The sequence below is a fragment of the Sturnus vulgaris genome, chromosome 2, assembly GCF_052056855.1.
Source record: "Sturnus vulgaris isolate bStuVul1 chromosome 2, bStuVul1.hap1, whole genome shotgun sequence".
Classification (NCBI taxonomy): domain Eukaryota; kingdom Metazoa; phylum Chordata; class Aves; order Passeriformes; family Sturnidae; genus Sturnus; species Sturnus vulgaris.
The window spans coordinates 71978817-72050905 of NC_142244.1; the positions used below are offsets into that span (position 1 = coordinate 71978817).

Sequence of the window (72089 nt, forward strand, 5' to 3'; positions counted from 1 at the left end):
CTAAATATAAAACTCTCTTTCCACACACAACTGTATTATCTCTACTGGACCTTCTCCTGCCTCTACTGACTCCTTTCCCAAGGGCTATGGAATATTTTCCAATTTTCTTATTAAATACACTTTGGTTCTCACCTATTGTCCTTTCTTTCCTTAAAAGACATGAATTACATGAGTTCAAAAGTGAAGGTTACACCTTAATAAATGCTTACTCAATTGTATTCCAACATTTGCAGTCTCAAATTCCATTTGGCAGCCCTTAACTAGTTGGAGTTTCTAGGACAGTGTATGGCAGAGCTGAGACACAACACTTAAAAAGCCATGGAGATCAGATGACAACTTCCTGAGCTGTGACATGCAACACTTCAGAAAAAGTTTACTTTGGAGATAATTGTTGCTAACGATACAGAAGATGTTAAACTGATTACGTGAATGGTCCAATTTCCTTGTCCCGTGAAGTCTGGAAATACAATTAAGAGTTTTGGTAACTGAAACACACTGCAATACTCAGTACAAACTTTCTTAAACTCAAGATGACCTTTATTAATAACTGTTCCTTTTAGGACAGAATAATTAAACATTCATTATATATAATAATGAAAAAGGAGAAAATCGTGTTAGGAAAATAATATGAATCCATTTCTAACCTATATTTCTCTGGCAACTTTGTTTCCTAACTGCTGGGGCTTTTGATGTGCAACAGAGTTGTACAAGAAACAAAACAAATGCAACAGAGTAGGCCTGAACTTTCCAAACATGTTTTTCTTTTCATTTGGATAGCTTTAGTAACTGCTGCATTAGCCAGGTATGGGCTGCTAGCAAGGTGCGAGGCACACAAAGTCTCACGGTTCCACCTCCTCCTCCCTTATAATTCTGCCTATCTTCACTCCCACCCCCATCTAGATACATAACTCCAATAATGGAGCTGGCTCTCCACTTCTCTGCCCTCCCACGCACACCTACTGGCACTTCACCGCACTCCCGCAAGTCCTCGCCCAGCTCACCAGGGATGGCTGCCTGCACAAAAACACTCACCCTGCTGCTCAGCTCAGCAGGCAGCTACGGAAAGGTGATGACCTGAGCTGCAGGATAAAGTTCTGCCTGCCGGCCATTACTGATAGCGAGAAGCCACTTTTATGAGAGCATTTGCCTTGCAGATCAGCTACAGAGCAGCACACGCGAGCACTCCTCTCCACGGCAGCCAAGAGACGCATCTACGGCTATCCGAAGTTGTTGCGTGCCACAGCTACACATCTGGCAGTTCGGGAACCTAGAAATGAGTCAGCCTCATCCCATACACCTTTATGGGTGTATGGGCGTTTTTAACTGGTTTTACTCCAGGAGGTCATAAACATCTGAACACTTAGTTTTAGGAGGAAGAGAGAAGAGGAAAATCACATCTCCTTGCCACAGAATGGTGCTCTGCCTTCACAGGAACAGCAGGCAAACGGGCTCAGGATTCTTAATCGCTGTAGGTAGAAGCCTATTCAAAATCGCTCTCCGCGTCCCCGAGATGTCTTCTGTGCTATATTGTACTTCTCGCCCCATGGTGATTAATAAATATCTTGGCAAGGCCTGAGCTTGGGACGTAACAGCCCGCAAGAGCGGGGAAAGACGAAGCAGACCCGCTCCCGGCAGCCCCGGTAGAGCCGCGCCGAGCAGCGCAGCGCTGAGCACGGCCGGGGCAGCGGGCGGGGGCGGAGGCGCTCACGCCCAGCCCCGGGCAGAGGCGTGCGGCTCCGGCGGGGCGGGGCGGGGCCTGGGCCGGGCTCCGCCGCCGCGGGGGCGGGCGAGGGGCGGCCGCAGCGGGGTAGGGCCGGGCGGCGGCGGCGGCGGCGCCGGGCGAACGGGCGGGGGAAGGAAGGAAGGAAGGGAGGGAGGAAGAAAGAAAGAAAGAAAGAAAGAAAGAAGGGAAGGACAGACCAAGCGACGCGGCGCCAGGTCGGAGGAGCTACGGCCGCGCCCGTGCGTGTCGGCGGGCGGCCAGGATGGATCACCACCAGCCCGTCAGCCGCTACCAAGTGGTGAGTGCGGCGTCCCCGGCGAGGCCCCGCTCGCCTCCTCCCCCCCTCGGGCCGGCGCAGCGGGGCACGGTGCGACCGGGGCGCCCTTCCCCCGCCGCCGCCGCCTCTCCGCTCCTACGCGCGGGGGTCTGGCAGGAGCCGGGATCGGGACCGGGGCCAAGCGTGGCCCGTCCCACGGAGGGGCTCTGACAGCCGGGCCTTGCTCGGGCGGCAGGGGCTGTCCCGCCGGCTGCCCCGGCTTTGGAAGGGGCGGCTGCCCGGCCTGCTCGGGAAGCCGGCTTTGCCCGCCTCCGTCTCCCCTCCGGCGGCGGCAGGTCCCGGCCCGGGCTCGGCGGGTTTTCCCGAGCGCCTCCCCCTGCCGAGAGCGGGTGGCGGCTCCCGGGGGAGCGCGGCCCAGGAGGAGAGCGGGGCGCGCCGGGGCGGAGCGGCCGTGCGGGAAGGGGCAGCGGTCCTTGTCCCTGCTAAGTACGGGCCGCGGAGCGAACCTCTGGAACCTTGTGATTTCTAAAAGCCCATAGCTGTCTGGCGCAGGGATAGAGTGCAAGGCCTGTGTGAAGATCAGAGGGAGGGAGGGAAGTGTGAAATGCAGGAAGGAGACTGACCTTCAGTGTGTGTGTGGGTCTGTGTGTATGCACATGCTCGAGCACACTCTTCTCAAGACCGATCTGCAGCTTTGTGGGTCACTGAGACCAATTTTTCTTTCGTTCCCGAACTTAACCACAAAAGTAATCATTTAGAATACAAAGATTTTCATCCTGCCCGAATTGATTGTCCTGTTTGTTTCTCGCAGTCATTTATTTAATGTCAGTTACATAAATCTTTCAGTCATTAGCTTAAGGTCAATTATACTCAAAAAATATAAGCTTTTTTGATTCTTGAGTGCAAAAATTACTTAGGTGCAGTCAGTCTCCTCAAAAGCTAAAATTTTATCGTCAAGTTCCTCGTACTTTATAGCTTTGCTATGAATGTAAAGATAAGGAAGTCTGAAATCTTTGTTACTCTCTGTGATTCGAATTTCTACTGCAATCTTCTAGCTAAATCCTGAATTATTTATCTTAGTGTGTGTTTTCCAGCTTGAGCAGTGAAAAGAACGTCCGCAGAAATAATCACACTTACATCTCTGCATGTGTAAATGCTGGCATTTATATTCCGACTGTTCCTAGGTTATGATTAAAGAAAAAATAATAGGAAGTGCTTTTATTATATTTGGAATACTTATTTTTGATGGTCTTATAGCATTGTAAATTTCTGTATGCTTTTGGGCCCTTAGATAAAGGGGTTGTCCTAGAGGTGATGAACACACCACGCACCCTGTGACGTATGCCTTTAGGATGGTAGTTGGTCACCAACTGCTTTATGGGTCAGTGCTTTCTAGCACACTTCTTTTCTTCCACCATGCTTCCATAACTTGAAATCAGTAGGAGTCCTAAAGTCATTCCTTCTTCTCTGCAACAGAGAAGGAAAATGCTGGCTGAGCATTTTCCTGAGAGCCTACAAACACTATCTTCCTCAAGGCCTGAGGTAACCTGGGCATATTTTAAAAGATGTTATTAGAGGTCAGATAGGTAGAAGGGAATCTTTAATTTAGTTACTCAAAGGAGGAAAAAAAAAAAGAGCACATGAAGAAAGAATTTGTCTCTAATATTTTTATCTTATGCTTGTTAGGAACTTCTAGTGATGGTGGTGATGCCCAGCTTTGGGTAAACACTCTTTGGTGTGGCCTTCCAAAAGGGCTTATCTTTATGTTTGACTGCATGAGTTGGCCTCCTCAGTTTGCTGTGTATATTAAATTATGTAGTCATTTCTTATAAATCAGTCTGCTGTACTCCAGACTTTAAAATACAGCCTTACTGATTACTGTCCCAGAGGGAGGAGTATATTGTTTTAGTTTCTTTGTTATATCTGACTGCTGAAGATTGAGATTTTTGTCATGTTGTTTACTTACTGTTTTGGGTCAGAGAAAGGAAGAACAAGGCAATTGCAGATATACTTAATTAGCAGCTGATTATTCAAGCATGTGATCTTAAGTGTTGTGATGTATTTGCTTACATAATGGCTATGATAGGTCCTGAGCAATAGATCATTGCCGATTTTATGGTTGTGTCCTAGTTTTTAAAGACAAAATGTAGGGAAAAAAAAAGATGACTTAATATGGCTAATATCACATTTTATGAGTGTTTTATGAATTTAATTTTGTGAAATCTGGCCAGTTCTGCTGTGTTTGCTGTATTTTTTTGTCTTGTTTTTCTTGTTTCTTTCTCCCATGATTAATAATAAATACGTTTTGGCTCTGCTTGTACCTATTCTGCCTTTACTTCTGTCTGGTCTGTTTGACTCTATTCAGGGCAAGTTTTCTCCTAAATAGAAAGATTTCTAGATGTATATTATTATCAAAAGAATTACTGATTTGTGTTTTTGTTCCTGGCAGCAGCACTTCAGTTAAGTTGAAGGAGTTATCTTTCTCTTTTTATTTGTGGTTTCTTTAAGTAAGTTAAACTAAAAGGCTTTGGATTGGCAGGCAATTTAGTTTTGAGTTTTAGTACAAAAAGCTAGTTCTATGACGTTTTATGAAACAGAAAATGTCTCATCATAAAGCTAACCCTCAGCTTTTCCTATTTTTTATGTCTGTTGAAAATAGCTCTAAAGCTTCATTCCGTATCTTGTTCTTCTTTGTATGTCTGCCTTTTATTTACAGAGCAGTTTAAAAGTGTTCAAACAGTACCAGCTGTTAAAAGCTGGTACTTGGAATTGCAGCAAAGTAAGTGTTGTGAGCAAAGAGCAGGCAGTACGTCAGCATTACGTAACTATCTGCCGTGGGCATGTGTGATTTGTATTGCTTTCTGGCCCCTGTTTTGTCTCTCTTCGTAGGGCAAAAAGACAAATAATTGATGGGTAAGAATTTGTCATGCTTCCCTGCAGGAGTATGACATTAGATGTAAATTAGCCAACCTTTGTTGTCTTGCTTTACTTCCTTTTTTCTTTTCCTTAGTCACTTGAATGACTGCATTCCTGTTGGTAAATGTGTCTTAAATTTTACAGATGACATTCCTTGCAGGTATAAGTCAGTTCAGCTGTATTGTTTACTTATTGTTGTATTTTTTCTATTTCTTCCCTTGTTCCGCTCTTTGTTGGGTAAGGTATCAAGTTTAGGAAAATTACAATAAAATTCTTCAGTAATCATTCTCCTGATTTGTTTTTACCTTCTAGTTCTTTGTCATCTGACTTTAATAGCATTACTACCTTATCTGAAATGTCTGCTCCTAGTCCAGCCTGTTTGCAGAAAAAGTGATTGGAATGATGCTTTATGAATCTGTACTGAAACAAAGACGAGGAAATGCAGCTGTTTTCTGCAGCAAATAAAACTGAGAGAGCAGCTAAGCATTAAAGCTCGAGATTGCCTTTTTTACTTAGAAATGTGGCTTTCCAGATAACTGAGTCATGAGGGAAGACTTCACATGCATGTGAGTGATTTAGGCGCATAAATTGTATTGAAGGCTGCAGGACTTACAAGCTGTACTGCTCATCAATTATAATAACCAGTCTTTCTTGATTAAAGTTTTGGGTAACCAGTTTGGGGTCAGGTAGTCTTGAGTCTTTGACTTAGGGCTTGGTCAGAGCTAAATAGGTAAATGGTAAAATGGGAAGGTAACAAACCGAATTGGGTGGAGCCAAAGGCAGCTCTCCACAGGGATGTCAATTCAGCTGTTACTGAGCTTGCCATGCCACTGTAGCACTTGGTTTTGGTGGGGTTTGTAAGTGATGATTGAGGCAAGACTCTGATGGCAGCCTGCTCTTGTACAGCACTATACAGAGATGAAGAAATTGTGGCTTTTAAAAGGGTTGTTAGTCTTTTATAAGTTGTGTGTGCTTATAGAAATGGGGCTAAGAGATGAAAATTTGTTCTGTTATCATTATAGCAAAATGCAAACTCAGATAAGGCTTTTCTGTATCTATTACCTCCATTGTCATTGACTCTTTACTCTCCCAATGTTACTTGGTTAAAAATCTTGATCAAAGTCAAGTTGTCTTTGTAACTCTAATGGAAGTCAACCTGCACAGGAAATGTGAACAAAGAAAAAATTTCTTCATTCTTTCTTTTCCAGGGATTGAGCCTAATAGCGATTGGCAAATAAACTCCCAAATGTAGGTAATTCTATGGCTTTGGTGTAGGACCACTAGCTTCTATCTATATATCTACTGGATTTGCTACAGTATTTAATGTCTTAGGAAAACTTTTATGTAATTGGTGTTACTGAACAGCCCCAGGTAGCTTAGGGAAATCCTGTTGTTTTCCACAGATACAGGGTGATGTCATAACTGGATGATAAAATTCTACATCTGGAGGACTAAGTTTATAATATTGAAAAGTACTGAGGAAAGATGCATTAACCTGATAAGTGTTAGAGTTGTTGGCTTGTGACAGTTGCACAGATATTTTTAGTGATGGGACTCTCAATCATAAGACAATACCATTTTTCATTGCACTGACTTTTTGCACATGAAACACCTAGTTTAGACTTTTAATGGCTTAGAAAACCAAATGAGGATCCCCTGAAATGAGATAAATGATGCCTTGAGACAATGATCTGTCCTTGCCTCTTAGTTGTTTTTTGGACTGTAATATTAGCTATTTAAAATTTTAAATTTCTTTTTGTAGCACTTCTGCTGTTTAATAGAGAAATTTTTAACAGGTTTTCTTTCTTGGAGGAATAGCTTTAATATTTTGGTAAACATTTTTTTGCTATTTTTTAATGATGAATTCTACTACAAACAAAAATATATAACTGTTGAGACCTTTGCAGATACAGTAGGGATGCATTTAATACTTAAAGGACTACATTTTTACTTTTTTTTCACTTTTTAGCTAAATTTCTAAGCACTTTCTCATTTTATATGAACAGGGAAATAAATCTCTCTGTATGTTACTCCTAAGTAAAGGCACTCAAGTGCTAGACAGGTACAATATTTTGTATAAATTTAAAGCAGGGTTGTTTAACTGTGTATTGCCATTACTATCTGATTTTTGAATCTCTTGGAGGGCCACAGACATAACACCCTGCTCTGCAGCTGATTCATAAGAGGAAACCCTGGCTTACTGGTGCCTCAGGAATATCAGTGGTTACAGTAACTTTCTGGGTTTTCAAGTGGGCGGTTTCCTTTCTTTTTCGGAGTGGACACAGAATGACCTAAGCGATTTTGCACACAAATCGACTGTTTCATAAGTTTTACCACATTGAGCAAAAATAAAAAACTAAAACCAGCAAAATGTACTTGAGTTACTCCACTCAGGTTTTTCACCAAAGGTTTTGGTAGGCCAGAATCTAAGTTTGGATCTGTGCAAAGGTAGTACAGGAGGAGAGGTTGTGAACAGGACTGGTTTTTCTAGTGGCAGTGAGATCTTGGTGTGGCTGAGCCTATCTTGTGAAACTGGGGGATTTTTATGTTCTTGAAAGACGCATGAAGCCCAAAGAAAGATGTACCGGATCTGTGCAGTGACATGAAGTCACATAATGTAAAAAGGCAGCTTCAGACTGTGGCGTGCTTGTCACATCTAGTAAGTCTTCTAATCCTATTAGGAAAGTTCAGTAACATGAATGAAATTGCTTCAAATAGGAGAGTTCTGAGCAGGAGTCAGCTGTATTGTGGCCAAACTAGATATTCTTTCCATGGTACTTTAAAAAGGAGAAACTGTAAGCCTTCTCTCAGCTTGTTTGTATCTGAAAGATGTGTAAGGACCACATCAGGATAATCTCAGAAATCAAGCACCACATTAGTACAAATGTTAGTAATAGTCTTCTAGATGGGAAAAATGAGTTACTTTTGACAAGTGCCTAATTACTGGCATATTTTGAAACTCTCTTCCCTGTGACAGTGTTGACAAAATAAGGAAGATGTGGCAACTAGTAATGTCGTCACACCAAAGTGTGAGACTTCAGTGTTCAATTTACATTCATAGATTTCAGTATTTTCTAAAATTAAAAAAAAAAAAAATTCTTGCACTCAAATCTCCATCTAGATTTCTAGCTGTTTTGAAAAGGGGAATGAAAATATATCAGTACTCTCAAATCAAGGAGGCCATTTTCAAATCAAGAAGAAAAGCAATCCTAAGAGATTGAGTAAAAAAATAATAAAAAAAAAAAAACTGGCACTTTGTTAAGTTAGAGAGGCACTGCCAACTTTTCCTACTGAAACTGAACTACTGCAGAGCCATGACTGTGGGTTTCAGCTGCCTCAGGCTTAGGTCTCCCACTTCCTGGGCAAGTACTGTCACAAGTAGCTGATTTTAGTAAGTGGGGCACCCCCTTCACCAGCTGTGTTTTTTAATGAGAATGACTAACTTTTTCTGGTTTGTACTTAAGTGTTGTCAGGCACAGCCTGCACTCAGAGCATGTCTGATTTGCAGTGAAAGTGAAAAATATATTTCCATTTTAACGTATAACTGTTTATTCCATTTAAGTATTGTTTCCATTATCATAGGCTAAGATTAGCCTAAAACTGAGATAGTCTTACTCCTCAACCACTCCATGCCAAAACATTAGATGCTGAGTCATGACCCCCAACCTCATCTATGGTTGTGCCTCCAGCTGTGTTTGAAATGCTAAGAAAAATTACAAAAAAGTCCTCTGAACTTTGAGTGGTGTAGACAGAATAATATCTTCAATAAGCTGTATATTGCTTTATTTTTCTTTATAAACCTATCTTTCCTTTTCTTTAGCTACTAGGTGCTTGGCAGAGATTTGTCAGTTTCTTACTTGTAAAATGTAGATTTCCTGTAAAAAATGAAGAAAAAGTTGGGTCTCCTCACTCTTGCAGGGTAGCTTAACATATTCACAAACATGGTTTGTCCATTTTAGTTTTGAACAATATTTTACCTGTTGAAAGTAATCCTATAAATGTTCACTGATTGCTCTTGTAGGGGAGGTCAGAATCATGTCCTTGGTAAAGATGTATATATTGCCTGAGCTATTGAAAATGCTTTTGCTTTTCCCTGATTAATCTGGAAAGGTTATTGAAAAGAGGATACTTACAGTAGCAGTTGTTTCCTTCCTGCAGGAAAGTAGTTTAGTTCTTTTAAAGTGGTGCAAGCTTGTGGTTAAACATTGTTTTGGTAATGGTTAGTGTAATTAACACTTGTCATCTTTGAGGAATAAGTGATGCCTTTGGTAAAACATGAAACAATTGAGATAGAGGTCTTGGGAGATGCTGAGGCCAATTGCCCATTTTGATCATAGTACTTAGGAATCAATTGTTCATATCTTGAAATTTAACAGAAACAGTCCTTAAGGTATTTTTCAAGGAATGTACTGAAGCATTAAGGCTCTTAATTTGATCTCCAGAGTTGTGGTCATAAAATTGACTTGCATCAAATACATGGAATAAATGGTTAGGAAAAAGACTTGCACAAGCTGTCTGCTCTTTAAAATCTGTTCCAAAGTCTAGCATGAGTGCATAATTCAAATAAAGGAGTTGGCCACTAAAGCCCTACAGTGCTGGGCTGCAGCTGATGTTGAGTGGTGTGGCTTATGCTTCTTTGTTGTGTGCCTCAATATCTACTTTTTTCCTCCTGTGAATACTTTCTATGATTTAGTGACAGCACTAATTTGGTTATGTTCTGTCTTCCAAAGAGGTGAACTTCCTGGACTGCTGCTTTTTTGTTTTGTTTAGCTGCCTTATAATCAACCAACCTGCTGGCAAGTGCCTGCTTTCAAGTGTAAGCATCATCTCGCTGGCAATTGAGAGGTCCTGAGAATTGTCCTTTGTGCCACATATTTTGTAGGATTGCTTTAAAATGCTCGGCACTCTTTAACAGTAGCATTGAAAAAATTCCCAACTACCTATTGAGACCTAAACATGCCTTTTTTTAAAGGAAGGACCTTGAATGTTTGTAAGTGTTGTGTGAGTTGCAAATCAAAATGAAAATCTTTTCAATCTTGCAATTCACAATAAACTCAACTACTCCATTTCCAGTTACTAAGAAAATGGGTTATACTGAAAAAGTCAAGCATGACTGACCCACTAATAAGAATAGAATTTGTTCTTATTGACTAATAGTGTCCTCTGATTTATATTTTATTTAATGATTTCATTTTGGGCTACTGAGTGATATCGTTGAGTAGTACTGTTCTGCTGGGAGGGCTTTATTTAAGCACACATGCCATAAAATTCCTGGGTTGTCAATAAACTTGAGACTTTTAAAAGTTTTTTTATAGTTTTTCTGAAGAATTTTCAATGACACACACACAATACAGGAGACACAAACTTGAGTCTTTTTTTCCTACTTCTTTCAAATCAGGGGCTTGAGGTTAAACTGTATGCTACTTCTGCAGTTCAGCTTCCATAATATATTCTAAGGAAGAAACTCTTCTTCATCCTTCATCTTTGTTATTCCCTTGTAAAATAAATTTATCATTTTAATGTCCTACTACATTATCTTTAAGAAGATTTTGTGCTTGAGTTTTCCCATTGTACTTTAGCTGAAATATGTATAACATTTAGAGTAATACTCAGCTTTTTCAACCAACATTGAATTTTGCAGCCCAAATGAATGTAGGTTAACATGGAAACTGGAACTAATTATTGAATATTGAGTTTGCTCTTGATGGCATATCCTGATTTTACAGGCTTTCCTGTTCCCTCTACTTTTGCAGTGTGCATGTTATGTGTGTTCTGTGTGACTTAAGAGTGTCCAGGATCTACTTTCTGTACTGATTCAATAAAGCTGATTCTGAGTAAAGACATGACGTGTGACTGGTGACTTGCTGACGCTGTTGGTTGGTGGTGGCTGCCAACAAAACCTGATGCAACATTGTCCATCATTAAGGAATATCGTGAGAATGAACAGGAAGTATGAATGCACAGGACCTGCCCATGTGTTGGGTCCACAGTTTTGGTTGCTCACAAGGAGAGCTACAGCAAGGAAGGGGAAGCGGACTTCCTAAAAGTGGTCTGAAATAGGTGGTGTGAGTTGGAAGTGACGAACACTTACAGAGAGAGTGGGTAAAGCAGTCAGGAAGCTGTTATTCACCAAATTGTGCAATATTGAAACTGTAGAGTGCTCACTGAGGTTTGATTTAGAAAAGAAAACACACAAGGAGAAGCAAACATAGGCAGTTCCTCAGTACACAAGATTATGCAGGCAGATTATATCACCAGATTGACGAAAACAAACTCACATACATCAAATCTGAAACAGATGCTAGTGGAACAGGCAGAGATGTGCACTCTAACAGCTGTAATGGAACTTCCATGCATTATTGGGGAGTCTGAGGAAAATGGATGTCAAAGAAGTGATTAAGACTCTTGTGCTGATGATTGTGTTGGAGGCGGAACATGCCCTTGGATTGACTTCTGGTCTTGGTAACATGCTTCTGTTTTGTTACTGAGTTTCTTCTATCTAGAAAGTATTCAAGGAGGAAAACCTCATTTTATACTTTGTTTATAGAATTTAAACCAATTCCTCAAGCTGCTCTCAAGTTACTATTTGACAAACAGAAGGTTACATGATAGGTGATAATGTTTTTAGTAACTTCTACATTCTGGAGTAGATCAGAGTTGCAATACCTCGCTGTGTACAAAGCTTTAGAGTAAGCTTTTAACAATGTTTTTTTCCTAGAATTTTTTTATATTCTTGTGAAAATTTGAAAGTATTGGTCCCAGCCATTGTTGTTATCAGTGTTTAGAGACGTCCATCCTTTTTTGTTGGCAAATTTCTCTATTAATTCCTATAACTATGCAATAGGAAGAACCCTAGGAAACAGTGCCCAATTTATAATTTTACAATAAATGAAGCATGTACTTGTTTGGATCATAATTTCAGTATTCAAAATTATCGTGGCATAATTCTTTCGTAGACAAGAAACCCTCAAGAAGAGGGGAAGAGAAATGGATACACCTTGAGGAATAAGACCATACTTCTAGTGTCGTTAGTCTCAGAAGATTTACTTTTCCAGAAGAGTTCACACATTCACACCAGATAGGTTCTCATATTCACTAATACCTCTACTTTTACTGTTAATGGGAGGAATTGGAAGGAATACATCTCAATAGAAGACGTAGGGAATGAATGCAGATGTGTATGTTGTGCTGCTAAATGTGTATTTACTTGGTTAAATCTGAATTATAATCCGTGTAAAATGAAAGAACATGTAAAATGTTCTATGTGAGGTGGTTGTTAGGATGGATAGACACATCTATATAGATCTAGCTACGCACACATTATAATGTTTTTATTCTCTTTTCCTTCATGAAGTCCTGATCAGCATTGTTTTTCTTGGTTTGTGGTTCTTTAAAATCAGATTGATAAGATTCTTTTAAAAACATTGAAAAATTCAATAGCCTAAAGATCCCTAGTTAAAAGACAGCTAAGATAATTTAAGTATGACTTAAGTGCATTTGAAACACTTTCACTTGCTACAGATTATTTTTGCACAAGGAAATTCACTGTGGTAGAAAAGCCATTCTTTTGGCAACTTATTTTTCAAAAACATTCAGTATAAATCTCTGGATTTTTTTCAGTTGAAGTTTGCTTCCAGAGGTTCTGGGTTTCCATGGTATCTAATCCCTGTTTAACAGACACACTTGGTATTTCCACACAGCTGTGGAATGGCAGCAATGGACTTCTGTTCAGCTTTCCTGTTTCTAGTGCAGATTTTACACCTTTGACCTTCTGACACATTAAGCATTGTTGAAAACTTTCTGCAGAGATGCCTCGTGAAAAAAGAAAGAAAACAACAAACCAACCCACTTCGTTATCATGAAGGGATATTGCTAGATCTGGGTGTTGGATAGTTGATGCTTGCCAAGTGATGGGATGGTGAGGAAAAGAAAATGATCTGCATCTGTTCTATGCAGTCAGGAATTCTAATCAGATTTGATCTCTTAGTTTTGAATACATAAAACCAAAAAATAGCTGAAAATGTCTATACTTCTGCATTTTACTGGAGTGCCTTATAAGCTTAATTGCTTTGTAGTTCAGTGTTTATTAGTCTGAAGGTTCACCAGTCTTTAGAGGATGGTATTTCTCTGGAGTGCTGTGGGCAGGAGTATATTATAGCAGAGCATGCATGCATTTGGTGGAGAACTGGAAATAGTTGCCTTTCTGCTAGCTGGTCTGCACTGGTTCATGGGAGATTGGTGTTAAAACACACATTTGAAGAAAAAGGCATGTTGTAAACTACCTTATTTGTGGAGGATATAAAACTAATACTGAGGAGAAAGCTAATAAATTAAAATACTGTATAGTTTGGCATATTTTCTCAAGAATCCTTGCATTTTAGAAAATTGTGAAATATTTCTTTCAAAAACCTGTTGTAGATGTGGGGTTTTTTTCCAAATAAACAAGAAAATGAAAATATTTATTTTGCAGAAAGATTTATTTAGCTCTTCTGCTCTTAAAATTATTCTCTAAGTGTAATTACAGATCATTGGTTTTAGTTTTGATTTTTCAGTGGCTGCTAGTGACCTAAATCAGAGCTGATTGATCTTAGCACTTGCCTTCGGGAAGTTTGCCGATGACACCAAGCTGTGTGGTGTGGTTGACATGCTGGAGGATAGGGATGCCACCTAGAAGGACCTTGACAGTCTTGAGAGGTGGGTGAGTGCAAACATCGTGAATTTCAACAGGAGCCACTGTATAAGGTCCTGTGCCTGGGCTGGGGCAATCCCGAACACAAACACAGGCTGGGATGAACAGATGGAGATCAGCCCTGTGAGAAGGGCTTGGGGATGCTGGTGGATGAGAGGCTGGACATGACCCAGCCATGGGCACTCCCAGCCCAGAAACCAAACGTGTCCTGGGCTGCATCCAAAGCAGCGTGGGCAGCAGGGCAGGGAGGGGATTCTGCCCCTCTGCTCTGTCTGTGAGACCCCACCTGCAGGGCTGCATCAGCTCTGGGGTCCCAGCACAGGAAGGACATGGACCTGCGGGAGTGAGTCCAGGGGAGTGGCATCAGCATGATCAAAGGGATAGAGCACCTCTTCTATGAGAAAAGGTTGAGAGAATTGGGATTGTTCAGCCTGGAGAAAGCTCCATGGAGCCCTTATGACAGCCTTGCAGTGCCTAAAGGGGGCCTAAAAGAATGCTGGAGAGGGTCTTCTCACAAGGACATGCAGTGACAGGACAAGGGAGAATGGCTTAAATCTGGAGGAGGGTAGGTGTGTATTAGATATAGGAAGAAATTGTTTCCTGTGAAGAGTGTGAGGCACTGGAACATGTGCAGAGAAGCTCTGAGGATCCCGTCTGAGGAAGTGTTCACAGCCAGGCTGGAGGGGGCTTTGAGCAACCTGGTCTAGTGGAAGGTGTCCTTGTCCATGGTAGGGAGATTGCAACACTGTTAAGCTCCCTTCCTACACAGACCATTCTGTGATTCTATTCATGGAGATTATGGTTTAATGATATAGGTTTTATGTGGTTTTTCTAAAAATAAAAAAAATAACTGATAGTATGAGCTGTTGATACTATTAGGTGGCATTCAGAAAAAAGAATAATGAAGTGTTTTTCTTATAGGTTCAGAATAACATTTTATTTCAAGATCTTTTTTCTTTGCCTTGAAAATCCTATGATTAAGATTTTGCTATTTACAGATAAATAAATCTTATTTTTAGACTAGTAAAGCTGAAAAGTGCAGTGTGTGGTTACAAAACAAGCAGTGATTTGCAGCCTTTATTTATTGAAGTGATTTTTATGTAGCAAGAGATCTCTGCTTTCATGCTTCATTTGTGGAGAGCAGTCTATTGCAGACTTACAAATCATTACCAGTAGACAACTGTCAAAGGACTTTTTCAGCAAATGAACGCATCAGGTGATACACAGATGTGAAAAGCTTTCTGTTAGTTTTTTGAAGGGGAGAGCTTTTTTTTTTTAACCCACTGTTTGTTTCACCTCTCATATTTACAATGTTATGATATCTGTGGAATAAATACATGGGTACCAGTATAGAAGATGTCATGACTCTAGTGCAGAAATGTCAGAGTTCTTTTTGTGCACTGCACTGGCAATCTTGAGTCTCTCATGCCTTTCCCTCCCATGCTAGAAGCTGCAATAAAAGGATATTTTTGGTTGACCTTCTATCATAAGCTGAATAATCGATAATAGAAGACCAAAGTAACTACTGCCAAGTGAAAAAGATAAATCTCAGGTGCCAAGAATGTTGCTTTTTGTGAAAGAAGTGTATCAATGGACTGTTATGCATACAGAGGTTGAACTTTCATGATCTGCTCAGTTGTCCCCACAGTTTTACTTGAAGCAAAGTATTAGGTCCAACATCATGGAATTTCTGTGTATCATATTAGTTTTGATACAGTTTGGAAGAAACCATAAACTCATCAGTGTAAGGTCAAAGAGTCAAAGCTTCTTCAAAAATGTAGTTTCATTGGAAAGGTAGAAAGAAGGGCATGTTAAAAATGCTTTTTAATTTATGATTGCTAATGAGAATTTTGTGTAGCTCTGTGGTGCCCCAGACAGAACCATCACTGCTAATATTTACCTAAAAGTCACATTTTGACAAGATGAACTGGTAATAAAGGCATTAAAAGAAACAGCAAAAGAAAGTTTGCTAATTGTTTGGGATTTTCTTTTTTTTAAACTTGTATGGCAGTATCCGCTGCATAATTTTTGCTACACTAAAGAAACTATGTAAGCAGCGTGAAAAAGAAAAAGTTTATAAAAAAAAATTTTAAAATGTGCAATATGCTGTTGAAGTTAATTGTGTTGCAATACTTTTATAATATATTGGTTTCCTTAAATCATATTTTATGAAAGGGGTAAAGAGCAGCTTTTGAAATGTAAAACCGGGTAACAGAAATTGAGTGGTTTTTGTACACTATGACTAGAATTAGCATGTGCTACTTCAATGCACTTTATCAAAAAGCATCGTTCTAATCTTATGTATTTTTGGTACAGGTGATAACAGACATCTTGTTATATCCTTTTCCCCAGATTTTATTTTTTTTTTTAATGGCATAGTTGAATAACTTGCTTATATTGCCACTCTTGTACAATCAGTTCATCAGAAATGAAACCAACTCCATTTAGCCAGAAAAGCGAACATCACTAGGTCACATAAAGTTACTATCTGCAGATAGATAAAAAGTGTTAAGTAGAGAATGGGATCTTTCACTTTTAGTTTTTATTTTGATAAGCCTAAACATTTAAAATATCTTTATCCATCCCCTCAGTAAAAGCTTCTGTTCTAAGCACTTTCTTGTGGATCATATTTCTTTATAAGCTGTCAACTGATTTCAGATATTGCATCTGATTACTTTGGAAACAATTATACAGAATAACAGACTTAAGGAAATCAATTGTGGAAGGAATAATTGTGTATATTGTATAAGAATAATTTATTTTAAAAATAAATTATTAATGTAGAAGTGGAAAATAAATGTTGTATAAAATAGTTATCTTTTGGTGCTGAGAGGTCTGGCATTGATTTTAACTTCTGAAATGAAATAGTGAATCACTGTTTTGTACCTCTTTTCTGGGAAGGAAACTGAAGACAGTGTAGGGTAAAAATCATATGAAGGAAACTATTGTGTTGTCTTGTGCTGGTCACCGCTACCATGAGACTGAGTCATTGTTGGCAGAACGTCCATTGCTCCTCAATTGATCTTTGAATTTTACCTGTCCTGTCATAGATACTTTTTGAGAATATGAGCCTGTAATGCACTGTAGTTTGAGGGCTGCAAAAGCAGGGATTGAAATACTGGCATGAACAGTTTAAGAGTAATGTGTCTAATAGCAAAGTACTCACTTTTTCTTTTTATAGTGTATTTCCATGTAGTCAGGCAAATTCCCCAAATACCGACTAAAACACAAAGAAAAAAATTTCAGTGTCACCCACTTTTAAAATGTGAGGGAGAGAATAGGGGAAGGTACTAATTTACAGTTGTCTGTGTTGTAATAGGTCTTGGTAATTGTTTTGACCATAATCTTGACAAAAGCAGCTATATTGCCTACTATCAAATAATGGTTCATTGGGGGCTTGGGAGGGGCTGAGATGATGAACTGTGATTACTCCTTAGTCCTTTAATTAAACAGTAGGTGAAACATTCTTACTATTGGAAAAAGAAAATCTTGGATACTATTTATATAATTTCAAAGCTAAATGCTGCTTCAGGTGACATTTAGGTACATAGCATAAGTAATACCTTGAAACAGACACTTTCTGTTCCTTTCTGGATGTTTTTAGCTTGGTTTCTATGGCAATGAAGCCTATGAAGATTGTCAGGCCTCTTCTTCTCCTGTCTCTAAAAATAAGTTCTAAATTTACCGCCAGTAGGAGCCAAAATTAAATGTGAAGGGGAGGCTCAAAGGTAGTGAGATTCCTACTGGTTTTAAGCAAGCTGGTGACTCCAGAGAGGAGAGTCAGTGCTCTGTGTAGACAAGGCAGAGTTGCTACAAGACAAAATGATATAACCACTGCTGTATACCCTGCTGATGTAGGCAAAAGTTCCACTTTACTGGGGCAAGTTCTACTGCAGTTAGGGTGGGTTTTGTTTTGTGTTGGGTTTTTTTGGGTTTTTTTAACCCAGCAAAGTAGTCCTTCAAAAGGAGCTGAAGTTTCTGCCTTGATGAGAGGGTAGGATACAGGAAACTGGAACAAGAGCTAACAAAAGCTAGTTTGTGTTCATGGAACAACTTGTGTTTATTATCCTAGCTTTAAACATTCAAGCTACTTAATCCAATTATTTGGGGTTGTTGGTTTTTGGCTTTTTTTTTTTTTTTAATAAAAGGGATGAAGATTTTTCCTCAAGTTGCTGCATTAGGATAACCTTGGTACTTTTTAGAATTTCTGAGAGGCATCTGTAATAGAAGAGAGGATAAATAGAGAGACTTGGTTCCTAAACATAAGTCTTACAAAATAAAGGCACTTTGGCACTAAAGGGCATAAAGGGTCTCTATAGTAAGTAACTCTTAGGCTGGAATTTTTCCATTTCCTAATTGCAATTGCTATAATCATTGAATGACTCATTAGTTTTGTCTTTGAAGGCAAGAAGTCTCATGTACATATTCTTGTCTGATCTTCATGCTAACTTCATCTACTAAATTACTCCCCTGTTGGTATATTACAGATAATTTGGAGTAAAACAGCTTTCAAAAAGGCATGCAGAAGATTTCAAGTTATATTTCTGGGGAGTGACAAAGTTTTTTGTTTTGTTTTTTTTAGGAGTGATATGCTCTTTGACCAATGACATACTTGTGGATCTCAATATCTTCAGAATAGTGACAGCATTTACTGTGGTGTGGTAGGGAAAAAAGTTGCAGTGATTGAAGAGGAGGAGGGCAGGCAAGGAAGAATGGAAGTAGCAGAGATCCATTTAAGTTTGCTTTACTTCTTCCTCTGCCCAAAGACCAGCTTATTTTGGTGGGGTAGTCAGAACTACACACACATCCCAAATGAGGGTGAATGTACCAGCCACTAGTGTAAGAACTATGCCAGCAGTGTTTTGTTCTTTATACCTTAGTTAATCAAATTCGTTTTATTTAAGAATGGGCTTATTTTGGCTCTATCCATTGCAATACTAGATTCTTCTTGTGAATTTTTGTACTTAATTTAAAACCATAAGGCTTGTAGCTCTCAGCTTGCTTTTCTGATCTGATCGACCTTTTTAGAGTTGAGTGGTTTGTATTCTCACTTCCTTTCTGTATCTCAGAATATATTAGGTTATTTTGAAGTACTTTTGTTTTCTTTGGATTTAACTACTTGAAATGGCTAAAAATATTTCTTGTATTACTGCTACTTCTGGATCGCTGATTAGGCATTAAATTACCGGGTTGCTCAGGACCCAGAAACCCTCAAAAACACCTATCATTTCTATTGAAGGTGACCTCTGAGCTTTAGGAAACATTCTTTCCCCCTTATCTTTAGTAATGTGAAGGGGACTGAGCACTGAAACAGATTTTCTGCTTAGCCCATGTAGTCCCTCTCCTTGAAGGTATTCAAAAGGTGTCTGGATGTGGTCTCATGCATCTAGCTGTTAGTGCCTCTTGTTGAGCGGAGAGGTTGAATTAGATGGGCTCAGAGGTCCCTTTCAACCTTAACCATTCTGTGAACTTTGATATTATCTGCGTATTAAAACAATTTAAGTGTGACTGTTAGACTGCTTAATAAGAAATTTAATGCCTTCTTCTCAGAGGGCACTTTTTCCAGTAGTCTGTTTGTACTTTGCCTAATGGGAAATAATTGTAGTTATATACTTAATATTTGTTACTGAAATTATATTTTGCTGTAGAGTATTTATAAAAAGTACCGATTTGAGGTTATAGAATTCCTCTTTTAGATATGTTTATTTAATCTTATTTTTTTTGGTCTGGGTTTTACATGTGCTGCTTCAGTTGTTGCCTTCTAGGCACCTTATCTTGTAGTTCACACTACTGGGAACCAGCACTTTTTAAATTCTAGTAGTCTTTCTTTTTAAAAGCTTGATACAGTCTAAGAACTATCAAGTTAGCTAAAATAATAAAAAATGTCTTCTCTAAGAAAAGATATGAACTGATGGATCTCAATTCCATAGTTTTAATCAATATTCTTCCTTATACAATTCTTATTTCTGTATATGCTTTACTGTACCTGTCTTTCTAAAACTGTCTTAATCAAGAAAAAAAAAAAAAAACAAAACAGCAACTTTGAAGTTTTGTAGAGACTGGATTGTTTCCAGAGTGTAAAGAAAAGCAGAATATTTTGAGAAGTCGTAGAATTTGCATGGAGAAGCTCTTTGACAAGATGAAAGAGAATGAAAGTCCCAGTTACAGAAGTAGAAATATGTCTTAATTATTTTTCTTCTAGATAAATACAATAAACGATAGTATTTCTCACCTGATGAGCTTTAAAATAGGTTGATACGTTTTATGACTGTACATAAGAAGAAAAATATAATGGTATTAAAATATTCACATAGTAGTATTTTGCCATATAGTAAACACGGAAAACTCCAGATTTTTAAGACTCCCTGAAAATCCCTGAGAAGAAAACCATTCCTGGGGAAAAAAAGGCAAGGCAGTTAAGATAATCTTTAGGTGATTGCTTAAGAGAATTTAGCTGGAGTACTTGAAGTGGTCACATGCTGTTTTGTAAATAATTTGTTTTGTTGATGATTCTAATCTTGTATTCCTTTGAACATGTCTCTGCAAGTGTTAGGTTGTCATGGGAAGTATTCCTTGAATGTCTCTGAAATGTGTATGTTTTTCTCCTAAGCTTCACAATGAGGATGACCCCCCCGAGTCTGCAGCGGCTGAGCAGCCTTCGACGTCTGCAGAGACTCCGCAGCCTCCGCAGACAGCAGCCTTACCTGAGGCTGATACTTCCCCTCCTCCTTACTGTAGCATAGCTGTGGAAGCAGCTGCAACCTCAGGTATTTTTCTCAAATAGCAGCTTGTCAGGGATGAGCCTGTATGAATCAGCCCTTGGTTCAAAGTGGTCTGATGCTGCCATGTATTTTTTTTTCCATGCACACAATTGCAGTAAAAAGCTGTCCTTTGATGTGCAGCCCTTGGATTTGTTCAGAAGAAGCACACTTGTAGATGACGCTGCTTGTTCCAAATTGCTAGACTAAATGGATGTTCATTAATTAGTTAAATAGGTTTTATTTAAGTCTGCTTATAGTTCATTTCCACATTTCATCTACATTTTTGAGTAGTGCTCCATTATTAGACCTCATTAGCAATTTTCATTGCCTGCTTATAAAAAACTCTTCAGGCTTCTTTAGTGTGTTACATAATTTGGTGAAAATATTGCTTTAATTTTGCTTTAAAGGCTCTTGATAAAACTTCTCATGAAGAATGAGTAATGGGTCTCTTTACCCATTTATTCACTGCTCCCTTTCTTAGAAGGTTGTGACTTGGGGATATGGGAGACTTAACAGCAGGCACCATTGAAGTTCCTGTTTAAGTAAAGTTACATGGATTTGTGCCTCCCATGTGCCAAATAAATATTTTAGGAGTAACTGCCAACCTAATTTTTTTAATGTTTGTTAAAAGAACAGTTTCCTGTCCCTGTTCTTTGAGACTGTGTTTGCAAGTATAATACATAGCTGTGTGGAATTATCCCTATATATAACATCCTTGTGTTGGTGTGCTGACAAATCTGTTTGCCATGTGACCTGTGCTGACAAAACCTTTACCACGTAAACAGCCTTTTAATGAGCTACTGCTGGCTGTAGGAGGAAGTTCAAGGCATATTTTAAGTACTTTTAATTAATATGGTTAATAATTCTATTCTATATGGCAATGTCTTACTGTTACAACACAGAAGAATGAAATCTGTGGTCTATTTTGATGGAAGAAACAATTTTTTAAAAAATGTGTTGAAATTGAAATCTTGAAAAAACTGATTTTCAGAGAGCAACTGGAGTTGGCAACAAGGCCAAACTGATAAGAATACAGCATGGCTGTTACAGGACTGAAGTAACAGATTATACTGATATTTATAACCTTTTTTTTGCTAAATATCTTTTGTATGATTGGATAAAAAGCATTTGGTTGGAATACCTGGGGATATAACTAACCAAATATGACTTTTTTTCTTCATAAATTTGTTGACTCCTTGCCACCATGCTAAGGTTTCTGCCTTGGGTAGCAGCATCAAGCTGTTAAAAGTTTTTCTTTTAAAAATATTTATAAGAACTTAAAAATGCAAATATCCTCAGTTTCAGCCCCTGTGAAAAAATAGATTTTAAAGGTAAATAATTGTGTGCATGTGAAAGTTAATATTTCTGACATCTTTCTGGTTTAAAAATTAATAACATCTTTATTTTGAACAGACACACACAATGAGTTTTATCCTGTACCACCTCCATACAGTGTAGCTACCTCTCTTCCTACGTATGATGAAGCAGAGAAGGCCAAAGCTGCAGCCATGGCAGCTGCTGCAGCTGAAGTTGCCCAGCGAGTAAGTGATACACTTCTGCTGTATTTCAGTTTTGTGAAATGTGTTAGGCTAATTATTTATAACAATTGAGCCCATATTATGACCCACTACTATAATAAGGGTGGGTTGATGATTTAAATATTTTGGAGTTTATGTTTATATAGATAATGTAAGTTAGTTGTAAGTACTGTAGAAAGTACATCATATTCAGTCTTTTAAAAGCCAAAATTTGCACTGTTTTATCCAGTATTTTGTCAACTTTTAAGTAGGTATCTCCCTACTAATGTTACTTTGTAGAGTTATCATTAATGTGTACTGGTTTGGATGTAAAACCAAAAGAATTACTGAAGACCTTTAGAGAGGAAGGGAGAATTTCAATAGTCTGGAAGGGTCATGACCCCAAATCGTGTAGATGGTTTTAAAAGGAAAGGTTCCTGTTGTTTGATCTATGGAAACTTAAATACTGAAGTTCAAAGAAATGTTCCAAGTACTTGAAAAAGCCACTACATGAGTTGTGGTAAACAATTCACAGGCATATATTCAGTGTTTCTAGTTTTGTAAGTATTAACCTTATGAAGAATACAGTCTTCAGAATAGAAGATTGGTATCTGCAGTTAGTGGTAAATGTTAGTTTTGTAAGCAAGTTTCTTCTTTTCTCTGAAGTTTTGGAATGTGGGAATTTTGCTGCTTGGTAGTATTGACCATAATATACTATACCAAACAAAGGCTTCTGGTCCTTTCACTAAAAATCTCCTTGAGATCAAATGTGGTTACACTTGATATACATTTAAAATCTTACTGGCTGCAATGTGCTTGTGACTAGGAAAAGCCTTTACTCACCCAGCAGGAGGCAGGTCCTTCCTTGACTGCTGCACAGTGCTTGCAGTGCACAGCACTCGCTTTAAGGGATGCACAGCTCATGTTAAAGTGAGTTTGTGTAACATCACCAGTGACTGTGCCACACAAATCTGACTGAATTTGGTAGGAAACCACGGAGATTTGACTTAGTAAATTTTAGCAGTGAGAGGATGATCTCCATTGTCACATTTTGTCTGCTCTAAGAGGAGCATGGATTCTTTGTAGTCTGTCCTTACTGCTTGTCATTAATAAAACTTTTTCTGAAATACTGGTCTGAATGAAACCCTTATTATGAAATTACAAATTTGGAGTATTAACGACCCCCTTATAGAGTACTTGTGACACTGCAGACAGGATGTGCAGCTCACACAAGATTCTTGTTCTTACATCTAGAACCCTATGAAGCACAAATTTTGACATACAGAGAACTACCAGTAGTGGTAGTTCTTGAGAACTCAGCCTGAGGTTCAGCCAATTTCCAGAATAAAGCTAAGCGAAACAAACAAGCAGAACGCCAAAACAGAACAAGTATTCTTTGTCTTGTTGTTTTAAACTTTTATTTACTCTTTCTTACAAGTTTGGTCACTGTGACAGAAATGTCTTTTGCCCTTCCTCAAACAGCCTGCCTGGTTTTGGTCAAACCACAAGTTTTTGAAAAATGTTTCCTCAGTTGATACATACAGCTTCAAATTTTGTAAATGCATGGAGATGGTCTTGCATAAAAAAGTTTAGGCTGCTCATAGCTCTGAAGGGGATGGGACTTCAGATGTGCTGTTCCAGAGAGCATTCTCTAATACTCTATATGAGAGTAGAATTACAGATCTAAAAGTAGATGGATCTTATGGCTGTTCTTGACTGCTTTTGGTGAAAACATTGGACCTGAGAAATAGCAATTTCGGTGTGCCCTGAAACAGTTTTATTATTCTTAGCCTTCAGCTAGAAGGGAAGGGGAAAGCCACTAGACTGAGCTCTCTTCAGTGGTGGGTGAAGGGAAGAAGGACAATGGCTGAGCCTCTGAACCTTACATGTTGTGAGAAGTCTGATTTTAATTGAGCAGGGAGGTAACTGTCTCTAGCAGGGATCAGAGAGGATGGGTCTAAGCCAAAATAAGAAAAGGCAAGGATGAATGGAGGGCAATGGTATGGACAGAGTAAAAGTCTTAAATGAGAAACAGAAGGGAAAAGGATTAACTGAGATTGGTGGAGAAAGGAACCCAAGTGGGGACAAAATGTAGTCCTGGGAAAGGAACTGCAGCTGGTATGTGAGAAAAGAGGGAATAGGAAGCTGGAGGTAAGAGGCAAGAGAGTTGGATACAGTAATGAAGTGAGAAATAAACTTTTTCACAGCCTGGTTTACTAGAGCATACAGGAGAGCTTGAAATTCAAGAACTATGTGCTGATGCCATAAGAATTTCACTTACAAAAATCAGTAAGAACACACTATCATTCCCCCAAAGCAGAGATTGACTAAAAGATTCTACACTTGTGGCAGTGCTAAGTCAGTATCAGAAGTGTATCTGAAAGTCACATTCTTGCTGACTGCTGAAGTGCTCAAGTTTGATGGTAATTCTGTTGTTTGCTTCTGGTGTTTTTTTGGTTTTTTTTTTAAGCAAAAGTGTGCACGCACACAAGCTGTATTAGAGAAACAGCATTAAGGTTGCCAAGCTGGGATGTGGGGAAAAAGTAAGAAATGCTGAGGCTGAGTTTCAGTTTTGTAGGTGATAGTAAAATTATGTCCCAGTGCAGTTTTAATTACTGCTGTTTTAATTGTCTTACCATGTGATGCTGCCACAAAATCCTTACCTTATTTAATACCTCTGGATTTGCACTGAGATAGACTAAGACTGTGTAATAAGACTGTCTTAATGTGGCAGATGGTTGGAATAAGAAAGAAGGCTCTTGTTACAGTCTGAGTGGTGGTTTGCCATTTGTAGGGGAAGGTTTTACCTCTGAATAGCCATGGAAGAACAGATAAGTAACTTAATTATGTAACAATAGTGCAAAGTTCAATTGTTTTTTCACTTTCACAAGTGACAGCTGCAGACATTATCTGACCTGAGTGTTACACACTTTGCAAAACGTAGACAAATTATACAACATGTAGATTTTTTTCAGTTTTTATTTTCAGCCTTATGAAATTAGTGCTCTTACAAATGTGAATTCTGCTGTGTTCTTAGCTTCTGGTTTCTTCCTTGCAAACAAGGATATATTGCCTCTTTACAGCAATAATCTGAACACTTAGAAAAAGTTAAATGTCCTTATGCTACCTTGAGCGATGTGTGAAGCTGATCATTTTCATGGTGTACTCCAAAGTGTGCAGCAAAGGTTCAAATCTACTCATCAAGCAAAAGAGAGGAAAATGACATGTAAGGGCAGCACACTTATTATACAGCTTTCATATTTTTCCCCCCAAATCTTGTAGGCCACTTCAAAAGATCCTTAATGTGATCATATTAAATACTTCATCACAGGCGCTGTGTTAACAGATAATATGAACAATCTAAACTTAACATTTACTGAAACTTTCAATAATTTTATAATTCTTTGGGTAGCTTGTCTTTGAGGAATAGATTGTGTATAAACATGTATTCCTTTCAAATGCTCCCAGATGTCTCATTTTATCAAAGACATTGTACTAGTCCTGTGTTATCAGTAGTGGTAGCATTAGTTATCCTGGCTTTTTCTTTTCAAATTCAAGGTCAGTTTTGAAAGGGCAATTTAAATGGACAAAAATACTGCTTTAATGACTTTGTTTGTATGTTGCAATGAATGGCTTTTACTTAATGCTTTTCAGTTGCATTTGTCTTATGTTTTTCTGTTTTTACATGCTTAGCACGCCCAGTTTAGGGAATCTAGGAGTCTGTTTGATGAAATATTCCTCAGTCGTCCAGAGGTATGGTATAGTTCTCTCTAGTTTAGACTTTGCTATGAATTTTCCTGCTGGCAAACAAATGCTTCTGGGGTTAATTGTGCCTTTTCTCCCCCACAATTAATTTCTCCCTATTGGTTTGTATGCTGAAGGTATAATTTATGGGGTTTATTAAGTAATTTGACCCTTTCTTCAGTTTTTCTCTGTAAACACTGCATTGGGAAGAGTTATATCAGTTTAGTGGTTCTTTACTTGAATAAGGTGATTGTCTCCCTATATTCCATGCTAGATTTCAGTTTGAAAAAAAGCTAAAAAACATTGAGGAGAAAAAACAGTCCTCCTCTTGCAGAATACTACAGCGAGCACTGTAGTTTATGGAGACTTAATAGATTAAACTTTAATAGATGCTGTGTACCATTTGATGTTCTTTTGTTTAGAGAAATTACTCTGTGTGACATGCCATTTATGTTGATAATATAATTTGCTGTTCAGATGTTTCTCTGGTCATAGGAGCAGTTAGTTTTCTGTTCCTACAGATGTCAGCTTATTTAGAAAGCAAGAAATGCTGTCCATCTTCCTTAACTTGGCTAAATTTGTCAAAAATCAATGACATATTGAAATAACTTTACATATCTTCTATATTTGCATGTGTTGTTTTACATTCTTCTCATTAAAAAGAAAAATATAAATAAAATATATACCTCATTGATAAAAATGTCGCTATCTAACAGAAGTATTTTCTGAAAATATGTTTAACTCTTAGCATCAGCGTAGAGGACAGTTGTTCTTCATAACCCATTTTTATTCCTCACTGCATGGTGGCAAACAATTATATTTTGAAGAAAGACTAGGGCAATTGACACCAACCAGATCAAATGAGAGCACTGAATGACAGGCAGTATTAGTGGGACTTGAGCAGTGTACAATTAGTGTTTTCTCTCTACAGGACTGCTCATAAAACCTCATAATCCTAAGTGATGTAGATATAGGCTAATTTAATTTCTTAGTATTCTAAGTATTTAGTTTCTTAGACACTCATAATTTTTGGATGCTGGTTTTTGGAGGCACTAAAGAGAACTCAGTTTCATCTTTCTTTTTGACATGGAATGTGATAAATTAATACTTGTTCACATATAATAGAACAGTGCTTCTTGTAAATATCTGCTCTCATGTTCCTGAGCTGTATTTATTGACCCGTGTTTCTCGCATGTGTAAGCCTCAGAGAAGGCTCTGCTAAATTTGTTACTCATTGACCAAAATTTTCTTTTTTATGAAGCAGCTTTTACATGGAGCAAAATTCACTAATTGTTTTGGAAATGCCAGTATGAAGTACAGTAGTTAGCAGACAATTCTTTACAAGTCCAAAATTATGATGTATGGGTTTTGTAGACCTTGTGAAATTAAAATTTTAAATACTTTTTTTTGTCCTGACTTAAAAAAGGAAGTTTTATGGCATGCATTTCGGAGATAAACACATACAAATGCAGCTCTTTTTTTAACGCCTTTTCAGCCCTTCCTTCCCTCCTATTCCCTTCCTTTCCATCAGTCTTGTGGCTGCAGCAAAATTGAGTTTAACAAGCTAATGCTTTCTTAGTCACTTAAGATGACCATTTAGGAACACCTGAAATGATGTGGAGTTGAATTATAGCCCCTAAGGATTGTTGTTTAACTGGATTTTTGTGCCTCCATTAGAATTGTCTGTGTGAATAGCAGTGTTTTTTAAGTAAGTTATCTGATACAATGTCTTGGTTAATTAATCTGAAATACAGAGCACAGCTGGAATTTCACAGCTGTTTTACGAAGGGTGAAGGTGACTGCTCTGAGTTTGTACAGCAGTTGTTCGAGCATGTTTTTAACCTAATTGCCATACGATGGTAAATTATTTTGCTCTGTTGACAAAGGGGGACATGTGACAGAGCTTTAGATCACTGTGCTCGTTTAATGCCCTTTTAGTCATAAAAATTATTTCTGTAATAAGTGCTTGTGGGTGAAACAGCCAAGTAAATGTCACTTGTTTTCTCTTGATTTAATTTGTTTTTATAGGTAATTTCTTATGTCAGTTCCAATACATTATGGTAGTAGGAGGAAAAATTACAATAAGGATGTTATTTGTACTTCTGTTTAGACCATCTTATTGCTGCTACTGACAGCATTATTTAACGTGTGTCATTCTGCATTGTTTTGATGTTACTCATTCAAGTATAAAAATGGTGTTTAATTGGTTTTCATTTTCATCAGGCTCTTTAGGAAGTGCTGTTACTGTGAAAACTTTTGTATTTCCCAGTCTCCAGCTGGAGCAATGTTTCACCTGTGCATAGAGCTGCATATAGAATATCTGCCAAATTCTGTTGAAAATCGAATGCTGAGAAACAAAGCAACTCTCACTTTCAGTATTTTAAAGTCCAGTATTTTGACTCAATAGAAGAAATCTTTGGATCGTTTTAACTGACGTCTCTGTTTGCTTTTGTTTGACTTCAAGTGCTGTGCTTTTTGAGTTTAGAAGCCTTTTAGATACTTTTAATGTGCTCGCGCCCTCTAGTGACCCTGGAGGTGTTCTTTGCCTTGCTTATGTTTGGCTGTGGGTTATAAAATTGGTTAGTGCAGTGCTGTTGCATCAGCACTTGATTTTAAGATACTAACTTTATTCTATAACTTTTTTTATCAAGGAAATTATTAGAAGACCTTTCCAGCAGGAAAAATATAGCACATACTGTGTGATGACTTTTCAAAAAAATTTAATAGTTTGGCTACATATCAAGTTAGTAAAAAAAAAAAAAAGTTGGTTTTGATTGTCAAAGTACTAATCTGAAATAATTCTAGTTTCATTTAAGATGAATAAGATAGTATGTACATTTCTTCTACAGCAACTTTTGCAGAAAACTTGGGCTCTGTCAATATAAGCAACGAATAAAACTTGTTTTATAGTTAAAAATTATTTAAAAAAAAAATCCTTTATGTGGACATGTTACAGAAATGTCAATTTTCTTCTAGCTTTAGAAACATGATTAATACTTTATCCTATAGATAGTTATTCTAAACTTTTCACTAAATTATCACTAACCTGTAAATCCAGGAAGAAGAGTATCCACCACGGGATGATTTCAGTGATGCAGATCAGCTTAGAGTGGGCAATGATGGCATCTTCATGTTGGCATTTTTCAGTAAGTTATCTTGCATCCCAGACCTACTGAGGTATATCTTAATTGTATCTTTTTCCTATGGCATATAAAAGAGAGCTGTGATAAATTGCATTAATGTACTGTAATGAACAGATTTTTCTGCCTGTGCACAAATTATAAACACTTCCTGTTCCAGATACAGCAAATGTTGCCTTTTTTTTGGTGGTATCTGTCACCAAGGTAATGGGACAAAGCAAAATCATAGTGAATGCTTGAAAGTCTAGAACTGGAAATTCTATCATCTTCTAGCTAGACCTAAGGATCAGATCACAGGAATCTGGCGATTGATTTTTGACTAGAAAAAATTTGCGAGAGAAGATGTGCTGAATAAAAGTTGCTGATGTTAGTGTAGTGAATTAAACAGCTGTGGGTTGATTTTTGGTACAAATCCCACCATACTCCTTTTCAGGTTGAACTAACCACTGTTATATAAAAATGCATTGTCTTCAGGTAACCTCTGATTTCAACCAGCTCTCCTGAAGCTCTTTGTCATGTACTGTGTTCATACTATGCATGCCTTGTAACTTGTGTACTGCATTAAGCAAAATCAGATTTAGCAATTAGAAACTGTTTCTACAAGGACTTTGTGTTAATTTTACCAATTACTTATTTCTCTCTAATTTCTGAGGATTTTTTTCTTTTCTGAAATAAATGTGTTTAGCAACACATGGATGGAAGTTTGGTGTTGGGGATAGATCTGTTCTGCTGAGAATTCATCAGGATTAAAGCTGATTGATTGTCCACTGAAGTCTCCATCGTGTCTTTCAACCTAGGTTTTGTAGTAATTCTTTCTTCTGTAATGTTTTTTCAATCTCTTTAACTTTGCAGATGCAGGTTGCAATGCTTTCAAAGAAGATTTTTTTTCATGTTGATGTATGATGTGGTGTGTGCGTCTTGGGACAAACATATATGTGTCTGCCTCACAAAGCAAATCTATCCACACATTTATGGAGTAGCAAAGTGAATTTTGTAGTCTCACCTCTTTCTGTAGTTGGAGCACAGAGAGAGTATATTCTTGGGGGCAAAAGGAGGTGTGACTCTTTCTTTTTTGCTTTATTTTCCTCTCCTTTTTCTATGTTCTATAATTTTTTGTATTCAACCTATTTAGATCCTTTATTGTGTGAACTTGTTCTTCCTTTTAAATGCTGGTTCAGGCCTTCATTAGCACTGCACTTGGAGGCCAAGGAGATTGTTGAGTTTAATATGTGTTAAGTCCTTTAAGTCGCAGATGTCCAAAATTGCATTCCCAGAACCTTGTGTCCACCTTCAAGAGTGCAAGTATGTACTTGCATAAACTGGCAACCTTCTCTGCAAATAGGTATTTAGCTGCATCTGACTGCACAGCCAGTGCTCTTACACATTGGACAAAAATACTTTGTAGATCATAATTTTTCATGATTGTTTCATGTTTGGTCTTTGCTTATCTATGAAGGAAATGTGTAAAATGAGTGCTTACATATTGTAAGGTATTTAAGTGTGTGTTTAATTAGAATGTATCGATTATTATGGATACTGGTTACATAGGGAAATTGACAAACTTTATTTGCTGTTTGTGCTCATAGTATGAGGAGTTCACAAAAACACAGTTATATATAGTAATATACCTTTACTTTTTAGTAGTATTTCTACCAGGAAATTGGCTAATTAAATGAAAAATGATCATAACATAAGGAAGGTATATATTTTATATATGGGTCATGTATTCACATTTGTCCTACAAGGAGATAAAAATCTCCAGCAAGTTGATGTATGTAGATTTAGGAGAGTAGCAATTAAAATGAAATTTTTAGTAAGGCTTTCTTTGGTTTTGTTTTTTTTTTTTTTTTTTTTTCCCCCAGAGTGGGATATCTTTAAATGCTGCAAGTAGAGGTGGCAGATCACAGAAAGCCTCAAATAAATTCCCTCACATAGTTAAAATGTAAGAGAACTCTATCAGTAACTGTCCTCTAGTGAAATGAGAGTGAACAAATGACTAGTCTCAGATGTGTTCTCCCACCTCCTCCCTGACTGTCAAGTACAGCATTGGAAGATCTTGGGGATGAAAGTGGAGGCAGATTTGTTTTAAGTATAACAGTAAGTTAGCATTCTTTAATTTCATTTTATTCAAGTGAAGTGTAGCAAAATAAACTTTTTACTGAGCTTACCTGCATATTGCAATCACTTAGTGATATGTAGCCACCACCTAGTGGTAGCTGTCCATGTTGCATAAAATTGCTATCTCGAGGCCATCTAGTGGCCAGATCTGTTTTTTGTGGAATTTTGGTTCTTTTAGGAGCCTGGTGCATTCCAGTTTACAAACCTGTTTCCCATCTAAGCTATAAAGTGTTACTCTGTTTAGCAGAACTAAACAGAATAAGACAATGCACACTAAAGAAGTGAAGTCCTTTCCATGAAGAGGTGGATTTTTTTGCTTGGTCTAGAAACTTGGTGAAAGACTTTGGAAAACAGCCCATTTTATTTCTAATATATGATAAAATCATGTTTAAGGAAATAGGTGTTGCCCTTAGTCTATGATTATGTTGGTGAGCTAAGAATCTGCTCTTTAATGTTCAGGACTGGTGTTGGTCAGCTTCTTATTTTGAGGGAAATGAATACATGTGTGAATATATTCATTTTGCCATGAAGGCAAAATGGAAAAAAAATTGCTATCAGACCACTTCATGTGTTTTTTTATATTTTGTATTTTAAGTCAACTGTGCCTTATACAGCATGACTTATTCAGCAGAAATTTTCTAGAATGCCAGAGGAACTTAGTAGGTGAGTTTCTCAGTATTTTTTTGTATGCACAACAAAAGGGAGGGATTTCTGAGCTGTATATTTCCATTTTGAAAAAGGTGTAATTGTGATGGAGCAAGTAACTGTCATGAACAAAGGGTTTGATTTTCATGCTTAATCTCCCTGTAGTGGAAGTCTTCTGAATTATGTCTGATAAACTCATACTGATACATTATCTGAAGGAGGTACTTTTGGACATTATTAAAAGGCTTATATGGTTTTCCTTTATATTTAAGGAATGCTTTAGAACCAACCATTTTTCCTGTGGGCCCCAAGAGGAGTTGTGGAGCTTATCTGAATTCTTTGAAACCATGGAAGGGAGTTTTGGGTTGTCCCTACAACACAGGAAAAATGAATTCACAGATAGGTTAATAAGGAGATAAAAATGGAGAAAAGTGTTCAGTAGTACAACCAGAGCTTAAATTCTCATATAGAAATCTGACCTTTTTGAACATCTAGGCTATTTAAGCACTGTAGAGAACTCACAGCAATACAATTTTGTTTTACAGGGAAATGTAAATGTACATGGTGTCCTAGACAGTATATTGGAACAGAAAATAACCGTACCAAAGTTTTGTAAAATAATATTCATACAGTTTTCAAAACTGTTAAGTGTCTCAAACAGTCAAACTCCACACAGGCTGTGATACCTACTTTGGGGGTTTCAAGGGGCCCCTAGTTGGGAGGCACAAGGTCAGGGTGAGCACAGTCTCCTTGTATATGCTTCCTGAGGAGTGGTAAGCATGGTTGAATTTCCCATGGGAGGCTTCCTCTGTGTAACTTTAGGAAACCTCACTTCTGTGTGTCTAAATCACAAATGTTATGCAGGTTTCCCTTAGTCATGCAAGAGAAACTGAGGGGAAGTTACTTCATTAAAATTTTAAATGTTGGGAGATAGGGGAACTGTTTTGAGTTCTTATTTCTCTCTGATTATTAGGGGAGGCTGACTGACCTTCGTACACAATCACCTAACTTCTTTCATACCCTAGAAACAATTTGAATTACATAGTTTTTTTGTATGCATTAGATATAATACAAAACAATTGGAATGAGGAAGCTTCTAGTTGTGTAGTGAGAAAAACATAGCAGCAAGAATAATGAAGTAGGAATAAATTGCTGAAGAATGTTTCTGAACTTTAATCACTAAGAAAAAAAATTATTTGTTTTCTGTGGAAGCTTACAGCCAGCACTTCTAGTGATCATCATCAGTCTGTAAATGAACCCTCAGGATGGAGCAAACATATATATCCCAGTTAAAGAATGGAACAAATTGTATGCAGGAGTGGGAAGAACAATTCCTACTGGTACGAAGACCTGGAGAGGATTATTTATTATTGCAGTATGCTTAGTAAGTCTTGGCCAGGTATAAAGCATTAAGCTCTTTGGTGTTTGCTGTATGTTAAAATAGTAAGTAAATGAACAAACAAGTTGTGGAATAAAGGCTATAACTGAGTATAAGTTGCTTTTTGTATATGTAGTTGCCATTATAATCTTTTTACAGGCTTGAGCCATGGCTAAAACTTGAGGCATTAGGCTTCCAATCAGTTTTACTGGCTTCTTTTCATGATACTTATAAACTTAAAACAAGTGATTAATATGTAGTTGTGGAAAACTAAGTAAAAAAAAAAATCAGCAGGTGAAGTGCTGGAGCAGCTGGGGAAAAATCAAAATGTAATGTGCTTGCCATTATTGTTTCATCTGATGTATTTCAATATGTACAACTCAAAAGTCTTGTATTTTGGCTAGGATTATTTTACTGAAAACTTTAAGGAGAAAGACAGCATAAATGTAGGGACTGCTTTGGATCACTCACACTCTTTATTAAAAACGACCTTTAGTCCAACCCTTCTCCTCCCAAAAGCCAATTTCTTATGTGTTTCATTGTGAATTTTGTTGTCATGAGGAGATAATGCTAATGTTCATATTCTTCTTATGTGAATTACATTTATATAGACATTATTCTCTTCTTGTCATCACCTCAGGAATAATAAAATTCAAAAACCATACTTTTATTGGTCCCACTTCACTGAATGGTGCTAGAGTATTAAAAGTAGATACTGAAATCATGATTCCAATGCAGTCAGCATGAGTTTCATTTAAATGTCATCAATTTATTAACGGAAAGTTGACAGTAATTGAAAGTTGGGCTCAAGTAGGCATGTAATCACTTCAGGGATAGAAACAATTATTGTTGCACAGTGGTTTGATTTGCAGTGGAGATCTACAGAATGCACTCAGAACTTGGCTGCATGAAGAAGATGGGCAAGTAGAAGTTAAGAATTGTCTTTTAGTTAGAATTATGATGTGGTTGTAGCAGATTTTTCACCTTCAGTTTTAGGAATGGCTTTCCTTATGAAAGCATTTTATTAGTGTCATGACAGGTACATTGTCTGTGCAGGAATGTCATGGAAGCTGATGTGGTATGAAGGATGAAGTCATCTCTTGAACAGCTGAGCAGTGTCATTTACAATTCACAACGTGAGTGGATGCAGAAAAATAGTGAAGGATAGCATTTGTTACAACAAGGAACTTGTTGTACAACTTATTTGTTGCTAGTAGAGAAGGAAGTTGGTAATTCTAGAGAAATTAGTACATAATTCCTTTTACTGGTCAGTCACCTCACTGGTCTATTTTCTCCCTCTTGTTGGGGGAGCTTGTGCTGTGGCTTCTCTATTGCAACATAGGCATGAAAATTATAAACAACTTTCATTTCAATAAGTTGAGGCGGGAATTATACAGAAATAAACTGCAGTAACTCTTACCAGATGCAGTGTAAGCTGTGAAGCTCAGAGCTTGCATGGCTGACAGAAGATACACATGGATGCACATGATGTAAAAAGATATACAGATAGACAAATGAGGCTGACCTTGATGTAGAGAAAAAAACAATCGGCAGGAATTGTAGTCTGCTCAGAAGCTGGAGATGCATTTCTGAAAGCAAATATTGTATTTTGTAACCAGAATGATACAAGGAGAATGATTTTCAAAGTAGTCGTAGGGCATGGCATGTAAGAGAGAAGTAATGGGCAAGATGGAAAACACGTAGACATTATTGTTGCCCTTAAGTTTGTTAAAATGATACAACACCAAGGCAGTGTTGGAAGAATCTCCCTAGAACGTTGCCTGAGTTTTAGAGAGGTGGAAGTAATGTGTTCCTTGTGCTGCTGAAGACACAGATTTTTTTATTAGGTCCTTCCTGTACAAGTTTTCTAGCAAATGGTTACAGATGAAAACTTAAATAATGAGATTTTTCTTCTGTATGTACTTCAGTTTTATTGGAATGCATGAACTTGCATAGTTTACAACTCTTAGGAGGTTTATGTCTATTTTGTTTGCATTAGCTGCTACTATCTGTAATTTGATGGAACAGCAGAACGATTAGAGAAAAAAAACCCCTTACTGTGAGCAAGACTGGAACATGCTGATGCCTTACTTTCAAGAGCTGGGCAAATACCTTGATGTTAAATATCCATCAAATACTTATGCGGTGACAGTGGATTCTATTTTGAATATTCTTTTAGTTCAAGTTGAAAGTAGACTACAATTGTCAGTGCTCCTCTTTTAATTATAAAAACTAATTTTTTTCCCCTCCTGTATTTGGGAAATCTCTAATTTTTATAATGCATTTACAAATGATTTGAGGTAATTAAAAAAATATTTATTAAAATTGTACATATTCTGAGAATTCCTCTAGTCCTCATAAACCATTAGAAACTTGTGAATTCTGTGACCTTTTTAAGATACCTGTCTTTAGGTATACCTAACCATGATCAAAGTCACTCTTTGTAGTTTGAGTAGTGGGGAGAAAGAGCAATGAGCTCTTACACTGAGACAGGATCAGAGAATGCATTGTATAAGGAGCTTTTGAAATCGATTACTGTTAAAAGATGGTGGGTTTGGAGAGCTTGCTTAAAATAGGGAAATCAAAACAGTTTATCTATGTTCTCTCAAATGTGAATGTGTCTTGGAAAGATAGGTGAATGTTAGGGTCACAGTGTTGTTCTGTGGGGTTTGTTTTTTAGCGGGGGTTAGATTAGTTTTGTTTGTTTCTTCTGCATATGGCAGTTTGGATCAGCATCTGTTCAAAGTTGTGGGGTTTTTTTTTGATTTTGTTTTTTGGGGTCCTTTTAGATTAGTAATTTGTATAGAAGTAAGAATTCTTGTTGCCACCATCTGGTACCCATGTCTCTGACCTATGCAAGATGTTTTCTCACTTATACTAAAGGACTGTTTTGATGTGAAGCCTTCCAAAACTTCTCTTGGAACTTCAGTTTCTTTAAAGTTCATTAAATCCTACTGCAGTCTTATGGATTAATTTTTCATTTATGAACATATCATTGCATCTTCATGTGGATTATTGGAAGAGTTGTAAGAAGGTTTTAAAATATAAAAATAGTTGGTTTTTATAGATAGTACTTCAAAATGCTTTAATGAAAGAAAACTATTAAGCATTTTTCTGTTCCTAGTTGTGCATTCAAACTTTAACTGAAGAGACAGACTTTTTTTCCTCTTGTGATTTAATGTCTGAGTTTTATGTACCTAAGTTTGGGATTGGAAACATTAAGGATTTGTGGACAGGGATTTTGTTCCTCTCTGCCCTTCTTCCATTTCTCTTTCCCTCTTCTGTGGTTCTTGTGTTTACTGTGGAGTTCCCTAATGTTTCCAATTTTGCACTGTCATGTCCTCTCCAGAATTCCTAAGTTGCCTTCTTCTACCAGTTCCTCCAGCTCTTCTGTTTTGTGGTTTACTTTTTGGATGCCCTCACAGATTCCCAAGCTGGGCCATTCACCTAATTGTGATTTCTCACATTCTGATGTAATGCATGCAACCTGAAGTTAATGCAGATGATGATGCTGATGGCCAAGTACATATGCAGATATGAAACTTTAAGTTGTTGAACTGAGGGTTGTGTAAAAGTGTTAATTGAAGCAATAGTGGTAGTATGCTCAATGTTCTTTTTGTTCATTGATTTTTTAACTTCTGTGAAAAGCTTCCAAGGCTTCTTAAGTCTTATGAATATAGATCTAAAAGAGAACCATGAAACATCAGCATCTCAACTTACCTTCATTTCTACACTAAGTTTTCAGAGCAAGAGCAGATACTTTTATTGTTAGATCTAAAATGGATAAAGCTGAATATGCAGCCTTGATACATGCATGTATGTGTGCATGTAACTATTTTTTTGGTTATAAAAGTGTAGCAAGGGTTTTTCTTCTTTTGTTTAATCCAAATCTTATATGTTATAGTCCTTTTTGTGAATTTACTTTTCATGTCCAGTATAATCTGATTAGGTGTCTATTGCAGTGTAATACTTTCTTTTATGTTGGCATTTTCTCTTGTGTAAATTAGTAGGTTCCAGCCTGTTTACCATTTGCTTTGTCATTAAGTGACTATACCATGGGGAATGTCTGGGTTCAAAGTCAATCTCTGAAAGCCTGAATTACCGGAAGGGAATTAACTGACTGTGTAAGCATGTACTTAGTTTAAAAGTGAAATTACTGTTAAGTCTGTTTGCTTAGCTATACAGATTAACAGAAGCTACTGTTTCTTTTATTTTATAGTGGCGTTTATTTTCAACTGGATTGGATTTTGTTTATCCTTCTGTATAACAAATACTATAGCTGGAAGGTATGGTGCAATCTGTGGATTTGGTCTCTCCCTGATCAAATGGATTCTCATTGTACGGGTATGTTTCCTGATTCACACTGTACAGTCTCTGTAGAACAAACCCATAATAATTTATTCAAAGATATAATAAGGGAATTGAAAACCAGTGTTTTTTCTTTTTTTTACCTGACATAACATTTGATGTTCACATTTTCACTAAAATAAATGCCGAATGACTTCTTCCTTGCACAAGTATTAAAAACGCTGCAGAAGAAGTGGAGCAAGTACCTAAAATATCACTGGTGTTATAGTGTCCTGTATAAAAGATGTCTTGGCCTGTTGGGAAGGGAATATAAGAATGCACTTCCTCCCTGTACTTAATTATTTTATTCCTTGCAAGATACATATGGGATCAAGTCCAGCTTAATTATAAAGTTAGTCACATTTTTACAATCTTAAATGCTTGATTTTTGATGTTTTCACTGCAAAACTAAATACTTTTCCAAAAGGCATATTAACCCAATGCAAGTTACTTAGCTAAGTAAGTGGATGCTAGATGAAATGTAATGCTGCTTTCTGAACTTGAATTCTGCTTATCTGTGAGATACAACGTTTAAAATCCTATCCCTTTTAATGAAGAAAAATATCTTGATAACTTAGATATATTTCATGTTTTGCCATCAATGACCTTTTAATTTTTTTTTTCCCCATGTGAGTGTTAGTAACTTAATTTAGTCTTAGCACAATAGTAAAAAAACTGTAGAAAAATTGCATGGTGCTTCCTGGACATGTACTGCATCCTTCTTAGAGCTTTATTTCTTTTTTTTTTTTTTTTTTTTTTAATTTCTTTTTTTGCTCATTCAGAGCAGGGGAATGCTACTGGACCAGATGTGATTCTGGTATATTTGTTGGAATTCAGGGGCTGAGATGGAATTTATCTTAATGGAGAAAGAAGACGTAAATTTTTCAACTGTGTATTCATTTGGGATACTTTCAGCTTCCCTTAAGGCATACTAAACAGGGGACAGAACTTGTTCATTATGTCAATTTTATTTTTCCTCTCTGCTGAAAAATGTGCTCAAAACAAATATAAAAATTAATATATGCTAAACTTCCTTGTAGGATTACTGTGTTCTAGATTAAAATTAAATTATTGTATGTAATCCATTACTAATTCAAAAATATTAGAGCTGGCCAATTCCAAGACCTCAGGGTTGGGTTTTTTTTGTAATGAAGATCATCATGTTCCTCTGCTGTCTCCCTTCCTAGAGACAAGAGCAGAAAGCTCGTGAGGTGTGTGCTGACAGTCATTTTAATGGTGACACATAAGCAGGCTTGTGTGCACCAAATTGTTGTGTTCCTTTCTTTCAAGATCTTCCAAAGGCTTGTGCCACCATTTCTCACTCAGGGTCAGTTTTGTACTACCTTAGTGTCTAAACAGCCTGAATTCACATATAGTTGATGTGTATCAGCTTTTACTGGGGAGAAGGAAGAGCAGAGGCAAGAAAAGCACAATTTTCCTATAGGGGAAACCCAGCCATGGCTGATTCTGCCCAAGGAAAGTAGGAGGAGAGTAATGCACATGGCCAAGTATTTGATTGTTGGTTTTAATAAATCTTCTTTCCAATCAAATTAAATTGTAACTATTGGAAAAGTCTATTGATATGTTTGTGTGTGTGTATATATAGATGTATATTTATATGCGCACACATTTAATGGTTAGAGAATTGAAAATACTGACTAGCAAGTATAATGGGATCAACGTCAATGTGTTGTCAAAATCCTAGTAACTGAGTATTTACATAGGGATAATGTAAATACCAACTCTTTAGTTCAACTTAGCAATTCTGTTTCTTGCTATTTTTTTCTTTGATTTATGATAGAAATGAATAGAATATATAAGATTAAACCCTCAAAGAATTCACATGATCTGGCTTTATTCTGGAGAAAACATATGGATTAATTGAAGAAAAAATCCAACTTTATCTAGAGTTTTTTAAATGTTTTAGATTTTCATCTGCTTGCATATGTGGCCCAGTATCTTTTGTTTGGTTGTTTTCGTTTTGTTGGGTTTTTTGGTTTTGTGGGTTCTTTTGTTTGCTCAGGGCTTTTTGTTTCCCCCCCTATTACTTCTTGGTTGATACACTGAAATGTCCTAGAAAAGGCAAATGGGAAGCATAAGCACAAAAGTCAGGATGCAGTAAATGTAATGAATGATAGCAGAGTAGAAGTGCATGGAAAACGTGCAGGGCTGCTAAGTAGGTTATTTTACTCCTTCTGGCAACTCTTCACTCATCTCCCCATTTCTACTTTTTGTGTGGGTTTTGGAGGCATTTGATTAGCCTTTTTATCAGTGAAGCATGAAGTCTGGAGTCTGGTAAAGGCACAGATACCTGTCTCCAGTACGATCACACCCTGCCCTCCAGCTGCCTCCCACTTCACAGGGAGGACAAAACTGTCTGCCATGGTCACTCGCAGGAACAGTTGAAATGGCACTTCAAGGTTCATTTAGTTGCGTTCAGCTCACTGCTGGGAACTGAATGCTGGTTTGAAAATGAAAAGACTTTAATGAGTTGGGGGTCTTTATGGGGCTGGTATTCGTGGCAGCGATTAACAGTAGGGGGTATACAGAAGGTCAAAAGCTCTTCTTTTGTGGGGTCAGCAGAACATCCCTGTCTGATAAGATTAAACTAATGTGGCTTTTCGTGTTAATATCTAAAGCAGCAGGCTGCTGTAATGTGTTTGGGATGGCAGGCACAGGGGGGAAAAGGGAAAATCGAGAAGTGATGATTCATTATAATAAAAAACATCACGTTACTGGCAAGTAATAAAAGGGTGTTTTTCATATATATATGTATTTTCTTTTAAATGGGTACATACGTATTTTTTTGAGATTTTTAATTACTTTGCTGCAAACCAACTGACAACAGAAGTGTTTTATTTGTGTATTAAACTGCAGTACATATGCTAGTTTTGCATTTTAGTAGGATTAATTACTTTTATTTATTTCTCTATTTACATAGTGCATTAAATATATCTTAGTCATCTATCTTACTGCTGCTAAGCCTCATGTATGAATTTCAGTTTTCAGATTATTTTACTGGATATTTCAATGGACAGTACTGGCTTTGGTGGATATTTCTTGTACTTGGTAAGTGGCAGCTGAATTAATTTCTGTTTTGATGTGGAAGTACTCAAAGATGAATCATGTAATTGTAAATAAGAGTTTGTAGCATGTTTAGCTATGTGCTTTTCCTTAGCTGCTGATAGTTTTGTGTGTTTTTATTTCCATATTAGTATTAATATAGTATTAATGAGGTTATTGGTTACCATAGTGGTGTTATTGTGTGAACTGTGGACTATTCAAATACCCTTCAGCTCAAAAAATTTTGTTCTGCATAAGGGATTATGAGAGAGTTGTAACTTGCACTTTTTAAGCTGCTTCTACTGATCTAGGGGTGCAGAACTGTGTAATAAAACTTTGGCTTTTGTGCTAAGTAGTATTTACATGTGTAAACCTATATGTCAAGTATTAAATTTTAAGAAATGTGACTGTACCCAGGAAGGTGGAGTTTGCTGTCTTGTGCACAGGTCACAAAATGTCCTTTTTGAGTCCTTTGAAATGCAAACTGCATCAGCAGTTGCTCAGTAGGATGAGAGAATGGCTTCATGCTTGCTGATCACAGTGGTCCCATGATGTCAGCTTTCTCTTAAGAGCTCTGCCTTCCCATGTTTAAAGTTTTATGCACATAAAATTCTGCTCTTCTGTTTGTTTTTAATTGAAGGTATACCAAACCCCAACCACTGTAACTTTTCTCCGGCTGTGAATTTTGTAATTTGAATATGGACTCTGTAATGATTTTCTTTTACAGAAGTGAATGCTGCTATGCATTTTAATTTCTGTTTCCAGCTCTGGAAGCATGGTAAACTGTTGCTGGTTCAGTAGGTGGCACTCTTCCCTTTGAGTCAATTGATTCACGTGCCTAACAGCAAGTGTTAGAATGAAGTGTTGAGTAAGTTAAGAAAAAACACCAACTCTGAGATCTTCACAGTTTGTGACTCGGTATTTACCTTGCAAGTAATACCATAAGACTTAAACAACATTTCTTAACAATTTCTCCATCTGCCTTTTAGTAGTATTCAAGGGCATTCATCAGATTTTCTATGCCCACCTTGCTCTGCTAATGTGCACTTGGTTGCTTGAAATACATAAAAACTGCAAATGTTTAACACATCACAGCATTGGTCCCTTGATGTTTTTTGTATTGTTTGAGGTTATTGTATTCAAGTGGGTGAAATGACTCTTTGCAGACACAAACAGACATTGAAGTGAAAAGACTCTTTGCCAGCACAGACATTTCCAGATAAATCTTTAATTAAAACCAAGCCCTGTGGTGCCTGAGATTGAGATTTGACACCTTTTTTCACTAGGATGAAAATAGTGTTCTTCCCCTAGCACTCCCCTTGCCCCTGCTTTTTCTATGGAAAAAGCTGTAATTTTCTTTTTTACTAGTCTTTTGCACATATTCAGGAAATAGCTCACTTTAATTTGGGAAAGCCTTATTTTTTGTCTGAAGTATTTGAAGATTTTTTTTTATTTTTTTCTTTAAATCATGAAATTTATAATATGCCTTGGAATAAAAAACACTCTGAGGCATACAGTGTGCATCCAGCAGTCAGCATTCCCTTGTCTTATGTATGTTTTGCACGAGATATGCCAACAATATTTTTAAACTGATAAAGTGGCTATATGGTTATTGCTAGAGCACCATAGAAGGATTCTACCTGAAGTAGCTGCTTAGCAGGACACAGAGGAGTATTATCATGTCATGGGAACACTGCCAACCAGATTTGTGTTTTGTTGTTTTGGATAACCTTTTGTTAGAGCACACAAAGTAGTATGTCCAGCATCTCTCCAGAAGTGAATGAGTTGGAGTCTTTCTTATGCATAGCCCTTTGACATCCTTCAGCCCACCTACTGCCATCTCTTCTCTTCTGGTGTTCACTGATCTGTTTCTGCTCGCTTTCTTCCTTTCAACATCTGGAAAAATCTGCTTATGCGTCAGGGAAAAGCAAAGTGGTCTACTTCCAAGGAGCTGTGATGTACAGTGAAAAAATTGGAGAGAATTATAAATTTTAAATTTAAATGTTAGCCAATGTTTCTTGTTGAGGAACACAATGGAAAGTGGGATGTTTTTCTTTCTTCCCTTAACAGAGAAATGTTAAATATGGGTTGAGCTTGGACTGGTTTTCCAACGTGTATAATGCAGAAAATATGCTATCAAGCACCTAAAGAGCTGCCTGCCCTCATTTTGCTGTTTTCACTTCTTTTTAGTTGAAAGGGGGGAACTATGTCTGGTAACCTTTGGGTAGCAGGTTTTGTAGTAGACTTGTGGTCAAGATCTTACTGCTTTCTTCTCTGTGGAGAATTTGCTTTAATCACAGAAATGTCTGGCATAGGTGAAGTTTCACTGGTTAGGAGAGTGTTCTCTGTTGTCATTTTTTCTTTGCTTGTACGCATGTTCTAATGAAGCTTTGGTTTAGAAAAGCAAAAGGAAAGTTAAAAAAATCACAAACAAAAATAATTTAGAGAAGAAATGATCATTGGAAAAAATCAGGGGCTCATCCAGGACAGCAGCAAGAAAAAGTGCATCGTGTAGGAAAGAAAATAATTAAATCCTTTGCTGAACTTGTAAAACCTCAATTTGAGCCTTTGGAGTTCTAATGCACATGTGTATATTCACATGAGCATATATCTTCAAAGTGCAAATGTAACTTCTCTGTGACTATTGTGTGCATCTTTTTCCTCTTAGCTGAAATATTCTTTCAAATGCAGTAAAATGTAGATAATTTAAAAGATTTTGAAATTTGGAGTTGGCAAAAACTGTAATATTAACATATGTTGAGTAATTTTCTTTGGCAATTGTTCTTCCTCCTCTTGGACTGGTGTTTTTTTATAGATGGCTAAATCCCAAGTCATTATCTACTATAATTCATTACTGGCTTCTTGCTAGAGCAATCCTTACTTTGTCTTTTTCCTCTTTTGATTTGCAGTACATTTATTGTGCATATTGCTAAAGGTACATTTTGTAAACCTGGTACTCTTCTAACACAATAGTAATTTATTTTGAGAATTCTACTTGAATTTGCAAATGAGATTCTTTTACTTTTCAGGATTTTTTTCTTTGTAAGTATTTTCATGCAGTCTTTTTAGCAGATGACACTTGGACTTAAAATCACTAAAATTTGTGAAAAACCTTTCATAAAATTGAATCCTTGTATCACAAGATGAAAGCTAACTCACTTGTTGAATTTGTGAATGATAAATAAAGACTTCAATTTACTTTGTAGGCTAGAGTTTAAAAATTATGTTACTAAGAATAATGTGGAATAGTGTGTATTTATGTAATATACTTAATTTTATGCATTTTCTGCACTTTCAGGACTCCTTCTGTTCTTTCGAGGCTTTGTTAATTATCTTAAAGTCAGAAATATGTCTGAAAGCATGGCAGCTGCTCACAGAACAAGATTTTTTTTCTTGTACTGAAGGTAAGCCATTTTTAGTAAGGAGGTTATCTACCCAGGAAAGTGGAGAAGAAAGAAATATTAAAAATAAATAATCAGACTTCTTTCACGAAGTAGAAGTTGCATGGGTTTTGAACATCTGCGATGAATATTGTATATGTATTCTTCATGGGCTTGGAGATGTGTGAAATCTCTTACTTGAAAACAAATATTGCATCCTCATTGCCTCCAGTCTTCCCTGGAACTAATGTTCAGCAACAGAAATTAGGAGGAAGATGTTGTTTTACCTAAGAAACAGTATCTGCTGCTGTCAGGATACCGTCCTTTGTGCTGGAAAACTGGCTTTAGCAGTCAACCTGTTGTCAGCAAGTTAGGAAGCTCTAATCTGCCTGCATATTAAATCTGATTGACATGGCTCTGAACATGCAAACAATAGTTGAGTATTGTCTCTCTTTACATGACTGGATTAAGACAGTCATGTACAAGTATGATTATTGTGTATGCAACAATGTGCTTTATGTATCCTTCAGGTAGCTGACTAATCATTCTGGCACATATCCACCCTTTTTTTTAAAAAATACTATTTATCCGTTAAGTGGATTTATTGGAGTTCTCTATGTAACTTAAACCAGGGGTCTTTATTTGCATTCAACTGTTTTTTATTTAAATTGCATGACAAGATAAATTTAAGCTTAGAAATAAGTACTGCAGCATTTTCATTGCTCTGCACTTCACTAAAAATGCTTAAAAACTGTATTCTGACATACATGAGAAGCTATGATTGCTGTAAAAAAATGAAGTCTTTAATAAATTTTCTCCAGGATTGATCACAGAATCAATTTTAATTAACTTGCAACACATTTTTGAAGCCTGAAAACAGAGACAGTATTTGACTGGAAAAAAACCCTGTTTCTTTTTATAAGAGACAGTGATGAACATTTAAAAACAGCTAATGATGAATGTGTGCTATATAATATACACTTGATGATGAAAAAATCTGTTAACTGTGACGTATTATTTCTTTTAAATGTGCTTTTTCTTTTCCAAATTATGCAGTAAGTTAATTTATTGAGGTGTATATTGCCTTTAAGCAGCCAATCTAAATTGGCAACTACATGGCAGCATTGCCTTTTTGCAATAGTTAGATATGGTTTCTTTTCTTAGTGTTGTAGTAGCCTCTTCAGAATACTGAGCTTTGTAGATGTGACTGAAAATATCTGTTAGCTTTCAGTACGGTCAAGTTTAAAAATACTGTTTTAAAACCAGTTGTTAGGACTAAATGGTATTTGAGAACTGTAGTTTGAAGAGAGTAGTGAAAGTGTAGGATAATGCAGTCTGGGATTCCGTGCTCTTCTGCAGTTAAAATTCTGTGTTAGGACAAAATACTCTTTAACCCAGGACTTACTGGACTTAGTGAGCTGTCCTATCAGAGTTCAATGGCTTGGAAATTTTTCTTTACCTGTAAGCTCCACTGAGATGTGCGAGTTGTGGGCTCATATGGTCTGTGGGGTGTTTAGATGAACACATAAATATTATGTTTTTGAAGCATCTTAAGTACTGAAACAAGAAATTCAAATTAATTGCCATTGCATTTAAATGTCCTTATTCTTGCATAGACAAGTAAGTTTCTCTAAAGTGACTTCTCTGCACTGATTATTAATTTTAATAAATAACAAACAATACCCCTACAGTTAGAAAATATTGTCAGGTGTTCTTTTGAAATCATAACAAAATAACAGTAAATTTTTGTGTTTTCTCCCATTCTGACACGGGGGGTGGGGCGGCTGCTGTTTTGCTTGCAGTTCAGGTTTGCTGGTCACTTAGCAACGCTGCTTCTGGTAAGTCATGGCGATGAACTGAAGTACAACTTCTTCTTTATCTCCAGACTGCATCGAACAGACATTCCTTTCCTATGCTGGTGTGAAACTTCCAGATGATCTGTAACCCTCCAAGTTAATAAAATAGAAGACTACTAAAACCAGAAGACAAATAATTGAAAATATGGCTTCAAAAATGAATGACAGGATGGTTTATGATCAAGTACCAATTCTGGTCATTCTAGTAAATATTTATAATTGCTGCCTTTTGTTTTAGCACATTTGTATATGTGCTTGTTAAAAAGATAGTATTGAAATAAGAACAAACTATCTGTAAGTATAGATTAGGTACAGTCAGACTCAGTTAATCTGTTCTTGTTGTATCTGAAAGATTTGAGTGGTAACTTGTTTCACAGCTTGTATGTACCACAGACTTGGTGATCTGAACTTCTGAGTACAATGAAATGCATTAAATGATTCAGATTAACCAGTTCAGACAGATTTTTTTATATAATTTAGATTCATCTAATGATTGTATAGAACATTTTTAAGTTTACTAAACCCCTAAGTTCCTTGTCACAAACTTATATTTGCCAATATTTTATTGAATTCAAGCCAATATACTGGTTTGTGCTAAAACTGATACACTTTGAGTCCCCTGTAAATAACTCTGCCTAAATGACTGTTTTAATTGCTTCTTAGGAAATATGTCAAAATATATTTTGTAACAGCATATTCTCTAAATTTTGTTTAATCTTAGAGCTATATACATATTTTTTGTTAATTGGCTATTAAAGGTTTAGTTAATAGTAGCTGTAATTTTGGAGGTTTGCATTTTTGAGGTCACTATAAATACAACATCCACATTGAGTGCTTCTCAAAAATCATACAACTACTTTATGATGCTTGTTTAGAATAAATACATTGCCATTTCATAAGAACGAACTAGTTTAAATGCAAGGTAATTTGGGAAGTAATCTATGAAGGAAAAAAGAAATTTAAAGCTCTGAAAGTAGAAAATGTGTTTTACCTCTCCCTTTATTCATTTAAGGTATACCATTACGTTCTTATAAATATCATCTCTTTAAGGGGTACTGTCTACAGTTCATGCACGTGTAGTTTCTTTTAAAGTTTGTGAAATTTATGCTTCTTCTCTAAGTAGGAGGAGACATCTCTCAGTCCTTTGTACAACTGGAATCTCAGTTGCAAAAATACATTGGCTGTTGGTTGCACCTTTGAGGAAAAAAATACAAATAGTTTCCTCCATTTTTCATTTTAATTAGAATTCTGCTTTTTTATTACTAACATTTAAACCAGTGAGGTTTATGTTGTGTTAAGCTAGTGCTGTATTGAGTTTTGTATCTATAATGAATGTTTAAAATATACATATGTAAACATTTTCATTTTCCTAATCTTTCAGAGATATCTGATAGTAACTAAAATTTTAGGGGCACCTCTACTTCTCAGCTTTTTATGGAAAGAAGAAAGTTAAGTATTATGTTCAATATCCTATTGGGATTTCCTTCTAAACTTCTATTTGTTTCTGTGTTCTTTTGCATTCATTGTCCAGATGAAAAAGAAGCGAATAATAAAGCATTGCTTTGTTTTGCTAATTAAGACTTAATGCTTTTTGGTTTTTTTTTTTTGTACTTCATGTTGAAAAATGTATGCTGCAGTATTTGTGTTAACATGGAATTACAGACATATTACTTGGCAAAATAGGTACTAACCAATCCTCCCTGCTTTTTCATCTCCTGTTTTATAGCAACAAACAAACGTCAATTAGCACTATTTTTCAACTATATTAGTTTTCCCATATTAAGTAGCAACTTCTGGTAGAATTACTCCTGTTTGGTCCATGCATTTTATAGGAAACTTCATACATGTACTTGGTGTGCTATCTTGGAAAAATTCTCATTTGGTCAGAAAGAATATGCAGGGTTAAAATGTACACATTATCTAATTCTCTATAGTTGATGCATCAGTTTGGAAGCCTGAAATCTCATCAGCAGGAGGAAGGGAACTAGGACAGTATTTTCAAAGACTCTGCAATCTATTCCAGATGTGTCAAATGCTGCATGTTTTCCTTGCTATTTCCTGTGAGCTTGGTTTGGAGCAGCTGGCTCTGTGGCTTAGAGACACCTGGCCAGCTTTGCTTTGTGTCCTGGGGGTGTCGGAGGAGAAGCTCCAGTATCGCAGTGAAGTTGACTGCAAACATGTTTTGTATGAATGCAAATAAGGCTTTGAAACTTGGGACTAAAACAACTGAAGAGGGGAGGTGAGGAGAGAAAAATCCTGCTTTATTTGAGCAGATGGCATTGACATTTTTCTAGTTTTGTCATCTACTGCTATTGATGTAGACACCACAGGAAGACTGACATCCTGAATGTGATTCAGGTAGCCTCTGGGACTCTATTAACACATTTCAGAAATTATCTGTCGCTTGTGCTTTCAGTCCCCTTACAGGGCTGAGGTTGTCTCCAAGCTTCTGCTTTGCTGTCTCACCTAAGGTATTGACACAGTCCTCATCCTGCAACACCTTTTAACCTGATTTCAACACCCTGCTCTTTTTATATCTGCTTCCCTCCCTTTGAATGATGACAACAGGTGAGGAAAAGTGGCTTTGTGTGTTATCATAACATCAGAAAGCTTTTAATCTCTCTTCCACTTTTTGAGACTGTTTTCCCATAATACTCTACATTAGTTCCTCCTGTCTGGTTGCTTACATTGTTCACTTGAGCAATAAATATTAATGTAATGAAATGACAGCTTCTTGGACTTTCGAAGAGAAGATGAATAACCTTTGATATGGAAGTAAAAATCTCTCAATAAGGCAAAAAAAAATATTTCTAATCATGCTAAAACATAATTAATATGTGCACAGAAACAGCAGAGCCCAGGCTATTGTTTCTCTTCTTTTCTACCATCCAGAGATGCTTATTTTTTTTCTTTATAATTCTGAGTATACTTTTACCATCTGTATGTTCTCTACTTGGCATATGCTTTCCAGTTCCACATCCCTTCTCCTTTCTCTATGCACTGGCTATGCTCCCTGCAAGGATAGACAGAAAGCTGCTCTACTCCATGTTGGCTGCGGTTAATAAATAAAGCACCTAGAAATTCTGAAGGGTATTTTTTTTATTTCTTACAATGATGGTCTGTATCCCCATACATCCATATTTTATTATTATTTCTGCTATGTAATTGCCTTTCCCTCTCAACCCTTTTCAAATGAAATAAAGTCAACTTTCTTGGATTTTTACCTGTGGTATATTTTCTGCTTGAGGTAACTGGAATGCAGTGAGGCTTAGAAGTATTGCAAACAACATCAGATCTCCAGCTCTTGTTCCTTTTCTTTTTTAGGAACAAGAATGGTGTCTATTAAAAAAAAGTTAAAAATGTTTTGCTTCTTTCATGCTGAGGGATGGTCACAGTTATTCCCATGTTTTTACTTCTGTTCTTTTAGTCTTCACTCCTTTGACCACAAGAAAGATTAGAAACAATATTACACATGGCTGCACAAATGCCCATCCTTCATAATATTCTAGGGTGGTGTAGTCCCATGAATTCCAAATGCCCAGTTGCACATGGAACAGGGACTCCTGCTGCTATAAATTGTTTATAAAGTAAATAACTATGAAGCATGCTTCACTTGGATGCATTCGTTAACTGAGTCTGGTAATTTAATATAATTGCAGTAGTGTTGCTGGTTAGTCCATTCCTGCTTCTGTTGTACACAGCTTTCTCCTGGAGTCCGAAGTCTTGGTGTATCTTGCCCGAGTGTTTGAGCAGTTTGCTGGTCTTACTACTGGAAGTGTTACTGAGATAAAGCCAGTGCTAATCATCATGTAATTTATAGCATGAGCACCTGTTGAACAATTGCTGACATCAAGCAGGCCTACAAAAGAGCTGAATGTGTACCTTTTATGAGGGCGTGTGGGGATAATGGCTTCATACTGAAAGAGAGCATGTTTCATTAAGATATTAGGAAGAAATTCTTTATTGTGAGGGTGGTGAGGCACTGGAACAGCTTGCTCAGAGAAGCTGTGGATGCCCCATCCCTGGAAGAGTACAAGGCCAGGTTGGGTGGGACTTTGAGCCACTTGGTCTAGTAGAAGGTATCCCTGCACATGTCAAGGGGGCTGGAAGTAGATGATATTTAAGGTCCATTCCAACCCCAAACATATATGAGTCTATAATTATTCTTTGATTCTTTGACTTCTAATTAATTAATATAACTCGATCTCTTGCCATTTTCATGAGAAGTCTTCATAAGGGTTTTTGTTTTAGAGAATGACAAGCTGTGTTTGATGGATCAAATTTACTTCTACCTATAGAAACATGGAGCTTCTGAAGACACCACTATTGGGTCACTTTTCTGTATACAGAATGATGGAAATAATATCTGCAAATTAAGTCGTTAAGCCTGAGATGTAAATCGGATCTCAACTTAAAAGCTGTTACTTTGAGAACAGTATGATGCAGTGGTTAAGCAAAAAAAAGGAATTTCTGTTGTAAATAGTTAACCAGTTGTAGTATTACTGTGATTTGGATTCTCAAGTGCTGCTATTTTTCCCCTGAGAAGCCACTTTTTGAAGTTTTTTTTTGTTGTTTTTGTGGGGGGTTTTTTTGTTTGTTTTTGTTTGATGTTCTTTGGTTTGTTTTTGTTTTTTTGTAATAAACTTGCATACATTAGGTACAAGAAGCACTGACAGCATAATCCTGTGGTTATAAAACTATACATTCAGGAGTTAAATGTTCCTGAAATCTGACTGAAAGCTGACATCACATGTTGGACTGGGCTCATGGTCTCCACCCAATTCTTCCTTCATAATGGTGGTGAGTGCTGCTACATGTTGTGCTCTAGATATGTCATGGAATCAACTATTTCAACACTGAAATTTGCATTAATGAAGAAATCAGTATTTTCGACTTTGTGTTTTGTCACAAATCTCCTGATGCTGCTACCTTCCTTACCCTTTTGCTTCCTTACCCTTTTGTGTGGTACCTACACAAGGGTTGAAAAAGGTGTGTTCCCTCCCTGAATGCTCTTTGAAATCTCAGAGGTGGACATGACGCATTCATTAACACTTGCTCCTGATCTTGGCAGGACCTTTCTACAGCTACCTGGTGCAAAGAGTCAGTAAATTTTGTGACAGGCTGCTTAGGAATTAGCATTTTAGTCATAAAACTTGCGCTTTTAAAAGAAAAACTGCTGCTTACTAGAAATGTTAGCTTTTCAGTAACAGCAACAGCTGTAGGGGGGACATAGACCAGAACAATAGCACTCCTTACTAATTGTGTCTAATATAATACATTTTTCAGTGAGTGAAAAATTTTAGTACCATGTTAAATTATTTATGTTGCAGTGTTATTTTACTACTTTGATTTTCACATTCAATATGAATGGTGAATCAATCTAAATGGTGAATGTTACAGTTCTCAGAGGCTGAGCCACTTTGTTTGTTCTTAGAGGGTCATGCATCTTTGAGGTGTGAATCTGAAAGGTTCAAGAGCAATGAATTATCAAGAATTTAAGAATCAAATTAATCAAGGAGGTTTACCCAAGAAATAAAGCAAAAGCATTGTGTGTTGTTCTCTCCTCTCCCCCAAATAAGTAAAGAAGTCTGTCAGCTTTTTTACTTTTCTCCATTGCTGGTTGTGAAAAGGTATCTTCAGTTCTGCGATATCTTGCCTTGCACATCACTGGTCTTAATAACAACTCAGCAGAAGAAAGTGTCCTTCCAATTATGCCCTTACAGTTGAATTGGTATTTGTAGTCTTCCCACAGTGAGAACACATGATATAAAAATTCCCTACAAAGAAAACTAATGATTTTGTAAGTTGAGAAGGTATCTGCTCTATGATAATAATAAACTTGAAATTTTGTGCACTTGCTGTTAGTTCTAAGCAATGTCTGGGGTAAAGTGTTGTTGGGATTTTCTCTTTACCTCCATGATGAGATTCTTCAATGGGGTGTCATGAAGCCAGTACAATTCTTAAGGCTGGCTATAGATGTTAAATCTGACAAGTATGTGTGATGCAAGACATTAACATGATTCTTGCCTTCCTTAATTCTCTTAAAGGCATGTAATGCAAGAAGATATCCTGCAGCTTTTAATTCTGTAATATAAAAACTAATAACTTGATAGTATGGCATTATTCTTCATTTGCTTTTTGCTTTCAAAAAGTCAACTGTAAAAGGTCTTGTACCTGGGTTAGGGCAGCTGTCAGCACAGGTTGGAGAATGAACATATGGAGAGCAGCCCTGCTGAGAAGGACCTGGGGGTGCTGGTGGATGAGAGGCTGGACATGACCCAGCCATAGGCACTCCCAGCCCAGAAACCAAACGTGTCCTGGGCTGCATCCAAAGCAGCGTGGGCAGCAGGGCAGGGAGGGGATTCTGCCCCTCTGCTCTGCTCTGTGAGACCCCACCTGCAGGGCTGCATCAGCTCTGGGGTCCCAACACAGGAAGGACATGGACCTGCTGGAGTGAGTCCAGAGGAGTGGCATCAAAATGATCAGAGGGCTGGAGCCTCTCCTATGAGGAAAGGCTGAAAGAATTGAGATTGTTCAGCCTGGAGAAAAGAAGTATCTGCAGATACTTTATGGCAGCCTTGCAGTGCCTAAAGGGGGCCTACAGGAAAAATGAGACATAACTATTTTAGCAACATCTCTTGTGATAGGACAAGGGATAATAGTTTTAAATTGAAAGATATTAGATTTAGACTTGATCTAAGGAATAAATTTTTTATTATGAGAATGGTGAGCCACTGGAAAGGTTACCTAGGGAGGTGGTAAATGCGTCACATATGGAAACGTTTAAGGCCAGGTTGGAGGATGTTCCTTCTTATTACAGAGTGGTTGTACTAGATGACCTTTAAAGGTTTCTTACAACTAACTTCATAAATGCTATCACAGCATTTTTTATGTTTCTTGTTATTTCCCTGCAGCTTTTGTAAGGACTTACTCATGGTATTTGGGCTATATAATTACTATATATAGGATTTGATCTTTGCGGTCCCTGCTTATAAAGTCACCTATATTTTTTGTGTGGGCAGTATACATTTAAGTTATCAAGAGAAGATTTTTTTTGGTATGGGTATTTTAAAATAGAAAGTCTAGTGAAGTTTGCCTTTGTTTTACTTTAGAAGTTTCAACAGGCTCTTTATTACTTTTGCATCTCAACCCTAAACTGTTAATTGTAGTGGTAATGGTGATTTTTGCATACTTATTTCCTTGGTTTTTTTTCTCGTTCTTTTTTTGATGCATGTGTTCGTGCTTGTGCAAGTGTTTAGCTCAGTCCCACTCCCCATCTTTTTCAGAGCTTCTAATTTTAGAGCACCTGTGTTATAAAAGTGATTAAACAGCTCACATTACAAATCATGTATGATTTAATCCAGATTTGGGGCTTCTGAAATGCATAGAATTCAGTCCAGTATTATTTGTACTCCTAATTAGTCCAGAGTTGTTTTGCACTTCAAATGATAGATACCATACTCTTAACTCTCACCTATCCAGAGGCAGCTTATCTTCGTGGTGAATCCCATGGACTAACTCGTGCTCTGGTCTTGTTTGGCACCCAAGCCTGTGCTTGGATCTATTTAGTCACAGCAACCATGCTAAGAGCTTAGATTTGGGTTTGAGTTTGGAAAAGTTACCACAGCCACCCAATGTCCCCCATCCTGAGCTAGTAAGTCCTTTGCAACTGATATAGCTTCATCCAGAGCTATCTTTAATTGCCTAGACTGTGACTAGCATCATCAGGACAACTGGGAATTATGGTATAGAAATTTACATGTGGAGCCAGCTTGGGTTTGATATGGTTGGTTGTAAGGGAAGTTGAACAGATTTGGTGAGGCTGAAGCACTTGCCTTTGAGCCCAGGTTGGGCATAAACATCACACTCTTCAGCACATCTTGACTACCCATATTTACCAGTTCTTTTTTAATGATAGTGAGAAATGAGTATCAGACTGACATATATTACATTTAAGTTCCGTTATGAAGCCAGATTTAGGTATATTGCTTGGTTGTACAATAGGTTGTCCTGAATTCCTGCTTTCAAGGTTATTTCTACATTTAGCATAAATAAAGGTCAACTTTCCCAAGAATCCCAATTCCTATCTGAGTGCAATAGCTGATTTATAGGGCTGGGCAGCTTCTAACCTGCTTTCCTTTGGACCAGTTGTTTCCACGGTCACTGCACAGTCAGTCATTCAGGATAGAGGGAACCACAGGACATAATCTGGTGTGAGCTCCTGTTCAAAGCAGGGCTGGTGCTAAATTCAGACTGCGTTGCTTAAGACTTTGTCAGATGGATCTCAAAAACCCCAGAGCACAACGATTTCTCACACACCGTGAGTGACTTGTCCCAGTGCTTGATTATCCTCGTGTGGTGTCATCACTTACCAAGCATTGATGAGGGATGTGCTCAGTGCCTCCTTCCACAGCACCCCGGGGCTCCGAGCTCTCTCTTAACAGGGAACTATGCCATGAGGAGAAATGTAACCCAGGTCTCTGGGTTACTGAGCAGCCCTGAAAACTGCTCTGCTGTCAAGTGACAAAGGGCAGAAGGCATTTGGAAGGAAAGAATGTACAAACTCTAATGAATTGCTCACATTTCCAACACTGAAAAAAGGATTGTGGGTCTCCTACTATTTCCTGCCAGCTTGCTTAAGAATTGTAGCACTCAGGGCATTGGATGCTGTGAATACTCTTAATTGTTCCTGAAATTATCTCCCTCATGAGGCCTCTTCCTCAATAATATATGGCATCTGGATATTCTCCCATGATTCCTGTTTCCGACTAACTGTAGGTTTAAGTGCTTGGATTGCTTACCACAGGCCTCATGTAATCTAATTTCATTTGCCTAAAAGTTTGCATTCATTTGCCATCTAGCCTAAGCTAGTTACCAGGGATTACTCTGTTGCCGGTCCAGAATGCAATTTCAAATGATACTTTTTTCCACCCAAAGACATATGTCCAAACTGGTATCAATAGAATCAGCATTTAAAATATTGGAACTGTAAACTGTACCTTTCAATACCTTTAAAAAAAAATGTTCATAAGAAAACAATAGCTTTTGGTCTTCTCACTGGAACTTGCAGAAGAGTTCCTCAGTTATAGGAGAATTGCTTTTCTTTCTGTGAAATTTAGTTGTGCAATTTTCCACGGTTTCCAGTGTTCCTGCCCTTTGGGAACATCTGTCCTGTGGCTGAGGATACCACAACTTCCAGAGTTGCCAGTCCCCTGGGTTCCTCCCGGATCCTGCCTTGTATTTGGCAATTGACTTCACTCTGTGGTGTTTCAAATGGAATGGTTTGGGCTTTGTGAAATCCTGTTTTCCTACAGACTTTGTTTCATAAGCAAATAAGGATCAGCTGTTTGCTCCCTTCCGATCCAAGAATTGTCAGGACATAATGAAGCAAGTATACAGATGTCAAAATTTTTTCACAAAACATACCATTGAGCTGTGGGACTCCTTCCCCCAGTATTTTGGTATTTGTTGTGATTAAAGTGGCTGAGTTCTTTACAAAGACCAAAGAAACCAGTTTCCATGGCCGGGCTACTTTTTGGTATGGCTTGTGGGGGCTGTATGTTTCCATGATAGAGCTGCCAAGGTATTTTAAGAGTGCCACACAGCAAGCTGCTGGTCAAAAATTTTCATGTTCCCGGCTCATTTACTTAGTTTATGAACCATCCTTCTAGATGTTATTTTGGGATTATTTGCTACTTGAGTAACTTTGAGATTTTGAAGGGTCACCCAAGTGCTCCAAGGCCTACAGCTCCATTTGATTTTTGAATCCTTTCCTCTGTAACAGCGAGAGCTCCCCCAGTGCTGAGTTTTACTTACACTTGGCACAAAGAACAACAATCCTGCTGCAGGAGTGCTGCTCAGCCACTAGGCAACACTTTCCAGATGGGGCCTGGAGACTTGCACTGACAGGCATTAAACTGATTTTCAGAGGCAGCCTGGGACACTCAGTGCAGTGTAGCTGCAGAAGGGGATCCTTGACACCCAGGCCAGTGGTGCAGAACAGCTTGCATTAGTGCAGATGAAGCAGACCTGCAGCAGAGTGACTGTGTCCATGCTGCATATATATATATAATGCTCAATTGTCCTAGGACTTCTGGGAGTGTGTATGGAGGACAAGACAGTAGAATAGGAAAGAGAGTCAAACCTGGTCCAGTCTTAATCATATTGCCTATTGGGAGCCTCCTCTTAAATAATTTTGTGCCTGAACTTCATCCAGGTCCAGTCAAGGGGGAAATAACTTACTCAGAGCAGTCCAAAATAGCACCAAACAATGACCTAAAACTCCTCTGTGCAGAAGACTGGGGCTCTGGTGCTTGCTTTACATCCATGACTACTCCATTGAGCAATGTGGGCATAACCTTAAAACCTATTTTCGTGACACCACAATTTTACTTTGCTGCAAGCTCAATCAGGTAAAGCCTGAGAAAAACCTCCATATTTAAGAGGTAGTGGAGACTTCTTCTGTCAGCTCTGGAAAACTGAGTCAGTTGCTCCAAAATAAGCAAGATTTTCTTGTGATTTGGAAGGTTAAGCCTGAATGTTTTAATCTGTTAAATGAAATGAGAAGTGATCCAAAATAGGGAATGGGAGAGTCTAACACCACTTGTAAGCTCAAATTTACCCTCACCACCACTATATAAGTTAAAATATTGTGACTGTGTGACTTTCAGGCAGGCAGCCCAAGGAGCACGTTAATATTTAATTTTCATTCTGTGTGACATAGGAGTGCCTGCCTGCTCCCACCTCCACTCCATGTCCCATCTTCTGACTGGGCAGTTCCACACAAAGGAAAGAAGTTTCGGGCAGCTTTGAAAATATCCTCGGGTCCAAACAACTGTGAAAGGAAGGTGTGTTACCCAATACACTCACCTTGCCCAGGCAGTGAGACCACCCTTTGGGTAGTTTCACAAGCTGTAAAGCCTCAGATCCTGCCACTGTTAGCTTATAACCTTTGTTTTGCATTTGTAAGTATTCCCCTTGCTCTTGAAGAGAGGGGGAGTTTAGAAGAGGCGCTTTTCTTTGTAGGACTGAATTTTTCCCTGATTTTTTTAAAATCCCAATCAGTATTTTTGGTTAAGGAACAAACACAGAAAATGTGGCTTGTTTAATATTTTGTCATGTTTTTCCTCCTTTGGTTTTCTGTAATGAGGCATGGAAAGGATGGCAGAGCTGTTGGCACAAGCATAAAGGATAATTGGTTGCTCTCTGGGGGACTGGATGGGTATCTGGGAGATAATGCTTCACTTTGAGCTTTGTCTTCATCCCTGCTGGTTGTGCCCACTCAGGAGGCTCATAAAATATAAATAAAAACCTGTTTTGTTGTTTTTTCCTCTTTTGCTATTGTTTTAGTGAAAGGAGGCTTCCTGAATTCAGCTATATAAAGTTTTAGTGAGTGACCTATTTGTGAGACTCCTTTCCACACTGGCAAACAGTGAAATGGGAGGCAGCTCCTCATGCTCTCTGCCCTGCAGCCATCCCCTGCTCCCCATCCCCTCTCCATGGGACCTAACTGAGGCAGTGAGAGCTTGACCTGAGCTCTCCAGCTGAGATATACAGCATCTGGACACGACATTTCTGCACCTTGCTGTATCGACATGAAAACAAACAGGGGCTGAAACTGGTGGTGTGTGCTCTCTGCCCCGGCTGATGAGAAACTTCTCAGGTCCAATGCAAACATCTCTTGCTGAATGCTGGGGCCCACACTGCTGTTGACACAGCGATAAAATCACGTTTGCACCGTGCAGTGTCCTTTCTTTCACTGCTTGTGAAAGCTGAGGTGTGCCCGAGCATGGAAAAAGCTGTGGATTGGGATCTGGTGTGTCATGCTTTGCAAGGAAAGATCCCAGCAGCTGTCTGGATGTGGCATAACATGCCCTGCTTCCTTCTCCTCTACCTGCTGCTCTCAGGTTTGGGGATTTTTCTCCAAACACAAACTCTGGATTAATTCCTCCATAAAAAGCAAAAACAGTTCCTTGAAATAATAGTTTTGTGTGCTGATATTATTTAGGCATAATGTATACCTGAAAATAGGATTAAGAGCTAGAACTGGGGGAGAAGCCTGAAATCCAAAGCAAAATAATTGATGAGTGATTAAAAAAGTGAAGATGTAACTTTGCACATTCTTTGAAATCCAGATGAGTTCATAGTATGCAAGAAAATATGGCAGGAATTTATAATGAATAATCCAGTTAATCATATGATATTCCAGTAAATACTGAAAAAAAAAATATTCTTCAATGTTATGAGGCCAGGTATTTTTTATGAAAATAGTGCTGAGTTAACTTCCACAGGCAACTCTGGTCATATTTGTTCCACAGACAGCAAAGACTTTTTAAAGGAAATGCCACCAGTTGACTTTAAATACTTAGCTTTTGCTTTAACAGAAAGGAGTTCATAGGCTGTACTGATGACAGCTTAGTCCTCCATCTCTGACAGACCCGGAAGATATTCATACTGCTATAGTGAAGATTAAATATGTACATTACATATATTGTAAAGAGACGGGATACATAAAGAGGAGAATAAGCAGGCACTGATTAACATTTGGTTTCACCTGAGGCAGATGTGAATTTCACATCTTGGATTTATCTCCATTTTACTGTTCACATACAGGCTTTGTGAGAGACCAGATGCATAGGTTGATTGCAAGCAGAGTCAATCTTTCATGTCTACATGCCTAAGAATGCAACATTTAAAGCTGTATGCAAGGAGAAGGATAAAACCATCCATGTTTGTCTTGAAGTTGTACTTGGAAAGTGAAAGAAAAATGCCAATTTCAAGTCTGCAACATTGCTCCATTTTCCATGGTTTTCCAGCAAGCTGCTCTGTAAGCCCATTTGCAGCTCTGCAGAAAATGGTCATCACAGTTTGCCTCCCCAGTATTTCATCTGTTATTTCTCTACAATTAGTAATAAAAGCTACAAGAGTGGTATCCAGTGTCCTTGAAATGCCCAAATTTGGTTGCAGCAGAGTGCAAGGTTTGTGTAAATATCTTCATCCTGGAACTTGAATTGTAACATTGGTTTATTCATCATGTTGGATAGTTTATTTGCATGCATCTCAAAAACACTGCATAGTTTGACATGGGAAGGGAACAGTAGCCAACTGGCGTGTCAGGAGTGAGGTCAGCTGGCAAAATGGTGAGGAAGCTGGCACCATACCTGCCTGCCACTGGTTTTGCTCCAGCTGATACTAATGCCCCATGCCATCAGGAGCTCTGAAGTCACCCACAAGTCAAACAACATAAAAGAAACATTGTAGACATATACAACACTGTAAACATGAATCAGTTTTGTTAATGGAATGTGCTTTATCAATGGAAATGGGAATCTGGATTTGGGGAAAAGGAGACTGGTGGGAGTTGGGCTGTTTCTGGGGGTGGGGTGAAAAGGAGTCTTTTCTTTGAGAAGGGTGAAATTCTTTCCTCTGGAAGGTCCCCACCAGGTGTTTTGGTGAAGTCCTGTGGAAGAATGTGCAGTAATAAAAAATTGAGATTCAGTGAACAAACCAGGAGGATAGATTTATGTCCTTGGCAGCTCAGGCCAGTCTCCATATGTTGTTAACATTAAATGGCAAGAGAAATTAACTGTATCATACACTATTGCACAGCCTGCATGTTAAGCCTCTCCTGTTTAAAAACAATTTAATACAAATGGAAGAGAGAAAATGAAAATTTTTTTCAAGTGAGAACAGATGGCAAAGTTTTCAGACTCTGGAAGTCAGAGGGAGACTTCTCCATGGCCAGGAAACAGGTGGGACAAGGAGCTCTCCTCAGGGCACTGTGTCATCACTTTCTACAGCAGGAGTTTCTAAATCCTCCAACAGTGTGCATTTTGTTGCATTAGCTTAACTTTGGAGCTAGCCTTCCTCCTTTGCTGTGGTTTGAAGCTGAAAATACTGTGGGCATAAAGCTCTGTGACATCATTACTCCTGATGACACTTGATTCATTAAGCTGCATTTGCCAGTTCCTGCTTCAGCAAAACTTGGGGAGTATGATGTGGCACTCTTGAGCATCTTGGTCATCTTCCTTTCTTATATCTCAGGAAATGTAGGAGTTTATTATTAATTTTTGTGGTGTCTAAGTTGCTCTCAGACCATCTGTCTGTCTCCACCTCTTCCTGGGCTGCAGTGCTAGCAAGTAAAGGAGCTGTAACAGACATTGGTGGGATCTGGAGGCACCCTGCCCAGAGTCCAGAGCCTCCAAATAAAGCAGAGAGGATGCACTTAAAACAATTAGTTCAGGAACTCTGCAGTTTATTTAATTTATTAAAGATGTGGTCTGACTTGAGCTCCTTAAAAGCCTTAGTTGCAATTGTCTTCTTTTAAGATGTGGGCCTTTTCAAGGCTCTGAAACAAACTCCACTTCCCATTTTGTCCAAAAAATTGTGCCACTAAAACACCTCGAAGGAAAGCTGCAATTCTCATTTTACCTGCAGGGGATTTTTAAAATCTGTATCCATTCGGAACATGACAGTTGTGCCATGCCAAAACAGCACCCCCAAGTGACAAGGTATCTGGGGGATATTTTCCCAGTCCCTGATGATGACTTTTTTCTTGCCCAATAAAAATTTATTAGGTCTCTGAAATAGCAACATCATTAATGAATTATTTACTGGTTTGCTTTACCTTCCAGCAGAGTGCCCTAACTGATAGGCCTTAAAGTAATTTCCCTCTCTCTTTGTTCAATGTATATTTAAGTAATTACTTTTTACAAAGGAGTGGAACAGCTCCAAGAGAAGAGCTTGGCAGAACAGGGCTGCTTTGTCAGGGCAGGCAGGATCCTCTCCCATGAGATGACTGCTAAGGATTCCACATCCTGAACCCATATCTCCCAAATCCAGAACACTAGCTGTTGAATAAAAGCACTACTGCCTTCATTTTGCAGATAATGCTGAGGAACAGCTGCTTGAGAATTTCATGTGCCCCAAAACCGTTGGGTTTGTTTCAATGTCATTAAGGACACTGCTCTTCAAGTCCAATTTTACTTTGAAAAAATGCCTTTTAATTTCTTTCAGTGGTTTATTTTCAAGATTTAAGTAAAATTTAAAAACCCAAGGAATTTATTGACACATCTATAGCTTGCTGGGCCTTGCAGAGGAAAGGCAGTGAGTGAAGTGCAGCTGCAGGTTGATCCCTACAGGGCAAGGAGATAACTTTTCATTTTCTGTCTGCTGCAAGATGATGAATTTCAGTTCATCTGGAAAATAGTCATGGCTGTAGGATCTCAGTTCAGCTCTGACCTTCTGGGTGGTTCCTATCATGGCAGAGCCCGGGGGTTTGGTTGGGTTTGTAATCACTTTTGCACTGCCTTATGCTCAGTAAACATTTTGAAAGCTGACTGCAGCTCTAACTACGAGACTTTATTTTCCAGTGTAATCTGAGATCTGAGGCATGTTTTGCAGAAGGGTTGAGCTGTGGGCACTCATGAAATATAAAGCAGAGGCTGCCATCGCTCATGCCTGTGTTCCTAATTGCTGTCAAACCTGGTAGCAACTAAATCACTTTATAGCCTCTGCAAATAAGAACAACTGAAATACTAGGCCTGCCAAATGTTGTGGTATGACTGCAAATAAACTGCAGTGTCTGGGTGATTTTGGGGTGGATTATCTGACTGATCAAAATTTGTCAGGTGTAGTCTACAGCATCTGAATTTCTCAGCAGCAAGTCATCAAAAAAATTGAATGATTGGCCAGGAAGTTAATTGTTTACACTAAAACAGCTTTCTTTCAAGACTTTGGGTGTGGATGAAGCATAATATTTATTTAAAGATGGAGATAAAACTTTACAATTCTCACATAATCTCGTATGTACATCTCTGATGTAAATACGTTCTTATCCCTAATGCTTCTGACTGCTCTAATTGTGTATTGCATTATTTATACAACCAGGAAGAGATGAGTGAAGAAGAAAATCCTGTACATCTTTTCGGGGTACACAAAAGCATCCAAATCAGGGAATCAGAACCTTTATTTTCATATGGATTTTGTGGGTTTTAGCAAAGAAAAAGGCTTCTAAGCACACATATTTTCTTCTTGCCACATAGTTTCTAGCAGTTATGGTGTAGTTTATGCTTAGAGCAGATCAATCTAAACTTTTGTCCCATCTTTGTGATAAAAGAACAGCAGAGGCTTGTGGGTTTAGTGCTCCATCCTTCACCTCTTTGGGCTGCAGGCAGGGGCTCTGTGAGCAGTGAATGGCACAGTGATTGCTGCAATGAGGAGGTGCTTAGCAGGCCAGTCCCAACACAGCCTATTTCTCCCTTACCAAACTTGTTGACTGGGAAAACCTTACTTGCCAGAACAAGATCTTTTTACACACAGTGAGAACAATCTCCTATTGTCTCCAGGGATAAAATGGTGCCAATAAAAGATAAAAACCCCATGCCAACATGGTGATACATAAAACTATGTTAACTGCTTCACCACTATATTTAACTATGAGGTAAAAGCCTCTGAGAGAGGTATTTTTTGCTCTAACAAATCCAAATAAATGGGATGTAGCAATTACACTGAAAATCCCCAAGTGTTACATTCACAACTCTGAATACATTTATGCAACTATGAATATTACAATTTTTTTGTTCCTGTGCCCTGGCTGAGTGTTTGTATGGTGGGGCAGGAGTGAATGTTCAACTGTCCCCTGCTGCCTTCCTACCTTTGTGGGGCTGCTGTCAGAAGTGAAGCATTCGTATTTTTGTTCTCCACATCTGGAAAGAAGATGCTGTGACACACTTCAGTTTTTCATGGGAATGTGCCATTTCTTGTGCCTCCTCTCATGCTGCTTCTTCCCTCTACAGAAACAGAGGCTGCCTTAGTTTCCCCTTACTAGATCAGCCCAACTCTGTATGAGCAGCAGCTCCCTGAGGGTATCTGCTTGGTATAGCTAGGAATTTTTAGGAAATGGAAGGAGACTGGGGATGGGTCTTTTCTAAGACATGCAGTGACTCAAAAACTGTGGAAGCTGGTCTGATATTTCTGAGTCCCTCTTCTCAGCTTTATGCCCTGAGAATGAGCCAGAAGAATAGAGTTTCTTCTGCCCCCAACTACTCCCCCTCCTCCAACTCACGCTCTTGATGGCCTGTCCTGCTGGGTAAGGTGCCCAGGGAGAAGCTCAAGGTACTTCCAGTGGCAAGGTACTTCTTTTCACCATGGGCTCTTTATGTGGGCTTTGTAGGTGAAGCCTGAATCACTTTCTCCAGAGATATTCACAGAACCACAGAATATTCTGTGTTGGAAGTGACCCACATGAATCATCGAGACCAACTCTTTAGTGAATGGCCTATAGAGAGATTCTTGGCTTTATTAGCACCATGTTCTAGAATTGTGAACAAAAATTGTGCACAAAGGGCACCAGAAGTATGCTCACAGGGGACCCTGGATGCAGAAAGCACCTCTTTCAAGATGCAAAGCATTTTAACGTGTGTTATATTCAGTAGTAGAGGTAATGTCTGCAGGATGGAAGCAGCAGCTTGCAGAGCCCGTGAGGAAGATGGATGCCTCTTCACAGAGAGGACTATGCTCAAGGCAAGGGATTCTGGAAGATCCCAGGCTCACCAGAGGGGCTCTGAGAGACTGTAAGATCCTCAGGCTTTAGTGCTGCTATCCAGAGCTTTCAGCATCCTTTGGCTACTTGGATATAGATAGCCATAAGGAGAGTTTTGTGGCCTAAATCTTGATTGAATCTCACCTTCACCTGATTTTCCCTACACAAAATGATAATTCTTCTGACAGTTTTGAAACCCATTTGCTGCTTATTCTTTGATTTTCCATTATTCTTCTTGTCCCGCTTAAGCCCATTTTGTAAATTAGCTGGATCATAGTACTGGCGTTGCCTCTGAGCAGTCTTCAGATGTTTCCTGAGGGGCAGTTTACCTTGAACCATTCCAGACCTTTCTTCTCTTTCTCTTACCCCCCTCCCCTGCTCCACCTTCCCTTCACTAAGCTCAAACAATGTATTTCCTAAAGATCAGGTAGAGATGCAGTGTATATTGTATGAATATACATGTACAGTGCACATATACATGCATGGGTAGTGCCTATATACACACACAGAGCATGTATGTCTGTGTGTATATATATATATATATATATATATATATGCCTATATAGAGTGCTGCAAAAGAGCTGCAAATGCAGCACAGCCTCGAGATGCTACTGCATACGAACAACCAGCCCCTCTTTGAAAATCTCTTTTTTTAAGTTTGGATGTGCTCATTGTGGAGAGTTGGCCCCATTACGGGCCTTGCCCTTTTCCATTGATTACATGGCACCAAAATGTAGAATTGAATGCAAGTCTAGGTTCATGCTGAGAAAACCCTGCTAACCTCAGGGAGAAAGAATTAGTTGGTTTTGGAATTTTAATTTGGTCCCAACTGTATTTCAGCTTTATTTCAAAAATCTGAAAGCATAGCAATCAGGAAAAACATGCTACATAGATCCATGCCATTGAGTTAAAATGTTTGTTTGGAATAAATTAATGGAAGTGCAAACCACTGCAAACAATCTGGTTGCAGGTTGTTGTCAAAATTATATACACACGTGTGTACATTTTCATTTCCTCTCTTCCCAAGATAAATTATTCTTTAAGCTTCTCCTGTGGAACACATGTGTTTCCAAAATTCCAGGGGACTAAAATGTGTGGAAATGCAACATGTGAAATCAGAATTACATCTGGTTATGTACTTTTTTGCCTCCAGTATGGCTCAGTCCCTTGATTCCCAACAATGTTTAGATTAAGTCCTCCAAGATAAAAATTTATTCTCTTTGTGTCTCTGAATTTTCAGCCATGAGAAAAAAAAAAAAAAAAAGGCAAAGAATACTTTTCTGGTGTAGTGTTATCCTGTATTGCTCGATTTTTTTTCTTTAATTGGTAAAATCAGCTGTTATGACAGAGGCAGTGTGATAAATAATAAGGAGCAAGCTGTCCAAGCAAGGGCTTCTTTCTCACGCTATTTCCTGCAGAGTCAGATTGTATGAATGCCTGCAAATATCTAAACTTGGGGCAGTAGTTGAAATATCCCTATTACCTTTCCGAGCTTTAGATCCAACTCTTTGATTTGTTCTCTCAAGCTCCTTAAAGCTCCTTCTCTGCCAGTTTGGATGATGTGTAGGAGTCTGTAATGAATACGCTCATTATCTAATACAAAGTGGCATAAAACACTCATGCCATGAACTCCGCCACACAGCTATACCCCGCTGCAATTCTCTGATTCATGCTGTACGAGATTAATAGCATTTATGTTATTCATATATCTTGGTTGACCTTGATCTGTTAGAAACTCCCTCCTTTTTATCTCTGTCCCATACTGGGGAGGTTTTGTCCCACATTAACAATGGAACTTTTGTACTTCAAAGCACATTCCCCCCACGCCCAACATCCTGAGTTTTAATTTTCCTTACATATATAATATCTGTTCCCTTCTTTTTCCCTCTCATATTCTTACCTATATTTAATGGGCTGATACTATCTCAGGATCTGTAAGCTTTTATTTTATTTTTTTTACTTATCATAGTAAGTTAACCCTTTGAAATCTAATCGTAGAAAAATATTTAAATTCTACCAGAAGAAATAAAAACATGCTCTAAGAATAAACAGTATTTGTAGTTTTTCTCCATGGCATTTGTAGGGCAAAGACTATAATTTCAGCTGTGACAACACATAAGAAGGTGTGTGTATAGGGAAAAGATGATACAGAGACTTGAATAAGGGAAAGACGGACTCACATAGTGAAAGATGTGTGATTTTTCAGAATGCTTTGAGTTTCTCCTTGGACATTTTGCAAAACTGAGGCATGTTCCTGCCTCTTGCACTGCTCCTGCATTCAGAGAAATTAATTGATCCCTGTGATCCCCACTTCTGCTTCCCACTGCAGCATACTGCTCCCTGCTCATGGTGATATGAGAGAGACCCTTTGTCTGTGAGAAAGTCTGGGCTATGACGAAAAAAATTTCCATGGGAAATAGGTGTCTGTGGTCTAACATATGTGAGTCAACAGGTCTCCCTTTGCTGGTTGCAGCCTCTCACCACTTCTGGTGATGCCCAGGGAGGCTGAACTGTGAGCAGGAGCTGGGGCTGGCAGGAGCTGTCCTCTGCAGATGAGAAGCCATCCTTCCCTGTCCCCTGCCACTGCAGCAGTGCCTTGAGGACAGTTTGCTGCCATGCTGGTGGGGAAGGAGCTCTGGATGGGCCCAACAGCTCTTGTCCAGAGCTGGAGCAAGAACTAACAAGGCTCTGGGGTGGATGTGCTGAGGAAGAGACAGAGAGACAAGAGCAGAGCTCTGCAGGGACTTCTGGCAGTGCATTTGGGCAGGGAGGTGCAGAGGAGCATTCAAGCAGACACAGAAGGCAAGATAAAAAAATGATCAAGAGTGGGATGTGGTGACAAGCATGAGTAACAGTCTAGTGAAAAAAGGAGCAGAGCCCCTACATATGGTGCAAGGAGAGATGGTGCCTGTAGCAGTCACACCTCGAGGAGTCATGGCTCTGCTGTGCACTGGACGTCTTATGTCCTTACTGTCCTTCCTGGCCATCTTCCACCATAGCTGGTAGTGGGGTTCAGCTCTGTCTGCATTCCAGTCTGTCAGTTGCTGTGACATCATGGCAGGCAAGCAGGGAACTCCAGATACCACCTCCCTCCTTTTTCTTTCCCTCAGCACATGCCAAGACTGAGAGTTGTCAAAACAGGTGTACGCCTGAGTCCAAAAACTGCAACTGGCAAGGACCATGTGGTTCTTAGATTTATAACAATTTTCCAGTCTATTTATTTATTTACATCTCCCTCCAACTTGTGATTGGTGGCTTCTTAATCTTTAGCTTCTCCTCAGCTTTCTGGAAGGCTGTATTAAAAATGTAATAGCAAAAAGCACTGATCTGGAAATATTTATGAACCAAGAGCTGCAAGGAGAGGCAATGTCTTTTATTTAGATGCTGATACCTCTGAAAAAATAGGCAACTTCCAGATATAATGGCTCAGCTTTAGGTCATGAAATCTTGTCTTTATTTTTTTCTCCAGTGGTTAGGACTAATGAAAGATATGATCCGTCCTTGCCTATGTTCCTAGACCATCATCACTCCAGCAGCACTTATCAGTAAATATTTGTGGCCAGAGCTGTGCTGCTTGGAGTGGTTTCTCTCTCCAGCTTCCTGCCTGCCCAGCTGTTGTCTCCTCATGGCCCTGCTGCCACAGCCCCTGTGCAGCAGCAGCCCCAGGAGCACAGAGGTGTCTGGCTCTGCTCCACATTCATAATTCTGCATCCACTCACAGGTCTGTTTTCAGGGAATTTGCTGAAAGGGAAATAAAACTATTGCATTTAATGCAGAGTAAGTAGAGCAGATCCTACAACCTTGCTTTGTGATGTATATCACAAAGTTCAGAGTATTTTTTCGCTCTGTTTTACAGGTTTTTTACAGTATATGAATAACGATGAATCAGAGTTTCGAAGAAGACAGCTTGGAAATACTTATGGGTTTTCCGTGTGTTGTTGCCCAGGTCTGTTAAGAATCTGCCCAGAATGTTAAGATCCATCTATGTTATAATGCATTGAATTAGTTAGGGGAGAAAAAAGGAGCAACCAAGATAATTTTTTTCTAATCTTGCTTTAATCTTGCAAAAAAACTCCTGACACTTTCTAAGAGAATTCCTAAGTGATAACAACCTTACTGGTTTTAGGCCCATGGTTTAACTACACTGTACCTGTGTTAAAGGAAGGCTCTGTTGACTCTGGATTTGTGGCAGAACATATACTACTTCCATGGGATTAGAAGCCTGTATACTCTGGCCTTGTGAAATTGTTTTGCTTTCTTGGCATGTTCGAACTTCTTGAGGAAGTGAAGGACTTCCTCTATGAAGGGCTGTGCTTACTTCATTTCTTTGTGCTCCAAATACTGAGACAGCAAGTTCCTCGGGACATCTGTTCTTTGTTCGCTTTGGGTTTATTTATGACATGCATCTGCCTGCCTTTTCCTCTCTGCATTCAGTGCTAAGAAGAAAAAAAAAGAAAAAAAAAAGAAAGAAAGAAATAAAGAAACTCTTGGTGCTGCTACAAAACCATATCCCCTAGTCTTTATTCAGAGATAGACTGATGCTTTAAGGCACAGTTTCACACTAAATTAAATTGCAGGGTGCAGTGCCAGGAAGTGTATCTGAACATCAGCAGGGAAAATATTCTCCCCACCACCATCCTTCTGGGCTTGGATAGAGCTGGACTGCTTTCCTTTTTTTTTTTTTTTTTTTTTTTTTTTGTAGACTCTAAGAAGTAGGCCATGTACCAGTACAGCCAAATATTCCCTAACCTTATGGCCTTCACCATGCCAGAGCCAATTAAAAGGTTTATTTTCTGGGTTTTTAAGCCTGAGATTTTGTCTAAGTTTATCCTGTAAATGAATGTGCCATGTTCCTTGTTTCCATACAGGCCATGTGAATTCCCACAAGTGCTACAGGACAGTACAGTTCATGTACTGCTTGCAAAATTGTGCAAAAACAGTACTTAAACAGGATGGGACCCCAGCATACTTTGGGTAGGATCAGGCTGTATTGCTGATGTCCTACAGCACCACATAGAACATGGATTAAAAAGTGGTAAAAACTTTGTTATTGTGTCTCCTGTAAAATCTACACTTGAAAACCACATTTTTTTTCTGAAATAGACATGTCAAAGCACAATTTTTGATCCCAGAGTTGGTTGCTAGGCTTAAAGTCTCTCTCACTCCAAATTAAACTCCGCCTTTAAGGTTCCTCTGTGGTCAGGAGTGATGGATTTATGCCACTCAAGAGGAATGGTCTGAAATAAGGATTGTTCTCTCTCTCCAGGGATTCCTCCTTCCTTCATTCAGGGGTAGCCCAAGTAGTATGCTTAGGCTAGCTGACTATATGTTAGATGCTTAATATTTAGATAAGCTATATCCTACAATGAGCAAACAAAAGTTGTTCTCAGCTGAAAGTCAGTACACAGACAGTCACCAGGTTAACACAGAGACACTTGCAACAGCTCCTCAGAATGTTCCACAGCACAAAACCACACGTGGGACTTCTTTAAATGTTGAATGGTGCTTCTGCCTTTAATACCTGTGACAGTTCTTACTTGCTACAACTATTTGCTGATTCTCAACATAACATGAGAAGATGTAATAGAAGAGGGAAGAGTGATTATAACATTTAAATTTAACCTCCAAAAGGAGGACATTTATCTTCTTTTCAGGTTCATTGAGAAAATAAATAATTTCAATAATTTTGTTAAACTAGAATGGAAATAATTTTGGCCAAAAGCCTTTTTGACATAAAGGGTGACTAAATGCACAACTAGACTAGAGGCTATGGAAATCTACCACTAGAGGTTTGTGAATAAGAGGTTAAACAAACTTTGGTTTAGTTTATATAAAGAAACAAGACCAGTTGAAGAAAGATGGACTTGCTCCAAAGTTACAGAATGCATTTCCCAACACTGATCTCTGGGCACTGAAGTCTCCTTCCTACTGCTTCTGCAGAGGAAGAAGAGTCAAAGCAGGACTCTGTCTCACAAAGAACTGGGGAGTTATTGATCTGATGACTCTGGATATGGGGGAACTTTTTGCATTGTGCTAAGAATGTGGTTATAACAGAAACCTGAACAGACACTGCATTACTCAACAAGGACTGATGAAAATACATTTGTATTAATGAGTTACATGACACAAGCCTGGAAAAAGGCAGCCAAGCCCAGTCTGTCATGAATTTGTGAACTTGGTAAAACTTCTTTCAGGATGAATGTAGAATGGCTAAATATGGTAAGAAATTCCAGGAAATATGAGGAAAAGAGGTAGCAGTCAGCATGAGAAAGAAGCAAGGCTGTGCATAATGTTGTGTCTTGCTTGTTTGTGCTTCCCTGCCACTCTGTCCCCTATAACCATCAGCATTTGTTGCCTGCCTTGTTTGGGATCTGGACAGGGCCTGTATTTTTAGCTTGATTTCAAACATTGTCAGTGCTTGGCTCTGAGTTGCAGAGGCTCTTGCCATTTCTAATATTCATTGTTTGGGACTGGGAAGCCTTATATAGCCTTGAACTGGAAGATAATGTATTCAGATTCTACAGTCACAGGAACCAACTGATTTGCTTCCATTTGATGTTAAAGATTTAGGTAAAGTGTTCAAAAACCTGTTGTTGAGTAGAAACTGGGAAAATTTCTAACTGTACTATATTTCAGAATTTCCTTTTACCTTATTTTTTTTATAAGTTTCTTTTAAAAGTGGATCCAGCGTGGCATTTGAGATGGGGCTGTTGTGGTAAGGCCTGTGGTTCTCTCTGAAAACACCAGTTCCTCTCTGCTTACCATAGAGGGAGCTGAGAGGGCCAGCTTGCATTACACGTTCATCTTTCTGCCTGCTGACATTAGATTAGAGCAATCTGTGTCTCTGCCAGTAGTGAAATCAAACCACGAGGAGGGAAAGTGCCAGAAAGCAGATCCACAGTAGTCAGTATAAAGTGGAAAAGCTTAGCTAGCTTTAAGGAAGTACCTCTGAGATAGTGTGGTTTAGACACTGCTTCGGAAAGTGAAACACCAACTTTGAGGTTCCAAAGAAACGCCTACTGCTGATTGGGGTCACATCTATGAAACAACCCCCAGAGCTGAATAAACCTTGCTGCATTTGTTCTCAGAAAGGCCAGCAGAGGATTATCTGGACATGCCAAAAATATGAGGCCTTTCTTTCCTCGTTTGACTTGTGAGAAATGGCTGGTTTAATAGCAATCATCCTAGAGGCAGTTTTTGGCCATGAATTTCACATGGAAGGATGCATACTGTGGTTCAGACTCAAAACTTGGAGCCTAAGTGCACCAGAAATCACAAAAAGTATCTAAGATTAAAAGCACTGTTCCTTTGCCTGTGTGGGCAAGGGAAAGACCAGGAATCACCTACAGAAAGGAGGTACTCCTGCTTGTAGGTTGAGAAGGGATGCCTCAGGACTGTTTGGGCAGGCACCTTGTCCTGTACCACTACTACAAATGGGACTTTTGCCACAGAATAAGTGGAAATGGATCCTTGTCTTATGAACTCTTATTTGCACAGAGATCAGGAGCAAAGCTGTGCTCACCTATTGCTAAAAGCAATTCTCTTGCAGACAGTGTGAATTTGCACATGTTCTAGATATGGATGGTTTTGAAACTAATGAAGTGTTTTGATGATATGTTTTCATAAATCCTGTTTTATCATATGATACTACTACTGATCCTATGTGTTTACTTTCAATTTACACTGTTTACACTGTTTATTGCATTTTATTAAAGTTCATCACACAGGTTATTTTTAAGTCTTGTTATGATAAAGATGAGCTCCAACACGTGGAATAACCTAAATTAGTAAACTGAAAGTAGCTGAAAGCTTCTATACTCAGAAGTGCCTTATTTGAATTTCTTACGTGGGAGTATTTGCTTGCAAAAGACAGGATATTGATGATCAACCATGCAATTAACTGAAAGGGTTCAGTGTCTTTGTACTAAACAAAAGTATATTGCATAAAAGCTCTTGCAGTTTATATTTTAACTCTTTTTTTCACTCATTTAAATGCATGAATGCATATGTTTCAGTATGCTTTTACTGTAAGTTGACTAAATGTAGTCACACATTTGTTAAAGGAAAAAGGTCAGCTTTCATTGACTTAAAAGCTTACAGAACTGCTGATATAAATTGCTTCATCTGTGCAAGCTGATCTGTCCATATGTTATATTATACTGGTTCATTTCTATATTTTAGTCACAGGGTCATTGAAAACATCCTATCAGATCTCCTGTGCAATGTAGCCAATAGGTCAGCTTGCATTTAGAGTCAAGTCTATAGTGTGTATAGGAGCTTGAAAGCATCTCAAAAGACCTAACATTCACTTATAAAGATGGATGGAAGGATATTCTGCCTTAATATTACCACCCTGTCACGTTTCAGAAATGCTTTTAGGTTATCATCATCCTTCTGTGCCAGCCATCCAGCCTTCTAGTGCACCTGTTTCTTTTTTTTTTCTCTCTTTTTATTTTTTTTCCCCAGGCTCCTCACAAGTGTCGGCATTCACAGTTTTTGTGTGTCTGTTTGTATTTTACTCTGCCATCTGACACTCTGTTTCTTTGCTGGGATGTACCTCTGCAGTCCTAGTCTTCCACATTTCCTGTTCAGTTGTCATTTTTATCCTACGCTCTGCTCCCAGAGACAGAGTTACCTTTGTGCTCTTGACATCTCTAGCAGATGTCTTCATCTGACCTGAGTGCTCCCCAGCACCTGTTAGCCTTCCCCCAAATCCTATTTGAAATAATGCCTTCCCTTTGCAATTCCATCCGTTTTCTTGAGTAAATTTACTCCACTGCAGTAAGTAATCCTTTTCTTGTATGATAATTTTTGTCTTTATTCTTATCCAGTATTCAGAAAGAATAATCCTCCTTTTACATATCTTTTGCAAACACTTGGCTTTCCTTGCCAAATACTGCAAGGTGTAGCAACGCAGAGCAGTTCAGGGTGGGATTTGTGTGGCAATTTCAGCCCTAATGACTGTGAAGTCATGCTTGCATAAAGAGATGTAT

At 38.2% G+C, this 72089-nt stretch overlaps 1 protein-coding gene and 1 long non-coding RNA gene across 5 annotated transcripts in view; one reads left to right on the forward strand and one right to left on the reverse strand.

Annotated features, from left to right (window-relative positions):
* The first annotated feature begins 994 nt into the window (after positions 1 to 994).
* On the forward strand, positions 995 to 47132 carry NDFIP2 (Nedd4 family interacting protein 2). 4 transcript variants are annotated; one of them, XM_014870991.2, is made up of 9 exons: positions 1397 to 1468; positions 20216 to 20372; positions 21780 to 21907; positions 25577 to 25636; positions 28686 to 28773; positions 37128 to 37252; positions 40258 to 40324; positions 43617 to 43722; positions 45584 to 47132. In XM_014870991.2, the coding sequence occupies exons 1-8, from the start codon at positions 1412 to 1414 to the stop codon at positions 43718 to 43720; spliced, it is 786 nt and encodes a 261-aa protein (XP_014726477.2). In that variant the 5' UTR covers positions 1397 to 1411; the 3' UTR covers positions 43721 to 43722; positions 45584 to 47132. The 4 variants fall into 4 exon arrangements, with proteins under 4 accessions (XP_088015937.1, XP_014726477.2, XP_088015936.1 ...); XM_088159810.1 differs by lacking the exon at positions 1397 to 1468 and adding an exon at positions 1790 to 2021; XM_088159811.1 differs by lacking the exon at positions 25577 to 25636 and having other exon boundaries at positions 995 to 1468.
* A 24473-nt stretch (positions 47133 to 71605) lies between these two features.
* LOC148224845 (uncharacterized) overlaps positions 71606 to 72089 on the reverse strand; it is an 11897-nt gene continuing 11413 nt past the window's right edge. The window contains exon 3 of the long non-coding RNA XR_015801545.1: positions 71606 to 72089. This exon is cut by the window's right edge and continues 4562 nt beyond it. This is a non-coding gene — a long non-coding RNA (uncharacterized LOC148224845).

Bases quoted from the DNA above. Each gene is read 5' to 3' on its own strand.
- NDFIP2 (XM_014870991.2), top strand. From the start codon at position 1,412: ATGGTGCTCTGCCTTCACAGGAACAGCAGGCAAACGGGCTCAGGATTC. The intron at 20,373-21,779 runs GTATTTTTCTCA...TATTTTGAACAG, and splicing joins GGAAGCAGCTGCAACCTCAG to ACACACACAATGAGTTTTAT. The intron at 25,637-28,685 runs GTATGGTATAGT...CTGTAAATCCAG, and splicing joins TATTCCTCAGTCGTCCAGAG to GAAGAAGAGTATCCACCACG.